The sequence below is a fragment of the Carcharhinus amblyrhynchos genome, chromosome 16 (assembly GCF_965287045.1).
Source record: "Carcharhinus amblyrhynchos chromosome 16, sCarAmb.v2.hapA, whole genome shotgun sequence".
Taxonomy (NCBI): Eukaryota; Metazoa; Chordata; class Chondrichthyes; order Carcharhiniformes; family Carcharhinidae; genus Carcharhinus; species Carcharhinus amblyrhynchos.
This window is the reverse complement of record NC_137339.1, coordinates 53409635-53481723: the sequence shown is the minus strand read 5'-3', so window position 1 is coordinate 53481723 and position 72089 is coordinate 53409635.

Genomic DNA, 72089 nt, shown 5'->3' with positions numbered 1-72089 from the left:
GATATTCTGCCAAAGTGTGTATCTCAATGAAATGAGACAGTGGTAAAGTGCTTATCTCGATGAGTTCAGAAAGTTGGAAGAAATCCACAATAGTTTCCAAAGTCACTCTGAATACCATCGAGCAGTGAATGCCATTTGGCTGTTATTCTGCCAATGTGTGTATCTCAGTGAATTGTGAAAGTGGTAAAGTGCTTATCTCGATGAGTTCAGCATGTTGGCAGAATTCCACAATAGGTTCCAAAGTTTCTCTGAAAACCTTCGAGCAGTGAATGGCATTTGGCTGATATTCTGCCAATGTGTGTATCTCAATGAAATGAGAAAGTGGTCAAGTCCTTATCTCGAAGAGTTCAGCAAGTTTGAAGAAATCCACAATAGGTTCCAAAGTTTCTCTGGATACTTTCGAGTAGTAAATGCCATTTGGCTGATATTCCGCCAATGTGTGTATCTCAATGAAATGAGAAAGTGGTAAAGTCCTTATCTCGATGAGTTCAGCAAGTTGGTGAAACCCTCAATAAGTTCCAAAGTTTCTCTGAATACCTTCGAGAAGTGAATACCATTTGGCTGATATTCTGCCAATGTGTGTATCTCAGTGAATTGAGAATGTGGTAAAGTGCTTATCTCGATCAATTCAGCATGTTGGAAGATTTCCACAATAGGTTCCCAAGTTTCTCTGAAAACCTTCGAGCAGTAAATTCTATTTGGCTGATACTCTGCCAATGTGTGTATCTCAATGAAATGAGAAAATGGTAAAGTCCTTATCTCGATGATTTCAGCAAGTTTGAAGAAATCCACAATCTGTTCCAATGTTTCTCTGAATACCTTCGAGTAGTAAATGCTATTTGGCTGATGTTCTGCCAATGTGTGTTTCTCAGTGAATTGAGAAAGTAGTAAAGTGCTTATCTCGATGAGATCATCAAGTAAGAAGAAATCCACAATAAGTTCCAAATTTTCTCTGAATACCTTCGAGCACTGAATACGATTTGGTTGATATTCTGCCAAAGTGCGCATCTGAATGAAATGAGAAAGTGGTAAAGTGCTTATCTCGATGAGTTCAGAAAGTTGGAAAAAATCCACAATAGTTTCCAAAGTCTCTCTGAATACCATCGAGCAGTAAATGCCATTTGGCTGATATTCTGCTAATGTGTGTATCTCAACGAAATGAGAAGGTGGTAAAGTGCTTATCTCGATCAGTTCAGCAAGCTGGAAGAAATCCACAATAGTTTCCAAAGTCTCTCTGAATAGCTTCGAGGAGTGAATGCCACTTGGCTGATATTCTGCCAATGTGTGTATCTCAGAGAATTGAGATAGTGGTAACGTGCTTATCTCGATGAGTTCAGCAAGTTGGTGAAATCTACACTAAGTTCCAAAGTTTCTCTGAATACCTTCGAGCAGTAAATTCTATTTGGCTGATACTCTGCCAATGTGTGTATCTCAATGACATGAGAAAATGGTAAAGTCCTTATCTCGATGAGTTCAGCAAGTTTGAAGAAATCCACAATAGGTTCCAAAGTTTCTCTGGATACTTTCGAATACTAAATGCCGTTTGGCTGATATTCCGCCAATGTGTGTATCTCAATGAAATGAGAAAGTGGTAAAGTCCTTATCTCGATGAGTTCAGCAACTTTGAAGAAATCCACAATAAGTTCCAAAGTTTCTCTGGATACTTTCGAGTAGTAAATGCCATTTGGCTGATATTCCGCCAATGTGTGTATCTCAATGAAATGAGAAAGTGGTAAAGTCCTTATCTCGATGAGTTCAGCAAGTTGGTGAAATCCACAATAAGTTCCAAAGTTTCTCTGAATACCTTCGAGTAGTGAATACCATTTGGCTGATATTCTGCCAATGTGTGTATCTCAGTGAATTGAGAATGTGGTAAAGTGCTTATCTCGATCAGTTCAGCATGTTGGAAGAATTCCACAATTGGTTCCAAAGTTTCTCTGAAAACCTTCGAGCAGTGAATGGCATTTGGCTGATATTCTGCCAATGTGTGTATCTCAATAAAATGAGAAAGTGGTAAAGTCCTTATCTCGAAGAGTTCAGCAAGGTTGAAGAAATCCACATTAGGTTCCAAAGTTTCTCTGGATACTTTCGAGTAGTAAATGCCATTTGGCTGATATTCCGCCAATGTGTGTATCTCAATGAAATGAGAAAGTGGTAAAGTCCTTATCTCGATGAGTTCAGCAAGTTGGTGAAATCCACAATAAGTTCCAAAGTTTCTCTGAATACCTTCTAGTAGTGAATACCATTTGGCTGATATTCTGCCAATGTGTGTATCTCAGTGAATTGAGAATGTGGTAAAGTGCTTATCTCGATCAGTTCAGCATGTCGGAAGAATTCCACAATAGGTTCCCAAGCTTCTCTGAAAACCTTCGAGCAGTAAATTCTATTTGGCTGATATTCTGCCAATGTGTGTATCTCAATGAAATGAGAAAATGGTAAAGTCCTTATCTCGATGATTTCAGCCAGTTTGAAGAAATCCACAATCTGTTCCAATGTTTCTCTGAACACCTTCGAGTAGTAAATGCTATTTGGCTGATGTTCTGCCAATGTGTGTTTCTCAGTGAATTGAGAAAGTAGTAAAGTGCTTATCTCGTTGAGATCATCAAGTTGGAAGAATTCCACAATTGGTTCCAAAGTTTCTCTGAATCGCGTCGAGCAGTGAATACGATTTGGCTGATATTCTGCCAAAGTGTGTATCTCAATGAAATGAGAAAGTGGTAAAGTGCTTATCTCCATGGGTTCAGAAAGTTGGAAGAAATCCACAATAGTTTCCAAAGTCTCTCTGAATACCATCGAGCAGTGAATGGCATTTGGCTGATATTCCGCCAATGTGTGTATCTCAGAGAATTGAGATAGTGGTAAAGTGCTTATCACGATGAGTTCAGCAAGTTGGTGAAATCCACAATAAGTTCCAAATTTTCTCTGAATACCTTCGAGTAGTGAATACCATTTGGCTGATATTCAGCCAATGTGTGTATCTCAGTGAATTGAGAATGTGGTAAAGTGCTTATCTCGATCACTTCACCAAGTTGGAAGAATTCCACAATAGGTTCCAAAGTGTCTCTGAAAACCTTCGAGCAGTAAATTCTATTTGGCTGATACTCTGCCAAAGTGTGTATCTCAATGAAATGAGAAAATGGTAAAGTCCTTATCTCGATGATTTCAGCAAGTTCGAAGAAATCCACAATCTGTTCCAATGTTTCTCTGAATACCTTCGAGTAGTAAATGCTATTTGGCTGATGTTCTGCCAATGTGTGTTTCTCAGTGAATTGAGAAAGTAGTAAAGTGCTTATCTCGATGAGATCATCAAGTTAGAAGAAATCCACAATAACTTCCAAATTTTCTCTGAATGCCTTCGAGCAGTGAATACGATTTGGCTGATATTCTGCCAAAGTGTGTATCTCAATGAAATGAGACAGTGGTAAAGTGCTTATCTCGATGAGTTCAGAAAGTTGGAAGAAATCCACAATAGTTTCCAAAGTCACTCTGAATACCATCGAGCAGTGAATGCCATTTGGCTGTTATTCTGCCAATGTGTGTATCTCAGTGAATTGTGAAAGTGGTAAAGTGCTTATCTCGATGAGTTCAGCATGTTGGCAGAATTCCACAATAGGTTCCAAAGTTTCTCTGAAAACCTTCGAGCAGTGAATGGCATTTGGCTGATATTCTGCCAATGTGTGTATCTCAATGAAATGAGAAAGTGGTCAAGTCCTTATCTCGAAGAGTTCAGCAAGTTTGAAGAAATCCACAATAGGTTCCAAAGTTTCTCTGGATACTTTCGAGTAGTAAATGCCATTTGGCTGATATTCCGCCAATGTGTGTATCTCAATGAAATGAGAAAGTGGTAAAGTCCTTATCTCGATGAGTTCAGCAAGTTGGTGAAACCCTCAATAAGTTCCAAAGTTTCTCTGAATACCTTCGAGAAGTGAATACCATTTGGCTGATATTCTGCCAATGTGTGTATCTCAGTGAATTGAGAATGTGGTAAAGTGCTTATCTCGATGATTTCAGCAAGTTCGAAGAAATCCACAATCTGTTCCAATGTTTCTCTGAATACCTTCGAGTAGTAAATGCTATTTGGCTGATGTTCTGCCAATGTGTGTTTCTCAGTGAATTGAGAAAGTAGTAAAGTGCTTATCTCGATGAGATCATCAAGTAAGAAGAAATCCACAATAAGTTCCAAATTTTCTCTGAATACCTTCGAGCAGTAAATACGATTTGGTTGATATTCTGCCAAAGTGTGCATCTGAATGAAATGAGAAAGTGGTAAAGTGCTTATCTCGATGAGTTCAGAAAGTTGGAAGAAATCCACAATAGTTTCCAAAGTCTCTCTGAATACCATCGAGCAGTAAATGCCGTTTGGCTGATATTCTGCTAATGTGTGTATCTCAATGAAATGAGAAGGTGGTAAAGTGCTTATCTCGATCAGTTCAGCAAGCTGGAAGAAATCCACAATAGTTTCCAAAGTCTCTCTGAATAGCTTCGAGGAGTGAATGCCACTTGGCTGATATTCTGCCAATGTGTGTATCTCAGAGAATTGAGATAGTGGTAACGTGCTTATCTCGATGAGTTCAGCAAGTTGGTGAAATCCACAATAAGTTCCAAAGTTTCTCTGAATACCTTCGAGCAGTAAATTCTATTTGGCTGATACTCTGCCAATGTATGTATCTCAATGACATGAGAAAATGGTAAAGTCCTTATCTCGATGAGTTCAGCAAGTTTGAAGAAATCCACAATAGGTTCCAAAGTTTCTCTGGATACTTTCGAATAGTAAATGCAGTTTGGCTGATATTCCGCCAATGTGTGTATCTCAATGAAATGAGAAAGTGGTAAAGTCCTTATCTCGATGAGTTCAGCAAGTTGGTGAAATCCACAATAAGTTCCAAAGTTTCTCTGAATACCTTCGAGTAGTGAATACCATTTGGCTGATATTCTGCCAATGTGTGTATCTCAGTGAATTGAGAATGTGGTAAAGTGCTTATATCGATCAGTTCAGCATGTTGGAAGAATTCCACAATAGGTTCCAAAGTTTCTCTGAAAACCTTCGAGCAGTGAATGGCATTTGGCTGATATTCTGCCAAAGTGTGTATCTCAATGAAATGAGAAAGTGGTAAAGTCCTTATCTCGAAGAGTTCAGCAAGTTTGAAGAAATCCACAATAGGTTCCAAAGTTTCTCTGGATACTTTCGAGTAGTAAATGCCATTTGGCTGATATTCCGCCAATGTGTGTATCTCAATGAAATGAGAAAGTGGTAAAGTCCTTATCTCGATGAGTTCAGCAAGTTGGTGAAATCCACAATAAGTTCCAAAGTTTCTCTGAATACCTTCGAGTAGTGAATACCATTTGGCTGATATTCTGCCAATGTGTGTATCTCAGTGAATTGAGAATGTGGTAAAGTGCTTATCTCGATCAGTTCAGCATGTTGGTAGAATTCCACAATAGGTTCCAAAGTTTCTCTGAAAACCTTCGAGCAGTGAATGGCATTTGGCTGATATTCTGCCAATGTGTGTATCTCAATAAAATGAGAAAGTGGTAAAGTCCTTATCTCGAAGAGTTCAGCAAGGTTGAAGAATTCCACAATAGGTTCCAAAGTTTCTCTGGATACTTTCGAGTAGTAAATGCCATTTGGCTGATATTCCGCCAATGTGTGTATCTCAATGAAATGAGAAAGTGGTAAAGTCCTTATCTCGATGAGTTCAGCAAGTTGGTGAAATCCACAATAAGTTCCAAAGTTTCTCTGAATACCTTCTAGTAGTGAATACCATTTGGCTGATATTCTGCCAATGTGTGTATCTCAGTGAATTGAGAATGTGGTAAAGTGCTTATCTCGATCAGTTCAGCATGTTGGAAGAATTCCACAATAGGTTCCCAAGCTTCTCTGAAAACCTTCGAGCAGTAAATTCTATTTGGCTGATATTCTGCCAATGTGTGTATCTCAATGAAATGAGAAAATGGTAAAGTCCTTATCTCGATGATTTCAGCCAGTTTGAAGAAATCCACAATCTGTTCCAATGTTTCTCTGAATACCTTCGAGTAGTAAATGCTATTTGGCTGATGTTCTGCCAATGTGTGTTTCTCAGTGAATTGAGAAAGTAGTAAAGTGCTTATCTCGTTGAGATCATCAAGTTGGAAGAATTCCACAATTGGTTCCAAAGTTTCTCTGAATCGCGTCGAGCAGTGAATACGATTTGGCTGATATTCTGCCAAAGTGTGTATCTCAATGAAATGAGAAAGTGGTAAAGTGCTTATCTCGATGAGTTCAGAAAGTTGGAAGAAATCCACAATAGTTTCCAAAGTCTCTCTGAATACCATCGAGCAGTGAATGGCATTTGGCTGATATTCCGCCAATGTGTGTATCTCAGAGAATTGAGATAGTGGTAAAGTGCTTATCACGATGAGTTCAGCAAGTTGGTGAAATCCACAATAAGTTCCAAATTTTCTCTGAATACCTTCGAGTAGTGAATACCATTTGGCTGATATTCAGCCAATGTGTGTATCTCAGTGAATTGAGAATGTGGTAAAGTGCTTATCTGGATCACTTCACCATGTTGGAAGAATTCCACAATAGGTTCCAAAGTTTCTCTGAAAACCTTCGAGCAGTAAATTCTATTTGGCTGATACTCTGCCAAAGTGTGTATCTCAATGAAATGAGAAAATGGTAAAGTCCTTATCTCGATGATTTCAGCAAGTTCGAAGAAATCCACAATCTGTTCCAATGTTTCTCTGAATACCTTCGAGTAGTAAATGCTATTTGGCTGATGTTCTGCCAATGTGTGTTTCTCAGTGAATTGAGAAAGTAGTAAAGTGCTTATCTCGATGAGATCATCAAGTTAGAAGAAATCCACAATAAGTTCCAAATTTTCTCTGAATACCTTCGAGCAGTGAATACGATTTGGCTGATATTCTGCCAAAGTGTGTATCTCAATGAAATGAGACAGTGGTAAAGTGCTTATCTCGATGAGTTCAGAAAGTTGGAAGAAATCCACAATAGTTTCCAAAGTCACTCTGAATACCATCGAGCAGTGAATGCCATTTGGCTGTTATTCTGCCAATGTGTGTATCTCAGTGAATTGTGAAAGTGGTAAAGTGCTTATCTCGATGAGTTCAGCATGTTGGCAGAATTCCACGATAGGTTCCAAAGTTTCTCTGAAAACCTTCGAGCAGTGAATGGCATTTGGCTGATATTCTGCCAATGTGTGTATCTCAAAGAAATGAGAAAGTGGTCAAGTCCTTATCTCGAAGAGTTCAGCAAGTTTGAAGAAATCCACAATAGGTTCCAAAGTTTCTCTGGATACTTTCGAGTAGTAAATGCCATTTGGCTGATATTCCGCCAATGTGTGTATCTCAATGAAATGAGAAAGTGGTAAAGTCCTTATCTCGATCAGTTCAGCATGTTGGAAGAATTCCACAATAGGTTCCAAAGTATCTCTGAAAACCTTCGAGCAGTAAATTCTATTTGGCTGATATTCTGCCAATGTGTGTATCTCAATGAAATGTGAAAATGGTAAAGTCCTTATCTCGATGATTTCAGCCAGTTTGAAGAAATCCACAATCTGTTCCAATGTTTCTCTGAATACCTTCGAGTAGTAAATGCTATTTGGCTGATGTTCTGCCAATGTGTGTTTCTCAGTGAATTGAGAAAGTAGTAAAGTGCTTATCTCGTTGAGATCATCAAGTTGGAAGAATTCCACAATTGGTTCCAAAGTTTCTCTGAATCGCGTCGAGCAGTGAATACGATTTGGCTGATATTCTGCCAAAGTGTGTATCTCAATGAAATGAGAAAGTGGTAAAGTGCTTATCTCGATGAGTTCAGAAAGTTGGAAGAAATCCACAATAGTTTCCAAAGTCTCTCTGAATACCATCGAGCAGTGAATGGCATTTGGCTGATATTCCGCCAATGTGTGTATCTCAGAGAATTGAGATAGTGGTAAAGTGCTTATCACGATGAGTTCAGCAAGTTGGTGAAATCCACAATAAGTTCCAAATTTTCTCTGAATACCTTCGAGTAGTGAATACCATTTGGCTGATATTCAGCCAATGTGTGTATCTCAGTGAATTGAGAATGTGGTAAAGTGCTTATCTGGATCACTTCACCATGTTGGAAGAATTCCACAATAGGTTCCAAAGTTTCTCTGAAAACCTTCGAGCAGTAAATTCTATTTGGCTGATACTCTGCCAAAGTGTGTATCTCAATGAAATGAGAAAATGGTAAAGTCCTTATCTCGATGATTTCAGCAAGTTCGAAGAAATCCACAATCTGTTCCAATGTTTCTCTGAATACCTTCGAGTAGTAAATGCTATTTGGCTGATGTTCTGCCAATGTGTGTTTCTCAGTGAATTGAGAAAGTAGTAAAGTGCTTATCTCGATGAGATCATCAAGTTAGAAGAAATCCACAATAAGTTCCAAATTTTCTCTGAATACCTTCGAGCAGTGAATACGATTTGGCTGATATTCTGCCAAAGTGTGTATCTCAATGAAATGAGACAGTGGTAAAGTGCTTATCTCGATGAGTTCAGAAAGTTGGAAGAAATCCACAATAGTTTCCAAAGTCACTCTGAATACCATCGAGCAGTGAATGCCATTTGGCTGTTATTCTGCCAATGTGTGTATCTCAGTGAATTGTGAAAGTGGTAAAGTGCTTATCTCGATGAGTTCAGCATGTTGGCAGAATTCCACAATAGGTTCCAAAGTTTCTCTGAAAACCTTCGAGCAGTGAATGGCATTTGGCTGATATTCTGCCAATGTGTGTATCTCAAAGAAATGAGAAAGTGGTCAAGTCCTTATCTCGAAGAGTTCAGCAAGTTTGAAGAAATCCACAATAGGTTCCAAAGTTTCTCTGGATACTTTCGAGTAGTAAATGCCATTTGGCTGATATTCCGCCAATGTGTGTATCTCAATGAAATGAGAAAGTGGTAAAGTCCTTATCTCGATGAGTTCAGCAAGTTGGTGAAACCCTCAATAAGTTCCAAAGTTTCTCTGAATACCTTCGAGAAGTGAATACCATTTGGCTGATATTCTGCCAATGTGTGTATCTCAGTGAATTGAGAATGTGGTAAAGTGCTTATCTCGATCAATTCAGCATGTTGGAAGATTTCCACCTGCGCAAGGATATTTTGGCCTTGGAGGGAGTGCAGAGGAGGTTTACTAGGCTGATACCGGAGTTGAGGGGGTTGAGCTATGAGGAGAGGCTGAATAAACTAGGCTTGTACTCGTTAGAGTTTAGAAGAATGAGGGGAGATCTCATTGAGACGTATAAGATGATGAATGGGATGGATAGGATAGAGGTGGAAAGACTCTTCCCGCTCAAAAAAGACAGTAGGACTAGGGGGCACAGCCTCAAGATAAAGGGGAGGCGGTTTAGAACGGAGTTGAGGAGGAACTTCTTCACTCAAAGGGTGGTGAATCTCTGGAATTCTCTGCCCGTTGAAGTGGTGGAGGCTGCCTCGCTAAATATTTTTAAGAAGCGGGTTGATGGGTTTTTGATAAGAGAGGGGATTAAGGGTTATGGGGAGAGGGCGGGAAAGTGGAACTGAGCCACGACAGATCAGCCATGATCTTATTGAATGGCGGGGCAGGCTCGAAGGGCCAGATGGCCTACTCCTGCTCCTATTTCTTATGTTCTTATGTTCTTAAGTTTCTCTGAAAACCTTCGAGCAGTAAATTCTATTTGGCTGATACTCTGCCAATGTGTGTATCTCAATGAAATGAGAAAATGGTAAAGTCCTTATCTCGATGATTTCAGCAAGTTTGAAGAAATCCACAATCTGTTCCAATGTTTCTCTGAATACCTTCGAGTAGTAAATGCTATTTGGCTGATGTTCTGCCAATGTGTGTTTCTCAGTGAATTGAGAAAGTAGTAAAGTGCTTATCTCGATGAGATCATCAAGTAAGAAGAAATCCACAATAAGTTCCAAATTTTCTCTGAATACCTTCGAGCACTGAATACGATTTGGTTGATATTCTGCCAAAGTGTGCATCTGAATGAAATGAGAAAGTGGTAAAGTGCTTATCTCGATGAGTTCAGAAAGTTGGAAGAAATCCACAATAGTTTCCAAAGTCTCTCTGAATACCATCGAGCAGTAAATGCCATTTGGCTGATATTCTGCTAATGTGTGTATCTCAATGAAATGAGAAGGTGGTAAAGTGCTTATCTCGATCAGTTCAGCAAGCTGGAAGAAATCCACAATAGTTTCCAAAGTCTCTCTGAATAGCTTCGAGGAGTGAATGCCACTTGGCTGATATTCTGCCAATGTGTGTATCTCAGTGAATTGAGATAGTGGTAACGTGCTTATCTCGATGAGTTCAGCAAGTTGGTGAAATCCACAATAAGTTCCAAAGTTTCTCTGAATACCTTCGAGCAGTAAATTCTATTTGGCTGATACTCTGCCAATGTGTGTATCTCAATGACATGAGAAAATGGTAAAGTCCTTATCTCGATGAGTTCAGCAAGTTTGAAGAAATCCACAATAGGTTCCAAAGTTTCTCTGGATACTTTCGAATAGTAAATGCCGTTTGGCTGATATTCCGCCAATGTGTGTATCTCAATGAAATGAGAAAGTGGTAAAGTCCTTATCTCGATGAGTTCAGCAAGTTGGTGAAATCCACAATAAGTTCCAAAGTTTCTCTGAATACCTTCGAGTAGTGAATACCATTTGGCTGCTATTCTGCCAATGTGTGCATCTCAGTGAATTGAGAATGTGGTAAAGTGCTTATCTCGATCAGTTCAGCAGGTTGGAAGAATCCCACAATAGGTTCCAAAGTTTCTCTGAAAACCTTCGAACACTAAATTCTATTTGACTGATATTCTGCCAAAGTGTGTATCTCAATGAAATGAGAAAATGGTAAAGTCCTTATCTCGATGATTTCAGCAAGTTCGAAGAAATCCGCAATCTGTTCCAATGTTTCTCTGAATACCTTCGAGTACTAAATGCTATTTGGCTGATGTTCTGCCAATGTGTGTTTCTCAGTGAATTGAGAAAGTAGTAAAGTGCTTATCTCGATGAGATCATCAAGCTAGAAGAAATCCACAATAGTTTCCAAAGTCACTCTGAATACCATCGAGCAGTGAATGCCATTTGGCTGTTATTCTGCCAATGTGTGTATCTCAGTGAATTGTGAAAGTGGTAAAGTGCTTATCTCGATGAGTTCAGCATGTTGGCAGAATTCCACAATAGGTTCCAAAGTTTCTCTGGATACTTTCGAGTAGTAAATGCCATTTGGCTGATATTCCGCCAATGTGTGTATCTCAATGAAATGAGAAAGTGGTAAAGTCCTTATCTCGATGAGTTCAGCAAGTTGGTGAAATCCACAATAAGTTCCAAAGTTTCTCTGAATACCTTCTAGTAGTGAATACCATTTGGCTGATATTCTGCCAATGTGTGTATCTCAGTGAATTGAGAATGTGGTAAAGTGCTTATCTCGATCAGTTCAGCATGTTGGAAGAATTCCACAATAGGTTCCCAAGCTTCTCTGAAAACCTTCGAGCAGTAAATTCTATTTGGCTGATATTCTGCCAATGTGTGTATCTCAATGAAATGAGAAAATGGTAAAGTCCTTATCTCGATGATTTCAGCCAGTTTGAAGAAATCCACAATCTGTTCCAATGTTTCTCTGAACACCTTCGAGTAGTAAATGCTATTTGGCTGATGTTCTGCCAATGTGTGTTTCTCAGTGAATTGAGAAAGTAGTAAAGTGCTTATCTCGTTGAGATCATCAAGTTGGAAGAATTCCACAATTGGTTCCAAAGTTTCTCTGAATCGCGTCGAGCAGTGAATACGATTTGGCTGATATTCTGCCAAAGTGTGTATCTCAATGAAATGAGAAAGTGGTAAAGTGCTTATCTCCATGGGTTCAGAAAGTTGGAAGAAATCCACAATAGTTTCCAAAGTCTCTCTGAATACCATCGAGCAGTGAATGGCATTTGGCTGATATTCCGCCAATGTGTGTATCTCAGAGAATTGAGATAGTGGTAAAGTGCTTATCACGATGAGTTCAGCAAGTTGGTGAAATCCACAATAAGTTCCAAATTTTCTCTGAATACCTTCGAGTAGTGAATACCATTTGGCTGATATTCAGCCAATGTGTGTATCTCAGTGAATTGAGAATGTGGTAAAGTGCTTATCTCGATCACTTCACCATGTTGGAAGAATTCCACAATAGGTTCCAAAGTGTCTCTGAAAACCTTCGAGCAGTAAATTCTATTTGGCTGATACTCTGCCAAAGTGTGTATCTCAATGAAATGAGAAAATGGTAAAGTCCTTATCTCGATGATTTCAGCAAGTTCGAAGAAATCCACAATCTGTTCCAATGTTTCTCTGAATACCTTCGAGTAGTAAATGCTATTTGGCTGATGTTCTGCCAATGTGTGTTTCTCAGTGAATTGAGAAAGTAGTAAAGTGCTTATCTCGATGAGATCATCAAGTTAGAAGAAATCCACAATAACTTCCAAATTTTCTCTGAATACCTTCGAGCAGTGAATACGATTTGGCTGATATTCTGCCAAAGTGTGTATCTCAATGAAATGAGACAGTGGTAAAGTGCTTATCTCGATGAGTTCAGAAAGTTGGAAGAAATCCACAATAGTTTCCAAAGTCACTCTGAATACCATCGAGCAGTGAATGCCATTTGGCTGTTATTCTGCCAATGTGTGTATCTCAGTGAATTGTGAAAGTGGTAAAGTGCTTATCTCGATGAGTTCAGCATGTTGGCAGAATTCCACAATAGGTTCCAAAGTTTCTCTGAAAACCTTCGAGCAGTGAATGGCATTTGGCTGATATTCTGCCAATGTGTGTATCTCAATGAAATGAGAAAGTGGTCAAGTCCTTATCTCGAAGAGTTCAGCAAGTTTGAAGAAATCCACAATAGGTTCCAAAGTTTCTCTGGATACTTTCGAGTAGTAAATGCCATTTGGCTGATATTCCGCCAATGTGTGTATCTCAATGAAATGAGAAAGTGGTAAAGTCCTTATCTCGATGAGTTCAGCAAGTTGGTGAAACCCTCAATAAGTTCCAAAGTTTCTCTGAATACCTTCGAGAAGTGAATACCATTTGGCTGATATTCTGCCAATGTGTGTATCTCAGTGAATTGAGAATGTGGTAAAGTGCTTATCTCGATCAATTCAGCATGTTGGAAGATTTCCACAATAGGTTCCCAAGTTTCTCTGAAAACCTTCGAGCAGTAAATTCTATTTGGCTGATACTCTGCCAATGTGTGTATCTCAATGAAATGAGAAAATGGTAAAGTCCTTATCTCGATGATTTCAGCAAGTTTGAAGAAATCCACAATCTGTTCCAATGTTTCTCTGAATACCTTCGAGTAGTAAATGCTATTTGGCTGATGTTCTGCCAATGTGTGTTTCTCAGTGAATTGAGAAAGTAGTAAAGTGCTTATCTCGATGAGATCATCAAGTAAGAAGAAATCCACAATAAGTTCCAAATTTTCTCTGAATACCTTCGAGCAGTAAATACGATTTGGTTGATATTCTGCCAAAGTGTGCTTCTGAATGAAATGAGAAAGTGGTAAAGTGCTTATCTCGATGAGTTCAGAAAGTTGGAAGAAATCCACAATAGTTTCCAAAGTCTCTCTGAATACCATCGAGCAGTAAATGCCGTTTGGCTGATATTCTGCTAATGTGTGTATCTCAATGAAATGAGAAGGTGGTAAAGTGCTTATCTCGATCAGTTCAGCAAGCTGGAAGAAATCCACAATAGTTTCCAAAGTCTCTCTGAATAGCTTCGAGGAGTGAATGCCACTTGGCTGATATTCTGCCAATGTGTGTATCTAAGAGAATTGAGATAGTGGTAACGTGCTTATCTCGATGAGTTCAGCAAGTTGGTGAAATCCACAATAAGTTCCAAAGTTTCTCTGAATACCTTCGAGCAGTAAATTCTATTTGGCTGATACTCTGCCAATGTATGTATCTCAATGACATGAGAAAATGGTAAAGTCCTTATCTCGATGAGTTCAGCAAGTTTGAAGAAATCCACAATAGGTTCCAAAGTTTCTCTGGATACTTTCGAATAGTAAATGCCGTTTGGCTGATATTCCGCCAATGTGTGTATCTCAATGAAATGAGAAAGTGGTAAAGTCCTTATCTCGATGAGTTCAGCAAGTTGGTGAAATCCACAATAAGTTCCAAAGTTTCTCTGAATACCTTCGAGTAGTGAATACCATTTGGCTGATATTCTGCCAATGTGTGTATCTCAGTGAATTGAGAATGTGGTAAAGTGCTTATATCGATCAGTTCAGCATGTTGGAAGAATTCCACAATAGGTTCCAAAGTTTCTCTGAAAACCTTCGAGCAGTGAATGGCATTTGGCTGATATTCTGCCAAAGTGTGTATCTCAATGAAATGAGAAAGTGGTAAAGTCCTTATCTCGAAGAGTTCAGCAAGTTTGAAGAAATCCACAATAGGTTCCAAAGTTTCTCTGGATACTTTCGAGTAGTAAATGCCATTTGGCTGATATTCCGCCAATGTGTGTATCTCAATGAAATGAGAAAGTGGTAAAGTCCTTATCTCGATGAGTTCAGCAAGTTGGTGAAATCCACAATAAGTTCCAAAGTTTCTCTGAATACCTTCGAGTAGTGAATACCATTTGGCTGATATTCTGCCAATGTGTGTATCTCAGTGAATTGAGAATGTGGTAAAGTGCTTATCTCGATCAGTTCAGCATGTTGGTAGAATTCCACAATAGGTTCCAAAGTTTCTCTGAAAACCTTCGAGCAGTGAATGGCATTTGGCTGATATTCTGCCAATGTGTGTATCTCAATAAAATGAGAAAGTGGTAAAGTCCTTATCTCGAAGAGTTCAGCAAGGTTGAAGAATTCCACAATAGGTTCCAAAGTTTCTCTGGATACTTTCGAGTAGTAAATGCCATTTGGCTGATATTCCGCCAATGTGTGTATCTCAATGAAATGAGAAAGTGGTAAAGTCCTTATCTCGATGAGTTCAGCAAGTTGGTGAAATCCACAATAAGTTCCAAAGTTTCTCTGAATACCTTCTAGTAGTGAATACCATTTGGCTGATATTCTGCCAATGTGTGTATCTCAGTGAATTGAGAATGTGGTAAAGTGCTTATCTCGATCAGTTCAGCATGTTGGAAGAATTCCACAATAGGTTCCCAAGCTTCTCTGAAAACCTTCGAGCAGTAAATTCTATTTGGCTGATATTCTGCCAATGTGTGTATCTCAATGAAATGAGAAAATGGTAAAGTCCTTATCTCGATGATTTCAGCCAGTTTGAAGAAATCCACAATCTGTTCCAATGTTTCTCTGAATACCTTCGAGTAGTAAATGCTATTTGGCTGATGTTCTGCCAATGTGTGTTTCTCAGTGAATTGAGAAAGTAGTAAAGTGCTTATCTCGTTGAGATCATCAAGTTGGAAGAATTCCACAATTGGTTCCAAAGTTTCTCTGAATCGCGTCGAGCAGTGAATACGATTTGGCTGATATTCTGCCAAAGTGTGTATCTCAATGAAATGAGAAAGTGGTAAAGTGCTTATCTCGATGAGTTCAGAAAGTTGGAAGAAATCCACAATAGTTTCCAAAGTCTCTCTGAATACCATCGAGCAGTGAATGGCATTTGGCTGATATTCCGCCAATGTGTGTATCTCAGAGAATTGAGATAGTGGTAAAGTGCTTATCACGATGAGTTCAGCAAGTTGGTGAAATCCACAATAAGTTCCAAATTTTCTCTGAATACCTTCGAGTAGTGAATACCATTTGGCTGATATTCAGCCAATGTGTGTATCTCAGTGAATTGAGAATGTGGTAAAGTGCTTATCTGGATCACTTCACCATGTTGGAAGAATTCCACAATAGGTTCCAAAGTTTCTCTGAAAACCTTCGAGCAGTAAATTCTATTTGGCTGATACTCTGCCAAAGTGTGTATCTCAATGAAATGAGAAAATGGTAAAGTCCTTATCTCGATGATTTCAGCAAGTTCGAAGAAATCCACAATCTGTTCCAATGTTTCTCTGAATACCTTCGAGTAGTAAATGCTATTTGGCTGATGTTCTGCCAATGTGTGTTTCTCAGTGAATTGAGAAAGTAGTAAAGTGCTTATCTCGATGAGATCATCAAGTTAGAAGAAATCCACAATAAGTTCCAAATTTTCTCTGAATACCTTCGAGCAGTGAATACGATTTGGCTGATATTCTGCCAAAGTGTGTATCTCAATGAAATGAGACAGTGGTAAAGTGCTTATCTCGATGAGTTCAGAAAGTTGGAAGAAATCCACAATAGTTTCCAAAGTCACTCTGAATACCATCGAGCAGTGAATGCCATTTGGCTGTTATTCTGCCAATGTGTGTATCTCAGTGAATTGTGAAAGTGGTAAAGTGCTTATCTCGATGAGTTCAGCATGTTGGCAGAATTCCACGATAGGTTCCAAAGTTTCTCTGAAAACCTTCGAGCAGTGAATGGCATTTGGCTGATATTCTGCCAATGTGTGTATCTCAAAGAAATGAGAAAGTGGTCAAGTCCTTATCTCGAAGAGTTCAGCAAGTTTGAAGAAATCCACAATAGGTTCCAAAGTTTCTCTGGATACTTTCGAGTAGTAAATGCCATTTGGCTGATATTCCGCCAATGTGTGTATCTCAATGAAATGAGAAAGTGGTAAAGTCCTTATCTCGATCAGTTCAGCATGTTGGAAGAATTCCACAATAGGTTCCAAAGTATCTCTGAAAACCTTCGAGCAGTAAATTCTATTTGGCTGATATTCTGCCAATGTGTGTATCTCAATGAAATGAGAAAATGGTAAAGTCCTTATCTCGATGATTTCAGCCAGTTTGAAGAAATCCACAATCTGTTCCAATGTTTCTCTGAATACCTTCGAGTAGTAAATGCTATTTGGCTGATGTTCTGCCAATGCGTGTTTCTCAGTGAATTGAGAAAGTAGTAAAGTGCTTATCTCGTTGAGATCATCAAGTTGGAAGAATTCCACAATTGGTTCCAAAGTTTCTCTGAATCGCGTCGAGCAGTGAATACGATTTGGCTGATATTCTGCCAAAGTGTGTATCTCAATGAAATGAGAAAGTGGTAAAGTGCTTATCTCGATGAGTTCAGAAAGTTGGAAGAAATCCACAATAGTTTCCAAAGTCTCTCTGAATACCATCGAGCAGTGAATGGCATTTGGCTGATATTCCGCCAATGTGTGTATCTCAGAGAATTGAGATAGTGGTAAAGTGCTTATCACGATGAGTTCAGCAAGTTGGTGAAATCCACAATAAGTTCCAAATTTTCTCTGAATACCTTCGAGTAGTGAATACCATTTGGCTGATATTCAGCCAATGTGTGTATCTCAGTGAATTGAGAATGTGGTAAAGTGCTTATCTCGATCACTTCACCAAGTTGGAAGAATTCCACAATAGGTTCCAAAGTTTCTCTGAAAACCTTCGAGCAGTAAATTCTATTTGGCTGATACTCTGCCAAAGTGTGTATCTCAATGAAATGAGAAAATGGTAAAGTCCTTATCTCGATGATTTCAGCAAGTTCGAAGAAATCCACAATCTGTTCCAATGTTTCTCTGAATACCTTCGAGTAGTAAATGCTATTTGGCTGATGTTCTGCCAATGTGTGTTTCTCAGTGAATTGAGAAAGTAGTAAAGTGCTTATCTCGATGAGATCATCAAGTTAGAAGAAATCCACCATAACTTCCAAATTTTCTCTGAATACCTTCGAGCAGTGAATACGATTTGGCTGATATTCTGCCAAAGTGTGTATCTCAATGAAATGAGACAGTGGTAAAGTGCTTATCTCGATGAGTTCAGAAAGTTGGAAGAAATCCACAATAGTTTCCAAAGTCACTCTGAATACCATCGAGCAGTGAATGCCATTTGGCTGTTATTCTGCCAATGTGTGTATCTCAGTGAATTGTGAAAGTGGTAAAGTGCTTATCTCGATGAGTTCAGCATGTTGGCAGAATTCCACAATAGGTTCCAAAGTTTCTCTGAAAACCTTCGAGCAGTGAATGGCATTTGGCTGATATTCTGCCAATGTGTGTATCTCAAAGAAATGAGAAAGTGGTCAAGTCCTTATCTCGAAGAGTTCAGCAAGTTTGAAGAAATCCACAATAGGTTCCAAAGTTTCTCTGGATACTTTCGAGTAGTAAATGCCATTTGGCTGATATTCCGCCAATGTGTGTATCTCAATGAAATGAGAAAGTGGTAAAGTCCTTATCTCGATGAGTTCAGCAAGTTGGTGAAACCCTCAATAAGTTCCAAAGTTTCTCTGAATACCTTCGAGAAGTGAATACCATTTGGCTGATATTCTGCCAATGTGTGTATCTCAGTGAATTGAGAATGTGGTAAAGTGCTTATCTCGATCAATTCAGCATGTTGGAAGATTTCCACAATAGGTTCCCAAGTTTCTCTGAAAACCTTCGAGCAGTAAATTCTATTTGGCTGATACTCTGCCAATGTGTGTATCTCAATGAAATGAGAAAATGGTAAAGTCCTTATCTCGATGATTTCAGCAAGTTTGAAGAATTCAACAATCTGTTCCAATGTTTCTCTGAATACCTTCGAGTAGTAAATGCTATTTGGCTGATGTTCTGCCAATGTGTGTTTCTCAGTGAATTGAGAAAGTAGTAAAGTGCTTATCTCGATGAGATCATCAAGTAAGAAGAAATCCACAATAAGTTCCAAATTTTCTCTGAATACCTTCGAGCACTGAATACGATTTGGTTGATATTCTGCCAAAGTGTGCATCTGAATGAAATGAGAAAGTGGTAAAGTGCTTATCTCGATGAGTTCAGAAAGTTGGAAGAAATCCACAATAGTTTCCAAAGTCTCTCTGAATACCATCGAGCAGTAAATGCCATTTGGCTGATATTCTGCTAATGTGTGTATCTCAATGAAATGAGAAGGTGGTAAAGTGCTTATCTCGATCAGTTCAGCAAGCTGGAAGAAATCCACAATAGTTTCCAAAGTCTCTCTGAATAGCTTCGAGGAGTGAATGCCACTTGGCTGATATTCTGCCAATGTGTGTATCTCAGTGAATTGAGATAGTGGTAACGTGCTTATCTCGATGAGTTCAGCAAGTTGGTGAAATCCACAATAAGTTCCAAAGTTTCTCTGAATACCTTCGAGCAGTAAATTCTATTTGGCTGATACTCTGCCAATGTGTGTATCTCAATGACATGAGAAAATGGTAAAGTCCTTATCTCGATGAGTTCAGCAAGTTTGAAGAAATCCACAATAGGTTCCAAAGTTTCTCTGGATACTTTCGAATAGTAAATGCCGTTTGGCTGATATTCCGCCAATGTGTGTATCTCAATGAAATGAGAAAGTGGTAAAGTCCTTATCTCGATGAGTTCAGCAAGTTGGTGAAATCCACAATAAGTTCCAAAGTTTCTCTGAATACCTTCTAGTAGTGAATACCATTTGGCTGATATTCTGCCAATGTGTGTATCTCAGTGAATTGAGAATGTGGTAAAGTGCTTATCTCGATCAGTTCAGCATGTTGGAAGAATTCCACAATAGGTTCCCAAGCTTCTCTGAAAACCTTCGAGCAGTAAATTCTATTTGGCTGATATTCTGCCAATGTGTGTATCTCAATGAAATGAGAAAATGGTAAAGTCCTTATCTCGATGATTTCAGCCAGTTTGAAGAAATCCACAATCTGCTCCAATGTTTCTCTGAATACCTTCGAGTAGTAAATGCTATTTGGCTGATGTTCTGCCAATGTGTGTTTCTCAGTGAATTGAGAAAGTAGTAAAGTGCTTATCTCGTTGAGATCATCAAGTTGGAAGAATTCCACAATTGGTTCCAAAGTTTCTCTGAATCGCGTCGAGCAGTGAATACAATTTGGCTGATATTCTGCCAAAGTGTGTATCTCAATGAAATGAGAAAGTGGTAAAGTGCTTATCTCGATGAGTTCAGAAAGTTGGAAGAAATCCACAATAGTTTCCAAAGTCTCTCTGAATACCATCGAGCAGTGAATGGCATTTGGCTGATATTCCGCCAATGTGTGTATCTCAGAGAATTGAGATAGTGGTAAAGTGCTTATCACGATGAGTTCAGCAAGTTGGTGAAATCCACAATAAGTTCCAAATTTTCTCTGAATACCTTCGAGTAGTGAATACCATTTGGCTGATATTCAGCCAATGTGTGTATCTCAGTGAATTGAGAATGTGGTAAAGTGCTTATCTGGATCACTTCACCATGTTGGAAGAATTCCACAATAGGTTCCAAAGTTTCTCTGAAAACCTTCGAGCAGTAAATTCTATTTGGCTGATACTCTGCCAAAGTGTGTATCTCAATGAAATGAGAAAATGGTAAAGTCCTTATCTCGATGATTTCAGCAAGTTCGAAGAAATCCACAATCTGTTCCAATGTTTCTCTGAATACCTTCGAGTAGTAAATGCTATTTGGCTGATGTTCTGCCAATGTGTGTTTCTCAGTGAATTGAGAAAGTAGTAAAGTGCTTATCTCGATGAGATCATCAAGTTAGAAGAAATCCACAATAAGTTCCAAATTTTCTCTGAATACCTTCGAGCAGTGAATACGATTTGGCTGATATTCTGCCAAAGTGTGTATCTCAATGAAATGAGACAGTGGTAAAGTGCTTATCTCGATGAGTTCAGAAAGTTGGAAGAAATCCACAATAGTTTCCAAAGTCACTCTGAATACCATCGAGCAGTGAATGCCATTTGGCTGTTATTCTGCCAATGTGTGTATCTCAGTGAATTGTGAAAGTGGTAAAGTGCTTATCTCGATGAGTTCAGCATGTTGGCAGAATTCCACGATAGGTTCCAAAGTTTCTCTGAAAACCTTCGAGCAGTGAATGGCATTTGGCTGATATTCTGCCAATGTGTGTATCTCAAAGAAATGAGAAAGTGGTCAAGTCCTTATCTCGAAGAGTTCAGCAAGTTTGAAGAAATCCACAATAGGTTCCAAAGTTTCTCTGGATACTTTCGAGTAGTAAATGCCATTTGGCTGATATTCCGCCAATGTGTGTATCTCAATGAAATGAGAAAGTGGTAAAGTCCTTATCTCGATCAGTTCAGCATGTTGGAAGAATTCCACAATAGGTTCCAAAGTATCTCTGAAAACCTTCGAGCAGTAAATTCTATTTGGCTGATATTCTGCCAATGTGTGTATCTCAATGAAATGTGAAAATGGTAAAGTCCTTATCTCGATGATTTCAGCCAGTTTGAAGAAATCCACAATCTGTTCCAATGTTTCTCTGAATACCTTCGAGTAGTAAATGCTATTTGGCTGATGTTCTGCCAATGTGTGTTTCTCAGTGAATTGAGAAAGTAGTAAAGTGCTTATCTCGTTGAGATCATCAAGTTGGAAGAATTCCACAATTGGTTCCAAAGTTTCTCTGAATCGCGTCGAGCAGTGAGTACGATTTGGCTGATATTCTGCCAAAGTGTGTATCTCAATGAAATGAGAAAGTGGTAAAGTGCTTATCTCGATGAGTTCAGAAAGTTGGAAGAAATCCACAATAGTTTCCAAAGTCTCTCTGAATACCATCGAGCAGTGAATGGCATTTGGCTGATATTCCGCCAATGTGTGTATCTCAGAGAATTGAGATAGTGGTAAAGTGCTTATCACGATGAGTTCAGCAAGTTGGTGAAATCCACAATAAGTTCCAAATTTTCTCTGAATACCTTCGAGTAGTGAATACCATTTGGCTGATATTCAGCCAATGTGTGTATCTCAGTGAATTGAGAATGTGGTAAAGTGCTTATCTCGATCACTTCACCAAGTTGGAAGAATTCCACAATAGGTTCCAAAGTTTCTCTGAAAACCTTCGAGCAGTAAATTCTATTTGGCTGATACTCTGCCAAAGTGTGTATCTCAATGAAATGAGAAAATGGTAAAGTCCTTATCTCGATGATTTCAGCAAGTTCGAAGAAATCCACAATCTGTTCCAATGTTTCTCTGAATACCTTCGAGTAGTAAATGCTATTTGGCTGATGTTCTGCCAATGTGTGTTTCTCAGTGAATTGAGAAAGTAGTAAAGTGCTTATCTCGATGAGATCATCAAGTTAGAAGAAATCCACCATAACTTCCAAATTTTCTCTGAATACCTTCGAGCAGTGAATACGATTTGGCTGATATTCTGCCAAAGTGTGTATCTCAATGAAATGAGACAGTGGTAAAGTGCTTATCTCGATGAGTTCAGAAAGTTGGAAGAAATCCACAATAGTTTCCAAAGTCACTCTGAATACCATCGAGCAGTGAATGCCATTTGGCTGTTATTCTGCCAATGTGTGTATCTCAGTGAATTGTGAAAGTGGTAAAGTGCTTATCTCGATGAGTTCAGCATGTTGGCAGAATTCCACAATAGGTTCCAAAGTTTCTCTGAAAACCTTCGAGCAGTGAATGGCATTTGGCTGATATTCTGCCAATGTGTGTATCTCAAAGAAATGAGAAAGTGGTCAAGTCCTTATCTCGAAGAGTTCAGCAAGTTTGAAGAAATCCACAATAGGTTCCAAAGTTTCTCTGGATACTTTCGAGTAGTAAATGCCATTTGGCTGATATTCCGCCAATGTGTGTATCTCAATGAAATGAGAAAGTGGTAAAGTCCTTATCTCGATGAGTTCAGCAAGTTGGTGAAACCCTCAATAAGTTCCAAAGTTTCTCTGAATACCTTCGAGAAGTGAATACCATTTGGCTGATATTCTGCCAATGTGTGTATCTCAGTGAATTGAGAATGTGGTAAAGTGCTTATCTCGATCAATTCAGCATGTTGGAAGATTTCCACAATAGGTTCCCAAGTTTCTCTGAAAACCTTCGAGCAGTAAATTCTATTTGGCTGATACTCTGCCAATGTGTGTATCTCAATGAAATGAGAAAATGGTAAAGTCCTTATCTCGATGATTTCAGCAAGTTTGAAGAATTCAACAATCTGTTCCAATGTTTCTCTGAATACCTTCGAGTAGTAAATGCTATTTGGCTGATGTTCTGCCAATGTGTGTTTCTCAGTGAATTGAGAAAGTAGTAAAGTGCTTATCTCGATGAGATCATCAAGTAAGAAGAAATCCACAATAAGTTCCAAATTTTCTCTGAATACCTTCGAGCACTGAATACGATTTGGTTGATATTCTGCCAAAGTGTGCATCTGAATGAAATGAGAAAGTGGTAAAGTGCTTATCTCGATGAGTTCAGAAAGTTGGAAGAAATCCACAATAGTTTCCAAAGTCTCTCTGAATACCATCGAGCAGTAAATGCCATTTGGCTGATATTCTGCTAATGTGTGTATCTCAATGAAATGAGAAGGTGGTAAAGTGCTTATCTCGATCAGTTCAGCAAGCTGGAAGAAATCCACAATAGTTTCCAAAGTCTCTCTGAATAGCTTCGAGGAGTGAATGCCACTTGGCTGATATTCTGCCAATGTGTGTATCTCAGAGAATTGAGATAGTGGTAACGTGCTTATCTCGATGAGTTCAGCAAGTTGGTGAAATCCACAATAAGTTCCAAAGTTTCTCTGAATACCTTCGAGCAGTAAATTCTATTTGGCTGATACTCTGCCAATGTGTGTATCTCAATGACATGAGAAAATGGTAAAGTCCTTATCTCGATGAGTTCAGCAAGTTTGAAGAAATCCACAATAGGTTCCAAAGTTTCTCTGGATACTTTCGAATAGTAAATGCCGTTTGGCTGATATTCCGCCAATGTGTGTATCTCAATGAAATGAGAAAGTGGTAAAGTCCTTATCTCGATGAGTTCAGCAAGTTGGTGAAATCCACAATAAGTTCCAAAGTTTCTCTGAATACCTTCGAGTAGTGAATACCATTTGGCTGCTATTCTGCCAATGTGTGCATCTCAGTGAATTGAGAATGTGGTAAAGTGCTTATCTCGATCAGTTCAGCAGGTTGGAAGAATCCCACAATAGGTTCCAAAGTTTCTCTGAAAACCTTCGAACACTAAATTCTATTTGACTGATATTCTGCCAAAGTGTGTATCTCAATGAAATGAGAAAATGGTAAAGTCCTTATCTCGATGATTTCAGCAAGTTCGAAGAAATCCGCAATCTGTTCCAATGTTTCTCTGAATACCTTCGAGTACTAAATGCTATTTGGCTGATGTTCTGCCAATGTGTGTTTCTCAGTGAATTGAGAAAGTAGTAAAGTGCTTATCTCGATGAGATCATCAAGCTAGAAGAAATCCACAATAGTTTCCAAAGTCACTCTGAATACCATCGAGCAGTGAATGCCATTTGGCTGTTATTCTGCCAATGTGTGTATCTCAGTGAATTGTGAAAGTGGTAAAGTGCTTATCTCGATGAGTTCAGCATGTTGGCAGAATTCCACAATAGGTTCCAAAGTTTCTCTGGATACTTTCGAGTAGTAAATGCCATTTGGCTGATATTCCGCCAATGTGTGTATCTCAATGAAATGAGAAAGTGGTAAAGTCCTTATCTCGATGAGTTCAGCAAGTTGGTGAAATCCACAATAAGTTCCAAAGTTTCTCTGAATACCTTCTAGTAGTGAATACCATTTGGCTGATATTCTGCCAATGTGTGTATCTCAGTGAATTGAGAATGTGGTAAAGTGCTTATCTCGATCAGTTCAGCATGTTGGAAGAATTCCACAATAGGTTCCCAAGCTTCTCTGAAAACCTTCGAGCAGTAAATTCTATTTGGCTGATATTCTGCCAATGTGTGTATCTCAATGAAATGAGAAAATGGTAAAGTCCTTATCTCGATGATTTCAGCCAGTTTGAAGAAATCCACAATCTGTTCCAATGTTTCTCTGAACACCTTCGAGTAGTAAATGCTATTTGGCTGATGTTCTGCCAATGTGTGTTTCTCAGTGAATTGAGAAAGTAGTAAAGTGCTTATCTCGTTGAGATCATCAAGTTGGAAGAATTCCACAATTGGTTCCAAAGTTTCTCTGAATCGCGTCGAGCAGTGAATACGATTTGGCTGATATTCTGCCAAAGTGTGTATCTCAATGAAATGAGAAAGTGGTAAAGTGCTTATCTCGATGAGTTCAGAAAGTTGGAAGAAATCCACAATAGTTTCCAAAGTCTCTCTGAATACCATCGAGCAGTGAATGGCATTTGGCTGATATTCCGCCAATGTGTGTATCTCAGAGAATTGAGATAGTGGTAAAGTGCTTATCACGATGAGTTCAGCAAGTTGGTGAAATCCACAATAAGTTCCAAATTTTCTCTGAATACCTTCGAGTAGTGAATACCATTTGGCTGATATTCAGCCAATGTGTGTATCTCAGTGAATTGAGAATGTGGTAAAGTGCTTATCTCGATCACTTCACCAAGTTGGAAGAATTCCACAATAGGTTCCAAAGTTTCTCTGAAAACCTTCGAGCAGTAAATTCTATTTGGCTGATACTCTGCCAAAGTGTGTATCTCAATGAAATGAGAAAATGGTAAAGTCCTTATCTCGATGATTTCAGCAAGTTCGAAGAAATCCACAATCTGTTCCAATGTTTCTCTGAATACCTTCGAGTAGTAAATGCTATTTGGCTGATGTTCTGCCAATGTGTGTTTCTCAGTGAATTGAGAAAGTAGTAAAGTGCTTATCTCGATGAGATCATCAAGTTAGAAGAAATCCACAATAACTTCCAAATTTTCTCTGAATACCTTCGAGCAGTGAATACGATTTGGCTGATATTCTGCCAAAGTGTGTATCTCAATGAAATGAGACAGTGGTAAAGTGCTTATCTCGATGAGTTCAGAAAGTTGGAAGAAATCCACAATAGTTTCCAAAGTCACTCTGAATAACATCGAGCAGTGAATGCCATTTGGCTGTTATTCTGCCAATGTGTGTATCTCAGTGAATTGTGAAAGTGGTAAAGTGCTTATCTCGATGAGTTCAGCATGTTGGCAGAATTCCGCAATAGGTTCCAAAGTTTCTCTGAAAACCTTCGAGCAGTGAATGGCATTTGGCTGATATTCTGCCAATGTGTGTATCTCAATGAAATGAGAAAGTGGTCAAGTCCTTATCTCGAAGAGTTCAGCAAGTTTGAAGAAATCCACAATAGGTTCCAAAGTTTCTCTGGATACTTTCGAGTAGTAAATGCCATTTGGCTGATATTCCGCCAATGTGTGTATCTCAATGAAATGAGAAAGTGGTAAAGTCCTTATCTCGATGAGTTCAGCAAGTTGGTGAAACCCTCAATAAGTTCCAAAGTTTCTCTGAATACCTTCGAGAAGTGAATACCATTTGGCTGATATTCTGCCAATGTGTGTATCTCAGTGAATTGAGAATGTGGTAAAGTGCTTATCTCGATCAATTCAGCATGTTGGAAGATTTCCACAATAGGTTCCCAAGTTTCTCTGAAAACCTTCGAGCAGTAAATTCTATTTGGCTGATACTCTGCCAATGTGTGTATCTCAATGAAATGAGAAAATGGTAAAGTCCTTATCTCGATGATTTCAGCAAGTTTGAAGAATTCAACAATCTGTTCCAATGTTTCTCTGAATACCTTCGAGTAGTAAATGCTATTTGGCTGATGTTCTGCCAATGTGTGTTTCTCAGTGAATTGAGAAAGTAGTAAAGTGCTTATCTCGATGAGATCATCAAGTAAGAAGAAATCCACAATAAGTTCCAAATTTTCTCTGAATACCTTCGAGCACTGAATACGATTTGGTTGATATTCTGCCAAAGTGTGCATCTGAATGAAATGAGAAAGTGGTAAAGTGCTTATCTCGATGAGTTCAGAAAGTTGGAAGAAATCCACAATAGTTTCCAAAGTCTCTCTGAATACCATCGAGCAGTAAATGCCATTTGGCTGATATTCTGCTAATGTGTGTATCTCAATGAAATGAGAAGGTGGTAAAGTGCTTATCTCGATCAGTTCAGCAAGCTGGAAGAAATCCACAATAGTTTCCAAAGTCTCTCTGAATAGCTTCGAGGAGTGAATGCCACTTGGCTGATATTCTGCCAATGTGTGTATCTCAGAGAATTGAGATAGTGGTAACGTGCTTATCTCGATGAGTTCAGCAAGTTGGTGAAATCCACAATAAGTTCCAAAGTTTCTCTGAATACCTTCGAGCAGTAAATTCTATTTGGCTGATACTCTGCCAATGTGTGTATCTCAATGACATGAGAAAATGGTAAAGTCCTTATCTCGATGAGTTCAGCAAGCTGGAAGAAATCCACAATAGTATCCAAAGTCTCTCTGAATAGCTTCGAGGAGTGAATGCCACTTGGCTGATATTCTGCCAATGTGTGTATCTCAATGAAATGAGAAAGTGGTAAAGTCCTTATCTCGATGAGTTCAGCAACTTTGAAGAAATCCACAATAAGTTCCAAAGTTTCTCTGGATACTTTCGAGTAGTAAATGCCATTTGGCTGATATTCCGCCAATGTGTGTATCTCAATGAAATGAGAAAGTGGTAAAGTCCTTATCTCGATGAGTTCAGCAAGTTGGTGAAATCCACAATAAGTTCCAAAGTTTCTCTGAATACCTTCGAGTAGTGAATACCATTTGGCTGATATTCTGCCAATGTGTGTATCTCAGTGAATTGAGAATGTGGTAAAGTGCTTATCTCGATCAGTTCAGCATGTTGGAAGAATTCCACAATTGGTTCCAAAGTTTCTCTGAAAACCTTCGAGCAGTGAATGGCATTTGGCTGATATTCTGCCAATGTGTGTATCTCAATAAAATGAGAAAGTGGTAAAGTCCTTATCTCGAAGAGTTCAGCAAGGTTGAAGAAATCCACATTAGGTTCCAAAGTTTCTCTGGATACTTTCGAGTAGTAAATGCCATTTGGCTGATATTCCGCCAATGTGTGTATCTCAATGAAATGAGAAAGTGGTAAAGTCCTTATCTCGATGAGTTCAGCAAGTTGGTGAAATCCACAATAAGTTCCAAAGTTTCTCTGAATACCTTCGAGTAGTGAATACCATTTGGCTGATATTCTGCCAATGTGTGTATCTCAGTGAATTGAGAATGTGGTAAAGTGCTTATCTCGATCAGTTCAGCATGTTGGAAGAATTCCACAATAGGTTCCAAAGTTTCTCTGAAAACCTTCGAGCAGTGAATGGCATTTGGCTGATATTCTGCCAATGTGTGTATCTCAATAAAATGAGAAAGTGGTAAAGTCCTTATCTCGAAGAGTTCAGCAAGGTTGAAGAATTCCACAATAGGTTCCAAAGTTTCTCTGGATACTTTCGAGTAGTAAATGCCATTTGGCTGATATTCCGCCAATGTGTGTATCTCAATGAAATGAGAAAGTGTTAAAGTCCTTATCTCGATGAGTTCAGCAAGTTGGTGAAATCCACAATAAGTTCCAAAGTTTCTCTGAATACCTTCTAGTAGTGAATACCATTTGGCTGATATTCTGCCAATGTGTGTATCTCAGTGAATTGAGAATGTGGTAAAGTGCTTATCTCGATCAGTTCAGCATGTTGGAAGAATTCCACAATAGGTTCCCAAGCTTCTCTGAAAACCTTCGAGCAGTAAATTCTATTTGGCTGATATTCTGCCAATGTGTGTATCTCAATGAAATGAGAAAATGGTAAAGTCCTTATCTCGATGATTTCAGCCAGTTTGAAGAAATCCACAATCTGTTCCAATGTTTCTCTGAACACCTTCGAGTAGTAAATGCTATTTGGCTGATGTTCTGCCAATGTGTGTTTCTCAGTGAATTGAGAAAGTAGTAAAGTGCTTATCTCGTTGAGATCATCAAGTTGGAAGAATTCCACAATTGGTTCCAAAGTTTCTCTGAATCGCGTCGAGCAGTGAATACGATTTGGCTGATATTCTGCCAAAGTGTGTATCTCAATGAAATGAGAAAGTGGTAAAGTGCTTATCTCCATGGGTTCAGAAAGTTGGAAGAAATCCACAATAGTTTCCAAAGTCTCTCTGAATACCATCGAGCAGTGAATGGCATTGGGCTGATATTCCGCCAATGTGTGTATCTCAGAGAATTGAGATAGTGGTAAAGTGCTTATCACGATGAGTTCAGCAAGTTGGTGAAATCCACAATAAGTTCCAAATTTTCTCTGAATACCTTCGAGTAGTGAATACCATTTGGCTGATATTCAGCCAATGTGTGTATCTCAGTGAATTGAGAATGTGGTAAAGTGCTTATCTCGATCACTTCACCAAGTTGGAAGAATTCCACAATAGGTTCCAAAGTGTCTCTGAAAACCTTCGAGCAGTAAATTCTATTTGGCTGATACTCTGCCAAAGTGTGTATCTCAATCACATGAGAAAATGGTAAAGTCCTTATCTCGATGATTTCAGCAAGTTCGAAGAAATCCACAATCTGTTCCAATGTTTCTCTGAATACCTTCGAGTAGTAAATGCTATTTGGCTGATGTTCTGCCAATGTGTGTTTCTCAGTGAATTGAGAAAGTAGTAAAGTGCTTATCTCGATGAGATCATCAAGTTAGAAGAAATCCACAATAACTTCCAAATTTTCTCTGAATACCTTCGAGCAGTGAATACGATTTGGCTGATATTCTGCCAAAGTGTGTATCTCAATGAAATGAGACAGTGGTAAAGTGCTTATCTCGATGAGTTCAGAAAGTTGGAAGAAATCCACAATAGTTTCCAAAGTCACTCTGAATACCATCGAGCAGTGAATGCCATTTGGCTGTTATTCTGCCAATGTGTGTATCTCAGTGAATTGTGAAAGTGGTAAAGTGCTTATCTCGATGAGTTCAGCATGTTGGCAGAATTCCACAATAGGTTCCAAAGTTTCTCTGAAAACCTTCGAGCAGTGAATGGCATTTGGCTGATATTCTGCCAATGTGTGTATCTCAATGAAATGAGAAAGTGGTCAAGTCCTTATCTCGAAGAGTTCAGCAAGTTTGAAGAAATCCACAATCGGTTCCAAAGTTTCTCTGGATACTTTCGAGTAGTAAATGCCATTTGGCTGATATTCCGCCAATGTGTGTATCTCAATGAAATGAGAAAGTGGTAAAGTCCTTATCTCGATGAGTTCAGCAAGTTGGTGAAACCCTCAATAAGTTCCAAAGTTTCTCTGAATACCTTCGAGAAGTGAATACCATTTGGCTGATATTCTGCCAATGTGTGTATCTCAGTGAATTGAGAATGTGGTAAAGTGCTTATCTCGATCAATTCAGCATGTTGGAAGATTTCCACAATAGGTTCCCAAGTTTCTCTGAAAACCTTCGAGCAGTAAATTCTATTTGGCTGATACTCTGCCAATGTGTGTATCTCAATGAAATGAGAAAATGGTAAAGTCCTTATCTCGATGATTTCAGCAAGTTTGAAGAATTCAACAATCTGTTCCAATGTTTCTCTGAATACCTTCGAGTAGTAAATGCTATTTGGCTGATGTTCTGCCAATGTGTGTTTCTCAGTGAATTGAGAAAGTAGTAAAGTGCTTATCTCGATGAGATCATCAAGTAAGAAGAAATCCACAATAAGTTCCAAATTTTCTCTGAATACCTTCGAGCACTGAATACGATTTGGTTGATATTCTGCCAAAGTGTGCATCTGAATGAAATGAGAAAGTGGTAAAGTGCTTATCTCGATGAGTTCAGAAAGTTGGAAGAAATCCACAATAGTTTCCAAAGTCTCTCTGAATACCATCGAGCAGTAAATGCCATTTGGCTGATATTCTGCTAATGTGTGTATCTCAATGAAATGAGAAGGTGGTAAAGTGCTTATCTCGATCAGTTCAGCAAGCTGGAAGAAATCCACAATAGTTTCCAAAGTCTCTCTGAATAGCTTCGAGGAGTGAATGCCACTTGGCTGATATTCTGCCAATGTGTGTATCTCAGAGAATTGAGATAGTGGTAACGTGCTTATCTCGATGAGTTCAGCAAGTTGGTGAAATCCACAATAAGTTCCAAAGTTTCTCTGAATACCTTCGAGCAGTAAATTCTATTTGGCTGATACTCTGCCAATGTGTGTATCTCAATGACATGAGAAAATGGTAAAGTCCTTATCTCGATGAGTTCAGCAAGTTTGAAGAAATCCACAATAGGTTCCAAAGTTTCTCTGGATACTTTCGAATAGTAAATGCCGTTTGGCTGATATTCCGCCAATGTGTGTATCTCAATGAAATGAGAAAGTGGTAAAGTCCTTATCTCGATGAGTTCAGCAAGTTGGTGAAATCCACAATAAGTTCCAAAGTTTCTCTGAATACCTTCGAGTAGTGAATACCATTTGGCTGATATTCTGCCAATGTGTGTATCTCAGTGAATTGAGAATGTGGTAAAGGGCTTATATCGATCAGTTCAGCATGTTGGAAGAATTCCACAATAGGTTCCAAAGTTTCTCTGAAAACCTTCGAGCAGTGAATGGCATTTGGCTGATATTCTGCCAATGTGTGTATCTCAATGAAATGAGAAAGTGGTCAAGTCCTTATCTCGAAGAGTTCAGCTAGTTTGAAGAAATCCACAATAGGTTCCAAAGTTTCTCTGGATACTTTCGAGTAGTAAATGCCATTTGGCTGATATTCTGCCAATGTGTGTATCACAGAGAATTGAGATAGTGGTAACGTGCTTATCTCGATGAGTTCAGCAAGTTGGTGAAATCCACAATAAGTTCCAAAGTTTCTCTGAATACCTTCGAGCAGTAAATTCTATTTGGCTGATACTCTGCCAATGTGTGTATCTCAATCACATGAGAAAATGGTAAAGTCCTTATCTCGATGAGTTCAGCAAGTTTGAAGAAATCCACAATAGGTTCCAAAGTTTCTCTGGATACTTTCGAGTAGTAAATGCCATTTGGCTGATATTCCGCCAATGTGTGTATCTCAATGAAATGAGAAAGTGGTAAAGTCCTTATCTCGATGAGTTCAGAAAGTTGGAAGAAATGCACAATAGTTTCCAATGTTTCTCTGGATACCTTCGAAAAGTAAATGCTATTTGTCTGATGTTCTGCCAATGTGTGTTTCTCAGTGAATTGAGAAAGTAGTAAAGTGCTTATCTCGTTGAGATGATCAAGTTGGAAGAATTCCACAATTGGTTCCAAAGTTTCTCTGAATCGCGTCGAGCAGTGAAAACGATTTGGCTGATATTCTGCCAGTGTGTGTATCTCAATGAAATTAGAAGGTGGTAAAGTGCTTATCTCGATGAGTTCAGCAAGTTGGAAGAAATCCAAAATAGTTTCCAAAGTCTCTCTGAATAGCTTCGAGGAGTGAATGCCACTTGGCTGATATTCTGCCAAAGTGTGTATCTCAATGAAATGAGAAAGTGGTTACGTGCTTATCTCGATGAGTTCAGAAAGTTGGAAGAAATCCACAATAGTTTCCAAAGTCTCTCTGAATACCATCGAGCAGTAAATGCCATTTGGCTGATATTCTGCTAATGTGTGTATCTCAATGAAATGAGAAGGTGGTAAAGTGCTTATCTCGATCAGTTCAGCAAGCTGGAAGAAATCCACAATAGTTTCCAAAGTCTCTCTGAATAGCTTCGAGGAGTGAATGCCACTTGGCTGATATTCTGCCAATGTGTGTATCTCAATGAAATGAGAAAGTGGTCAAGTCCTTATGTCGAAGAGTTCAGCAAGTTTGAAGAAATCCACAATAGGTTCCAAAGTTTCTCTGGATACTTTCGAGTAGTAAATGCCATTTGGCTGATATTCCGCCAATGTGTGTATCTCAATGAAATGAGAAAGTGGTAAAGTCCTTATTTCGATGAGTTCAGCAAGTTGGTGAAATCCACAATAAGTTCCAAAGTTTCTCTGAATACCTTCAAGTAGTGAATACCATTTGGCTGATATTCTGCCAATGTGTGTATCTCAGTGAATTGAGAATGTGGTAAAGTGCTTATCTCGATCAGTTCAGCATGTTGGAAGAATTCCACAATAGGTTCCAAAGTTTCTCTGAAAACCTTCGAGCAGTGAATGGCATTTGGCTGATATTCTGCCAATGTGTGTATGTCAATGAAATGAGAAAGTGGTAAAGTCCTTATCTCGAAGAGTTCAGCAAGGTTGAAGAATTCCACAATAGGTTCCAAAGTTTCTCTGGATACTTTCGAGTAGTAAATGCCATTTGGCTGATATTCCGCCAATGTGTGTATCTCAATGAAATGAGAAAGTGGTAAAGTCCTTATCTCGATGAGTTCAGCAAGTTGGTGAAATCCACAATAAGTTCCAAAGTTTCTCTGAATACCTTCTAGTAGTGAATACCATTTGGCTGATATTCTGCCAATGTGTGTATCTCAGTGAATTGAGAATGTGGTAAAGTGCTTATCTCGATCAGTTCAGCATGTTGGAAGAATTCCACAATAGGTTCCCAAGCTTCTCTGAAAACCTTCGAGCAGTAAATTCTATTTGGCTGATATTCTGCCAATGTGTGTATCTCAATGAAATGAGAAAATGGTAAAGTCCTTATCTCGATGATTTCAGCCAGTTTGAAGAAATCCACAATCTGTTCCAATGTTTCTCTGAACACCTTCGAGTAGTAAATGCTATTTGGCTGATGTTCTGCCAATGTGTGTTTCTCAGTGAATTGAGAAAGTAGTAAAGTGCTTATCTCGTTGAGATCATCAAGTTGGAAGAATTCCACAATTGGTTCCAAAGTTTCTCTGAATCGCGTCGAGCAGTGAATACGATTTGGCTGATATTCTGCCAAAGTGTGTATCTCAATGAAATGAGAAAGTGGTAAAGTGCTTATCTCCATGGGTTCAGAAAGTTGGAAGAAATCCACAATAGTTTCCAAAGTCTCTCTGAATACCATCGAGCAGTGAATGGCATTGGGCTGATATTCCGCCAATGTGTGTATCTCAGAGAATTGAGATAGTGGTAAAGTGCTTATCACGATGAGTTCAGCAAGTTGGTGAAATCCACAATAAGTTCCAAATTTTCTCTGAATACCTTCGAGTAGTGAATACCATTTGGCTGATATTCAGCCAATGTGTGTATCTCAGTGAATTGAGAATGTGGTAAAGTGCTTATCTCGATCACTTCACCAAGTTGGAAGAATTCCACAATAGGTTCCAAAGTGTCTCTGAAAACCTTCGAGCAGTAAATTCTATTTGGCTGATACTCTGCCAAAGTGTGTATCTCAATCACATGAGAAAATGGTAAAGTCCTTATCTCGATGATTTCAGCAAGTTCGAAGAAATCCACAATCTGTTCCAATGTTTCTCTGAATACCTTCGAGTAGTAAATGCTATTTGGCTGATGTTCTGCCAATGTGTGTTTCTCAGTGAATTGAGAAAGTAGTAAAGTGCTTATCTCGATGAGATCATCAAGTTAGAAGAAATCCACAATAAGTTCCAAATTTTCTCTGAATACCTTCGAGCAGTGAATACGATTTGGCTGATATTCTGCCAAAGTGTGTATCTCAATGAAATGAGACAGTGGTAAAGTGCTTATCTCGATGAGTTCAGAAAGTTGGAAGAAATCCACAATAGTTTCCAAAGTCACTCTGAATACCATCGAGCAGTGAATGCCATTTGGCTGTTATTCTGCCAATGTGTGTATCTCAGTGAATTGTGAAAGTGGTAAAGTGCTTATCTCGATGAGTTCAGCATGTTGGCAGAATTCCACAATAGGTTCCAAAGTTTCTCTGAAAACCTTCGAGCAGTGAATGGCATTTGGCTGATATTCTGCCAATGTGTGTATCTCAATGAAATGAGAAAGTGGTCAAGTCCTTATCTCGAAGAGTTCAGCAAGTTTGAAGAAATCCACAATAGGTTCCAAAGTTTCTCTGGATACTTTCGAGTAGTAAATGCCATTTGGCTGATATTCCGCCAATGTGTGTATCTCAATGAAATGAGAAAGTGGTAAAGTCCTTATCTCGATGAGTTCAGCAAGTTGGTGAAACCCTCAATAAGTTCCAAAGTTTCTCTGAATACCTTCGAGAAGTGAATACCATTTGGCTGATATTCTGCCAATGTGTGTATCTCAGTGAATTGAGAATGTGGTAAAGTGCTTATCTCGATCAATTCAGCATGTTGGAAGATTTCCACAATAGGTTCCCAAGTTTCTCTGAAAACCTTCGAGCAGTAAATTCTATTTGGCTGATACTCTGCCAATGTGTGTATCTCAATGAAATGAGAAAATGGTAAAGTCCTTATCTCGATGATTTCAGCAAGTTTGAAGAATTCAACAATCTGTTCCAATGTTTCTCTGAATACCTTCGAGTAGCAAATGCTATTTGGCTGATGTTCTGCCAATGTGTGTTTCTCAGTGAATTGAGAAAGTAGTAAAGTGCTTATCTCGATGAGATCATCAAGTAAGAAGAAATCCACAATAAGTTCCAAATTTTCTCTGAATACCTTCGAGCACTGAATACGATTTGGTTGATATTCTGCCAAAGTGTGCATCTGAATGAAATGAGAAAGTGGTAAAGTGCTTATCTCGATGAGTTCAGAAAGTTGGAAGAAATCCACAATAGTTTCCAAAGTCTCTCTGAATACCATCGAGCAGTAAATGCCATTTGGCTGATATTCTGCTAATGTGTGTATCTCAATGAAATGAGAAGGTGGTAAAGTGCTTATCTCGATCAGTTCAGCAAGCTGGAAGAAATCCACAATAGTTTCCAAAGTCTCTCTGAATAGCTTCGAGGAGTGAATGCCACTTGGCTGATATTCTGCCAATGTGTGTATCTCAGAGAATTGAGATAGTGGTAACGTGCTTATCTCGATGAGTTCAGCAAGTTGGTGAAATCCACAATAAGTTCCAAAGTTTCTCTGAATACCTTCGAGCAGTAAATTCTATTTGGCTGATACTCTGCCAATGTGTGTATCTCAATGACATGAGAAAATGGTAAAGTCCTTATCTCGATGAGTTCAGCAAGCTTGAAGAAATCCACAATAGGTTCCAAAGTTTCTCTGGATACTTTCGAATAGTAAATGCCGTTTGGCTGATATTCCGCCAATGTGTGTATCTCAATGAAATGAGAAAGTGGTAAAGTCCTTATCTCGATGAGTTCAGCAAGTTGGTGAAATCCACAATAAGTTCCAAAGTTTCTCTGAATACCTTCGAGTAGTGAATACCATTTGGCTGATATTCTGCCAATGTGTGTATCTCAGTGAATTGAGAATGTGGTAAAGGGCTTATATCGATCAGTTCAGCATGTTGGAAGAATTCCACAATAGGTTCCAAAGTTTCTCTGAAAACCTTCGAGCAGTGAATGGCATTTGGCTGATATTCTGCCAATGTGTGTATCTCAATGAAATGAGAAAGTGGTCAAGTCCTTATCTCGAAGAGTTCAGCTAGTTTGAAGAAATCCACAATAGGTTCCAAAGTTTCTCTGGATACTTTCGAGTAGTAAATGCCATTTGGCTGATATTCTGCCAATGTGTGTATCACAGAGGATTGAGATAGTGGTAACGTGCTTATCTCGATGAGTTCAGCAAGTTGGTGAAATCCACAATAAGTTCCAAAGTTTCTCTGAATACCTTCGAGCAGTAAATTCTATTTGGCTGATACTCTGCCAATGTGTGTATCTCAATCACATGAGAAAATGGTAAAGTCCTTATCTCGATGAGTTCAGCAAGTTTGAAGAAATCCACAATAGGTTCCAAAGTTTCTCTGGATACTTTCGAGTAGTAAATGCCATTTGGCTGATATTCCGCCAATGTGTGTATCTCAATGAAATGAGAAAGTGGTAAAGTCCTTATCTCGATGAGTTCAGAAAGTTGGAAGAAATGCACAATAGTTTCCAATGTTTCTCTGGATACCTTCGAAAAGTAAATGCTATTTGTCTGATGTTCTGCCAATGTGTGTTTCTCAGTGAATTGAGAAAGTAGTAAAGTGCTTATCTCGTTGAGATGATCAAGTTGGAAGAATTCCACAATTGGTTCCAAAGTTTCTCTGAATCGCGTCGAGCAGTGAAAACGATTTGGCTGATATTCTGCCAGTGTGTGTATCTCAATGAAATTAGAAGGTGGTAAAGTGCTTATCTCGATGAGTTCAGCAAGTTGGAAGAAATCCAAAATAGTTTCCAAAGTCTCTCTGAATAGCTTCGAGGAGTGAATGCCACTTGGCTGATATTCTGCCAAAGTGTGTATCTCAATGAAATGAGAAAGTGGTTACGTGCTTATCTCGATGAGTTCAGAAAGTTGGAAGAAATCCACAATAGTTTCCAAAGTCTCTCTGAATACCATCGAGCAGTAAATGCCATTTGGCTGATATTCTGCTAATGTGTGTATCTCAATGAAATGAGAAGGTGGTAAAGTGCTTATCTCGATCAGTTCAGCAAGCTGGAAGAAATCCACAATAGTTTCCAAAGTCTCTCTGAATAGCTTCGAGGAGTGAATGCCACTTGGCTGATATTCTGCCAATGTGTGTATCTCAATGAAATGAGAAAGTGGTCAAGTCCTTATGTCGAAGAGTTCAGCAAGTTTGAAGAAATCCACAATAGGTTCCAAAGTTTCTCTGGATACTTTCGAGTAGTAAATGCCATTTGGCTGATATTCCGCCAATGTGTGTATCTCAATGAAATGAGAAAGTGGTAAAGTCCTTATTTCGATGAGTTCAGCAAGTTGGTGAAATCCACAATAAGTTCCAAAGTTTCTCTGAATACCTTCAAGTAGTGAATACCATTTGGCTGATATTCTGCCAATGTGTGTATCTCAGTGAATTGAGAATGTGGTAAAGTGCTTATCTCGATCAGTTCAGCATGTTGGAAGAATTCCACAATAGGTTCCAAAGTTTCTCTGAAAACCTTCGAGCAGTGAATGGCATTTGGCTGATATTCTGCCAATGTGTGTATGTCAATGAAATGAGAAAGTGGTAAAGTCCTTATCTCGAAGAGTTCAGCAAGGTTGAAGAATTCCACAATAGGTTCCAAAGTTTCTCTGGATACTTTCGAGTAGTAAATGCCATTTGGCTGATATTCCGCCAATGTGTGTATCTCAATGAAATGAGAAAGTGGTAAAGTCCTTATCTCGATGAGTTCAGCAAGTTGGTGAAATCCACAATAAGTTCCAAAGTTTCTCTGAATACCTTCTAGTAGTGAATACCATTTGGCTGATATTCTGCCAATGTGTGTATCTCAGTGAATTGAGAATGTGGTAAAGTGCTTATCTCGATCAGTTCAGCATGTTGGAAGAATTCCACAATAGGTTCCCAAGCTTCTCTGAAAACCTTCGAGCAGTAAATTCTATTTGGCTGATATTCTGCCAATGTGTGTATCTCAATGAAATGAGAAAATGGTAAAGTCCTTATCTCGATGATTTCAGCGTTTGAAGAAATCCACAATCTGTTCCAATGTTTCTCTGAATACCTTCGAGTAGTAAATGCTATTTGGCTGATGTTCTGCCAATGTGTGTTTCTCAGTGAATTGAGAAAGTAGTAAAGTGCTTATCTCGTTGAGATCATCAAGTTGGAAGAATTCCACAATTGGTTCCAAAGTTTCTCTGAATCGCGTCGAGCAGTGAATACGATTTGGCTGATATTCTGCCAAAGTGTGTATCTCAATGAAATGAGAAAGTGGTAAAGTGCTTATCTCGATGAGTTCAGAAAGTTGGAAGAAATCCACAATAGTTTCCAAAGTCTCTCTGAATACCATCGAGCAGTGAATGGCATTTGGCTGATATTCCGCCAATGTGTGTATCTCAGAGAATTGAGATAGTGGTAAAGTGCTTATCACGATGAGTTCAGCAAGTTGGTGAAATCCACAATAAGTTCCAAATTTTCTCTGAATACCTTCGAGTAGTGAATACCATTTGGCTGATATTCAGCCAATGTGTGTATCTCAGTGAATTGAGAATGTGGTAAAGTGCTTATCTGGATCACTTCACCATGTTGGAAGAATTCCACAATAGGTTCCAAAGTTTCTCTGAAAACCTTCGAGCAGTAAATTCTATTTGGCTGATACTCTGCCAAAGTGTGTATCTCAATGAAATGAGAAAATGGTAAAGTCCTTATCTCGATGATTTCAGCAAGTTCGAAGAAATCCACAATCTGTTCCAATGTTTCTCTGAATACCTTCGAGTAGTAAATGCTATTTGGCTGATGTTCTGCCAATGTGTGTTTCTCAGTGAATTGAGAAAGTAGTAAAGTGCTTATCTCGATGAGATCATCAAGCTAGAAGAAATCCACTATAGTTTCCAAAGTCACTCTGAATACCATCGAGCAGTGAATGCCATTTGGCTGTTATTCTGCCAATGTGTGTATCTCAGTGAATTGTGAAAGTGGTAAAGTGCTTATCTCGATGAGTTCAGCATGTTGGCAGAATTCCACAATAGGTTCCAAAGTTTCTCTGGATACTTTCGAGTAGTAAATGCCATTTGGCTGATATTCCGCCAATGTGTGTATCTCAATGAAATGAGAAAGTGGTAAAGTCCTTATCTCGATGAGTTCAGCAAGTTGGTGAAATCCACAATAAGTTCCAAAGTTTCTCTGAATACCTTCTAGTAGTGAATACCATTTGGCTGATATTCTGCCAATGTGTGTATCTCAGTGAATTGAGAATGTGGTAAAGTGCTTATCTCGATCAGTTCAGCATGTTGGAAGAATTCCACAATAGGTTCCCAAGCTTCTCTGAAAACCTTCGAGCAGTAAATTCTATTTGGCTGATATTCTGCCAATGTGTGTATCTCAATGAAATGAGAAAATGGTAAAGTCCTTATCTCGATGATTTCACCCAGTTTGAAGAAATCCACAATCTGTTCCAATGTTTCTCTGAACACCTTCGAGTAGTAAATGCTATTTGGCTGATGTTCTGCCAATGTGTATTTCTCAGTGAATTGAGAAAGTAGTAAAGTGCTTATCTCGTTGAGATCATCAAGTTGGAAGAATTCCACAATTGGTTCCAAAGTTTCTCTGAATCGCGTCGAGCAGTGAATACGATTTGGCTGATATTCTGCCAAAGTGTGTATCTCAATGAAATGAGAAAGTGGTAAAGTGCTTATCTCGATGAGTTCAGAAAGTTGGAAGAAATCCACAATAGTTTCCAAAGTCTCTCTGAATACCATCGAGCAGTGAATGGCATTTGGCTGATATTCCGCCAATGTGTGTATCTCAGAGAATTGAGATAGTGGTAAAGTGCTTATCACGATGAGTTCAGCAAGTTGGTGAAATCCACAATAAGTTCCAAATTTTCTCTGAATACCTTCGAGTAGTGAATACCATTTGGCTGATATTCAGCCAATGTGTGTATCTCAGTGAATTGAGAATGTGGTAAAGTGCTTATCTCGATCACTTCACCAAGTTGGAAGAATTCCACAATAGGTTCCAAAGTTTCTCTGAAAACCTTTGAGCAGTAAATTCTATTTGGCTGATACTCTGCCAAAGTGTGTATCTCAATGAAATGAGAAAATGGTAAAGTCCTTATCTCGATGATTTCAGCAAGTTCGAAGAAATCCACAATCTGTTCCAATGTTTCTCTGAATACCTTCGAGTAGTTAATGCTATTTGGCTGATGTTCTGCCAATGTGTGTTTCTCAGTGAATTGAGAAAGTAGTAAAGTGCTTATCTCGATGAGATCATCAAGTTAGAAGAATTTCACAATTGGTTCCAAAGTTTCTCTGAATCGCGTCGAGCAGTGAATACGATTTGGCTGATATTCTGCCAAAGTGTGTATCTCAATGAAATGAGAAAGTGGTAAAGTGCTTATCTCGATGAGTTCAGAAAGTTGGAAGAAATCCACAATAGTTTCCAAAGTTCTCTGAATACCATCGAGCAGTGAATGGCATTTGGCTGATATTCCGCCAATGTGTGTATCTCAGAGAATTGAGATAGTGGTAAAGTGCATATCACGATGAGTTCAGCAAGTTGGGGAAATCCACAATGAGTTCCAAATTTTCTCTGAATACCTTCGAGTATTGAATACCATTTGGCTGATATTCTGCCAATGTGTGTATCTGAATGAAATGAGAAAGTGGTAAAGTCCTTATCTCGATGAGTTCAGGAAGTTGGTGAAACCCTCAATAAGTTCCAAAGTTTCTCTGAACACCTTCGAGAAGTGAATACCATTTGGCTGATATTCTGCCAATGTGTGTATCTCAGTGAATTGAGAATGTTGTAAAGTGCTTATCTCGATCAGTTCTGCATGTTGGAAGATTTCCACAATAGGTTCCCAAGTTTCTCTGAAAACCTTCGAGCAGTAAATTCTATTTGGCTGATACTCTGCCAATGTGTGTATCTCAGTGAAATGAGAAAATGGTAAAGTCCTTATCTCGATGATTTCAGCACAGTTTGAAGAAATCCACAATCTGTTCCAATGTTTCTCTGGATACCTTCGAGTAGTAAATGCTATTTGGCTGATGTTCTGCCAATGTGTGTTTCTCAGTGAATTGAGAAAGTAGTAAAGTGCTTATCTCGATGAGATCATCAAGAAAGAAGAAATCCACAATAAGTTCCAAATTTTCTCTGAATAGCTTCGAGCAGTGAATACGATTTGACTGATATTCTGCCAAAGTATGTATCTCAATGAAATGAGAAAGTGGTAAAGTGCTTATCTCGATGAGTTCAGAAAGTTGGAAGAAATCCACAATAGTTTCCAAAGCCTCTCTGAATACCATCGAGCGGTAAATGCCATTTGGCTGATATTCTGCTAATGTGTGTATCTCAGTGAATTGAGAATGTGGTAAAGTGCTTATCTCGATCAGTTCAGCAAGTTTGAAGAAATCCACAATAGGTTCCAAAGTTTCTCTGAATACTTTCGAGCAGTGAATTCTAATTGGCTGATATTCTGCCAATGTGTGTATCTCAATGAAATGAGAAAGTGGTAAAGTCCTTATCTCGAAGAGTTCAGCAAGTTTGAAGAAATCCACAATAGGTTCCAAAGTTTCTCTGGATACTTTCGAGTAGTAAATGCCATTTGGCTGATATTCTGCCAATGTGTGTATCTCAATGAAATGAGAAAGTGGTAAAGTCCTTATCTCGAAGAGTTCAGCAAGTTTCGAAGAAATCCACAATAGGTTCCAAAGTTTCTCTGGATACTTTCGAGTAGTAAATGCCATTTGGCTGACATTCTGCCAATGTGTGTATCTCAGAGAATTGAGATAATGGCAACGTGCTTATCTCGATGAGTTCAGCAAGTTGGTGAAATCCGCAATAAGTTCCAAAGTTTCTCTGAATGCCTTCGAGCAGTAAATTCTATTTGGCTGATACTCTGCCAAGGTGTGTATCTCAATGAAATGAGATAATGGTAAAGTCCTTATCTCGATGATTTCAGCAAGTTTGAAGAAATCCACAATAAGTTCCAAAGTTTCTCTGGATACTTTCGAGTAGTAAATGGCATTTGGCTGATATTCCGCCAATGTGTGTATCTCAATGAAATGAGAAAGTGGTCAAGTCCTTATCTCGATGAGTTCAGCAATTCGGTGAAATCCACAATAAGTTCCAAAGTTTCTCTGAATACCTTCGAGTAGTGAATACCATTTGGCTGATATTCTGCCAATGTGTGTATCTCAGTGAATTGAGAATGTGGTAAAGTGCTTATCTCGATCAGTTCAGCATGTTGGAAGAATTCCACAATAGGTTCCAAAGTCTCTCTGAAAACCTTCGAGCAGTGAATGGCATTTGGCTGATATTCTGCCAATGTGTGTATCTCAATGAATTGAGAAAGTGGTAAAGTCCTTATCTCGAAGAGTTCAGCAAGTTTGAAGAAATCTACAATAGGTTCCAAAGTTTCTCTGGATACTTTCGAGTAGTAAATGCCATTTGGCTGATATTCCGCCAATGTGTGTATCTCAATGAAATGAGAAAGTGGTAAAGTCCTTATCTCGATGAGTTCAGAAAGTTGGAAGAAATGCACAATAGTTTCCAATGTTTCTCTGGATACCTTCGAAAAGTAAATGCTATTTGTCTGATGTTCTGCCAATGTGTGTTTCTCAGTGAATTGAGAAAGTAGTAAAGTGCTTATCTCGATGAGATCATCAAGTTGGAAGAATTCCACAATTTGTTCCAAAGTTTCTCTGAATCGCGTCGAGCAGTGAATACGATTTGGCTGAAATTCTGCCAATGTGTGTATCTCAATGAAATGAGAAAGTGGTAAAGTGCGTATCTCGATGAGTTCAGAAATTTGGAAGAAATCCACAATAGTTTCAAAAGTCTCTCTGAATACCATCGAGCAGTAAATGCCATTTGGCTGATATTCGGCTAATGTGTGTATCTCAATGAAATGAGAAGGTGGTAAAGTGCGTATCTCGATCAGTTCAGCAAGCTGGAAGAAATCCACAATAGTTTCCAAAGTCTCTCTGAATAGCTTCGAGGAGTGAATGCCACTTGGCTGATATTCTGCCAATGTGTGTATCTCAATGAAATGAGAAAGTGGTCAAGTCCTTATCTCGAAGAGTTCAGCAAGTTTGAAGAAATCCACAATAGGTTCCAAAGTTTCTCTGGATACTTTCGAGTAGTAAATGCCATTTGGCTGATATTCCGCCAATGTGTGTATCTCAATGAAATGAGAAAGTGGTAAAGTCCTTATCTCGATGAGTTCAGCAAGTTGGTGAAATCCACAATAAGTTCCAAAGTTTCTCTGAATACCTTCGAGTAGTGAATACCATTTGGCTGATATTCTGCCAATGTGTGTATCTCAGTGAATTGAGAATGTGGTAAAGTGCTTATCTCGATCATTTCAGCATGTTGGAAGAATTCCACAATAGGTTCCCAAGCTTCTCTGAAAACCTTCGAGCAGTGAATTCTATTTGGCTGATATTCTGCCAATGTGTGTATCTCAATGAAATGAGAAAATGGTAAAGTCCTTATCTCGATGATTTCAGCAAGTTTGAAGAAATCCACAATCTGTTCCAATGTTTCTGTGAATACCTTCGAGTAGTAAATGCTATTTGGCTGATGTTCTGCCAATGTGTGTTTCTCAGTGAATTGAGAAAGTAGTAAAGTGCTTATCTCGTTGAGATCATCAAGTTGGAAGAATTCCACAATTGGTTCCAAAGTTTCTCTGAATCGCGTCGAGCAGTGAATACGATTTGGCTGATATTCTGCCAAAGTGTGTATCTCAATGAAATGAGAAAGTGGTAAAGTCCTTATCTCGATGAGTTCAGCAAGCTGGAAGAAATCCACAATAGTTTCCAAAGTCTCTCTGAATAGCTTCGAGGAGTGAATGCCACTTGGCTGATATTCTGCCAATGTGTGTATCTCAATGAAATGAGAAAGTGGTAAAGTCCTTATCTCGAAGAGTTCAGCAAGTTTGAAGAAATCCACAATAGGTTCCAAAGTTTCTCAGGATACTTTCGAGTAGGTAATGCCATTTGGCTGATATTCCGCCAATGTGTGTATCTCAATGAAATGAGAAAGTGGTAAAGTCATTATCTCGATGAGTTCAGCAAGTTGGTGAAATCCGCAATAAGTTCCAAAGTTTCTCTGAAAACCTTCGAGCAGCGAATACAATTTGGCTGATGTTCTGCCAATGTGTGTATCTCAATAAAATGAGAAAGTGGTAAAGTCCTTATCTCGAAGAGTTCAGCATTTTGAAGAAATCCACAATAGGTTCCAAAGTTTCTCTGGATACCTTCGAGTAGTGAATACCATTTGGCTGATATTCTGCCAATGTGTGTATCTCAGTGAATTGAGAATTTGGTAAAGTGCTTATCTCGATCAGTTCAGCATGTTGGAAGAATTCCACAATAGGTTCCCAAGCTTCTCTGAAAACCTTCGAGCAGTAAATTCTATTTGGCTGATATTCTGCCAATGTGTGTATCTCAATGAAATGAGAAAATGGTAAAGTCCTTATCTCGATGATTTCAGCCAGTTTGAAGAAATCCACAATCTGTTCCAATGTTTCTCTGACTACCTTCGAGTAGTAAATGCTATTTGGCTGTTGTTCTGCCAATGTGTGTTTCTCAGTGAATTGAGAAAGTAGTAAAGTGCTTATCCCGTTGAGATCATCAAGTTGGAAGAATTCCACAATTGGTTCCAAAGTTTCTCTGAATCGCGTCGAGCAGTGAATACGATTTGGCTGATATTCTGCCAAAGTGTGTATCTCAATGAAATGAGAAAGTGGTAAAGTGCTTATCTCGATGAGTTCAGAAAGTTGGATGAAATCCACAATAGTTTCCAAAGTTCTCTGAATACCATCGAGCAGTGAATGGCATTTGGCTGATATTCCGCCAATGTGTGTATCTCAGAGAATTGAGATAGTGGTAAAGTGCTTATCACGATGAGTTCAGCAAGTTGGTGAAATCCACAATAAGTTCCAAATTTTCTCTGAATACCTTCGAGTAGTGAATACCATTTGGCTGATATTCAGCCAATGTGTGTATCTCAGTGAATTGAGAATGTGGTAAAGTGCTTATCTGGATCACTTCACCATGTTGGAAGAATTCCACAATAGGTTCCCAAGTTTCTCTGAAAACCTTCGAGCAGTAAATTCTATTTGGCTGATACTCTGCCAAAGTGTGTATCTCAATGAAATGAGAAAATGGTAAAATCCTTATCTCGATGATTTCAGCAAGTTTGAAGAAATCCACAATCTGTTCCAATGTTTCTCTGACTACCTTCGAGTAGTAAATGCTATTTGGCTGATGTTCTGCCAATGTGTGTTTCTCAGTGAATTGAGAAAGTAGTAAAGTGCTTATCCCGTTGAGATCGTCAAGTTGGAAGAATTCCACAATTGGTTCCAAAGTTTCTCTGAATCGCGTCGAGCAGTGAATACGATTTGGCTGATATTCTGCCAAAGTGTGTATCTCAATGAAATGAGAAAGTGGTAAAGTGCTTATCTCGATGAGTTCAGAAAGTTGGAAGAAATCCACAATAAGTTCCAAAGTTTCTCTGAATACCTTCGAGTAGTGAATACCATTTGGCTGATATTCTGCCAATGTGTGTATCTCAGTGAATTGAGAATGTGGTAAAGTGCTTATCTCGATCAGTTCAGCATGTTGGAAGAAATCCACAATAGGTTCCAAAGTTTCTCTGAAAACCTTCGAGCAGTGAATGGCATTTGGCTGATATTCTGCCAAAGTGTGTATCTCAATGAAATGAGAAAGTGGTCAAGTCCTTATCTCGAAGAGTTCAGCAAGTTTGAAGAAATCCACAATAGGTTCCAAAGTTTCTCTGGATACTTTCGAGTAGTAAATGCCATTTGGCTGATATTCCGCCAATGTGTGTATCTCAATGAAACGAGAAATTGGTAAAGTCCTTATCCCGATGAGTTCAGCAAGTTGGTGAAATCCACAATAAGTTCCAAAGTTTCTCTGAATACCTTCGAGTAGTGAATACCATTTGGCTGATATTCTGCCAATGTGTGTATCTCAGTGAATTGAGAATGTGGTAAAGTGCTTATCTCGATCAGTTCAGCATGTTGGAAGAATTCCACAATAGGTTCCCAAGTTTTTCTGAAAACCTTCGAGCAGTGAATTCTAATTGGCTGATATTCTGCCAATGTGTGTATCTCAATGAAATGAGAAAGTGGTAAAGTCCTTATCTCGAAGAGTTCAGCTAGTTTGAAGAAATCCACAATAGGTTCCAAAGTTTCTCTGGATACTTTCGAGTAGTAAATGCCATTTGGCTGATATTCTGCCAATGTGTGTATCTCAGGGAATTGAGATAGTGGTAACGTGCTTATCTCGATGAGTTCAGCAAGTTGGTGAAATCCGCAATAAGTTCCAAACTTTCTCTGAATTCCTTCGAGTAGTGAATACCATTTGGCTGATATTCTGCCAATGTGTGTATCTCAGTGAATTGAGAATGTGGTAAAGTGCTTATCGCGATCAGTTCAGCATGTTGGAAGAATTCCACAATAGGTTCCAAAGTTTCTCTGAAAACCTTCGAGCAGTGAATGGCATTTGGCTGATATTCTGCCAATGTGTGTATCTCAATGAAATGAGAAAGTGGTCAAGTCCTTATCTCGAAGAGTTCAGCAAGTTTGAAGAAATCCACAATAGGTTCCAAAGTTTCTCTGCATACTTTCGAGTAGTAAATGCCATTTGGCTGATATTCCGCCAATGTGTGTATCTCAATGAAATGAGAAAGTGGTAAAGTCCTTATCTCGATGATTTCAGCCAGTTTGAAGAAATCCACAATCTGTTCCAATGTTTCTCTGAATACCTTCGAGTAGTAAATGCCATTTGGCTGATATTCTGCCAATGTGTGTATCTCAGAGAATTGAGATAGTGGTAACGTGCTTATCTCGAAGAGTTCAGCAAGTTGGTGAAATCCGCAATAAGTTCCAAAGTTTCTCTGAATACCTTCGAGTAGTGAATACCATTTGGCTGATATTCTGCCAATGTTTGCATCTCAGTGAATTGAGAATGTGGTAAAGTGCTTATCTCGATCAGTTCAGCATGTTGGAAGAATCCCACAATAGGTTCCAAAGTTTCTCTGAAAACCTTCGAACACTAAATTCTATTTGACTGATATTCTGCCAATGTGTGTATCTCAATGAAATGAGAAAATGGTAAAGTCCTTATCTCGATGAGTTCAGAAAGTTGGAAGAAATGCACAATAGTTTCCAATGTATCTCTGGATACCTTCGAAAAGTAAATGCTATTTGGCTGATGTTCTGCCAATGTGTGTTTCTCAGTGAATTAAGAAAGTAGTAAAGTGCTTATCTCGATGAGATCATCAAGTAGGACGAATTCCACAATTGGTTCCAAAGTTTCACTGGATACTTTCGAGTAGTAAATGCCATTTGGCTGATATTCCGCCAATGTGTGTATCTCAATGAAATGAGAAAGTGGTAAAGTCCTTATCTCGATGAGTTCAGCAAGTTGGTGAAATCCACAATAAGTTCCAAAATTTCTCTGAATACCTTCGAGTTGTGAATACGATTTGGCTGATATTCTGCCAATGTGTGTATCTCAATGAAATGAGAAAATGGTAAAGTCCTTATCTCGATGATTTCAGCAAGTTTGAAGAAATCCACAATCTGTTCCAATGTTTCTGTGAATACCTTCGAGTAGTAAATGCTATTTGGCTGATGTTCTGCCAATGTGTGTTTCTCAGTGAATTGAGAAAGTAGTAAAGTGCTTATCTCGTTGAGATCATCAAGTTGGAAGAATTCCACAATTGGTTCCAAAGTTTCTCTGAATCGCGTCGAGCAGTGAATACGATTTGGCTGATATTCTGCCAAAGTGTGTATCTCAATGAAATGAGAAAGTGGTAAAGTCCTTATCTCGATGAGTTCAGCAAGCTGGAAGAAATCCACAATAGTTTCCAAAGTCTCTCTGAATAGCTTCGAGGAGTGAATGCCACTTGGCTGATATTCTGCCAATGTGTGTATCTCAATGAAATGAGAAAGTGGTAAAGTCCTTATCTCGAAGAGTTCAGCAAGTTTGAAGAAATCCACAATAGGTTCCAAAGTTTCTCAGGATACTTTCGAGTAGGTAATGCCATTTGGCTGATATTCCGCCAATGTGTGTATCTCAATGAAATGAGAAAGTGGTAAAGTCATTATCTCGATGAGTTCAGCAAGTTGGTGAAATCCGCAATAAGTTCCAAAGTTTCTCTGAAAACCTTCGAGCAGCGAATACAATTTGGCTGATGTTCTGCCAATGTGTGTATCTCAATAAAATGAGAAAGTGGTAAAGTCCTTATCTCGAAGAGTTCAGCATTTTGAAGAAATCCACAATAGGTTCCAAAGTTTCTCTGGATACCTTCGAGTAGTGAATACCATTTGGCTGATATTCTGCCAATGTGTGTATCTCAGTGAATTGAGAATTTGGTAAAGTGCTTATCTCGATCAGTTCAGCATGTTGGAAGAATTCCACAATAGGTTCCCAAGCTTCTCTGAAAACCTTCGAGCAGTAAATTCTATTTGGCTGATATTCTGCCAATGTGTGTATCTCAATGAAATGAGAAAATGGTAAAGTCCTTATCTCGATGATTTCAGCCAGTTTGAAGAAATCCACAATCTGTTCCAATGTTTCTCTGACTACCTTCGAGTAGTAAATGCTATTTGGCTGTTGTTCTGCCAATGTGTGTTTCTTAGTGAATTGAGAAAGTAGTAAAGTGCTTATCCCGTTGAGATCATCAAGTTGGAAGAATTCCACAATAAGTTCCAAAGTTTCTCTGAATCGCGTCGAGCAGTGAATACGATTTGGCTGATATTCTGCCAAAGTGTGTATCTCAATGAAATGAGAAAGTGGTAAAGTGCTTATCTCGATGAGTTCAGAAAGTTGGATGAAATCCACAATAGTTTCCAAAGTTCTCTGAATACCATCGAGCAGTGAATGGCATTTGGCTGATATTCCGCCAATGTGTGTATCTCAGAGAATTGAGATAGTGGTAAAGTGCTTATCACGATGAGTTCAGCAAGTTGGTGAAATCCACAATAAGTTCCAAATTTTCTCTGAATACCTTCGAGTAGTGAATACCATTTGGCTGATATTCAGCCAATGTGTGTATCTCAGTGAATTGAGAATGTGGTAAAGTGCTTATCTCGATCACTTCTGCATGTTGGAAGAATTCCACAATAGGTTCCCAAGTTTCTCTGAAAACCTTCGAGCAGTAAATTCTATTTGGCTGATACTCTGCCAAAGTGTGTATCTCAATGAAATGAGAAAATGGTAAAATCCTTATCTCGATGATTTCAGCAAGTTTGAAGAAATCCACAATCTGTTCCAATGTTTCTCTGACTACCTTCGAGTAGTAAATGCTATTTGGCTGATGTTCTGCCAATGTGTGTTTCTCAGTGAATTGAGAAAGTAGTAAAGTGCTTATCCCGTTGAGATCGTCAAGTTGGAAGAATTCCACAATTGGTTCCAAAGTTTCTCTGAATCGCGTCGAGCAGTGAATACGATTTGGCTGATATTCTGCCAAAGTGTGTATCTCAATGAAATGAGAAAGTGGTAAAGTGCTTATCTCGATGAGTTCAGAAAGTTGGAAGAAATCCACAATAAGTTCCAAAGTTTCTCTGAATACCTTCGAGTAGTGAATACCATTTGGCTGATATTCTGCCAATGTGTGTATCTCAGTGAATTGAGAATGTGGTAAAGTGCTTATCTCGATCAGTTCAGCATGTTGGAAGAAATCCACAATAGGTTCCAAAGTTTCTCTGAAAACCTTCGAGCAGTGAATGGCATTTGGCTGATATTCTGCCAAAGTGTGTATCTCAATGAAATGAGAAAGTGGTCAAGTCCTTATCTCGAAGAGTTCAGCAAGTTTGAAGAAATCCACAATAGGTTCCAAAGTTTCTCTGGATACTTTCGAGTAGTAAATGCCATTTGGCTGATATTCCGCCAATGTGTGTATCTCAATGAAACGCGAAATTGGTAAAGTCCTTATCTCGATGAGTTCAGCAAGTTGGTGAAATCCACAATAAGTTCCAAAGTTTCTCTGAATACCTTCGAGTAGTGAATACCATTTGGCTGATATTCTGCCAATGTGTGTATCTCAGTGAATTGAGAATGTGGTAAAGTGCTTATCTCGATCAGTTCAGCATGTTGGAAGAATTCCACAATAGGTTCCCAAGTTTTTCTGAAAACCTTCGAGCAGTGAATTCTAATTGGCTGATATTCTGCCAATGTGTGTATCTCAATGAAATGAGAAAGTGGTAAAGTCCTTATCTCGAAGAGTTCAGCTAGTTTGAAGAAATCCACAATAGGTTCCAAAGTTTCTCTGGATACTTTCGAGTAGTAAATGCCATTTGGCTGATATTCTGCCAATGTGTGTATCTCAGGGAATTGAGATAGTGGTAACGTGCTTATCTCGATGAGTTCAGCAAGTTGGTGAAATCCGCAATAAGTTCCAAACTTTCTCTGAATTCCTTCGAGTAGTGAATACCATTTGGCTGATATTCTGCCAATGTGTGTATCTCAGTGAATTGAGAATGTGGTAAAGTGCTTATCGCGATCAGTTCAGCATGTTGGAAGAATTCCACAATAGGTTCCAAAGTTTCTCTGAAAACCTTCGAGCAGTGAATGGCATTTGGCTGATATTCTGCCAATGTGTGTATCTCAATGAAATGAGAAAGTGGTCAAGTCCTTATCTCGAAGAGTTCAGCAAGTTTGAAGAAATCCACAATAGGTTCCAAAGTTTCTCTGGATACTTTCGAGTAGTAAATGCCATTTGGCTGATATTCCGCCAATGTGTGTATCTCAATGAAATGAGAAAGTGGTAAAGTCCTTATCTCGATGATTTCAGCCAGTTTGAAGAAATCCACAATCTGTTCCAATGTTTCTCTGAATACCTTCGAGTAGTAAATGCCATTTGGCTGATATTCTGCCAATGTGTGTATCTCAGAGAATTGAGATAGTGGTAACGTGCTTATCTCGAAGAGTTCAGCAAGTTGGTGAAATCCGCAATAAGTTCCAAAGTTTCTCTGAATACCTTCGAGTAGTGAATACCATTTGGCTGATATTCTGCCAATGTTTGCATCTCAGTGAATTGAGAATGTGGTAAAGTGCTTATCTCGATCAGTTCAGCATGTTGGAAGAATCCCACAATAGGTTCCAAAGTTTCTCTGAAAACCTTCGAACACTAAATTCTATTTGACTGATATTCTGCCAATGTGTGTATCTCAATGAAATGAGAAAATGGTAAAGTCCTTATCTCGATGAGTTCAGAAAGTTGGAAGAAATGCACAATAGTTTCCAATGTATCTCTGGATACCTTCGAAAAGTAAATGCTATTTGGCTGATGTTCTGCCAATGTGTGTTTCTCAGTGAATTAAGAAAGTAGTAAAGTGCTTATCTCGATGAGATCATCAAGTAGGAAGAATTCCACAATTGGTTCCAAAGTTTCACTGGATACTTTCGAGTAGTAAATGCCATTTGGCTGATATTCCGCCAATGTGTGTATCTCAATGAAATGAGAAAGTGGTAAAGTCCTTATCTCGATGAGTTCAGCAAGTTGGTGAAATCCACAATAAGTTCCAAAATTTCTCTGAATACCTTCGAGTTGTGAATACGAATTGGCTGATATTCTGCCAAAGTGTGTATCTGAATGAAATGAGAAAGTGGTAAAGAGCTTATCTCGATGAGTTCAGAAAGTTGGAAGAAATCCACAATAGTTTCCAAAGTCTCTCTGAATACCATCGAGCAGTAAATGCCATTTGGCTGATATTCTGCCAATGTGTGTATCTCAATGAAATGAGTAGGTGGCTAAGTGCTTATCTCGATGAGTTCAGCAAGCTGGAAGAAATGCACAATAGTTTCCAAAGTCTCTCTGAATAGCTTCGAGGAGTGAATGCCACTTGGCTGATATTCTGCCAATGTGTGTATCTCAATGAAATGAGAAAGTGGTAAAGTCCTTAACTCGAAGAGTTCAGCAAGTTTGAAGAAATCCACAATAGGTTCCACAGTTTCTCTGGATACTTTCGAGTAGTAAATGCCATTTGGCTGATATTCCGCCAATGTGTGTATCTCAATGAAATGAGAAAGTGGTAAAGTCCTTATCTCGATGAGTTCAGCAAGTTGGTGAAATCCACAATAAGTTCCAAAGTTTCTCTGAATACCTTCGAGTAGTGAATACCATTTGGCTGATATTCTGCCAATGTGTGTATCTCAGTGAATTGAGAATGTGGTAAAGTGCTTATCTCGATCAGTTCAGCATGTTGGAAGAATTCCACAATAGGTTCCAAAATTTCTCTGAAAACCTTCGAGCAGTTAATGACATTTGCCTGATATTCTGCCAATGTGTGTATCTCAATGAAATGAGAAAGTGGTAAAGTCCATATCTCGAAGAGTTCAGCAAGTATGAAGAAATCCACAATAGGTTCCAAAGTTTCTCTGGATACTTTCGAGTAGTAAATGCCATTTGGCTGATATTCCGCCAATGTGTGTATCTCAGTGAAATGAGAAAGTGGTAAAGTCCTTATCTCGATGATTTCAGCCAGTTTGAAGAAATCCACAATCTGTTCCAATGTTTCTCTGAATACCGTCGAGTAGTAAATGCCATTTGGCTGATATTCTGCCAATGTGTGTATCTCAGAGAATTGAGATAGTGGTAACGTGCTTATCTCGATGAGTTCAGCAAGTTGGTGAAATCCGCAATAAGTTCCAAAGTTTCTCTGAATACCTTCGTGTAGTGAATACCATTTGGCCCATATTCTGCCAATGTGTGCATCTCAGTGAATTGAGAGTGTGGTAAAGTGCTTATCTCGATCAGTTCAGCATGTTGGAAGAATTCCACAATTGGTTCCAAAGTTTCTCTGAACACCTTCGAACAGTAAATTCTATTTGGCTGATATTCTGCCAATGTGTGTATCTCAATGAAATGAGAAAATGATAAAGTCCTTATCTCGATGAGTTCAGAAAGTTGGAAGAAATGCACAATAGTTTCCAATGTTTCTCTGGATACCTTCGAAAAGTAAATGCTATTTGGCTGATGTTCTGCCAATGTGTGTTTCTCAGTAAATTAAGAAAGTAGTAAAGTGCTTATCTCGATGAGATCATCAAGTTGGAAGAATTCCACAATTGGTTCCAAAGTTTCTCTGAATCGCGTCGAGCAGCGAGAACGATTTGGCTGATATTCTGCCAAAGTGTGTATCTCAATGAAATGAGAAAGTGGTAAAGTGCTTATCTCGATGAGTTCAGAAAGTTGGAAGAAATCCACAATAGTTTCCAAAGTCTCTCTGAATACCATCGAGCATTAAATGCCATTTGGCTGATATTCTGCCAATGTGTGCATCTCAATGAAATGAGAAAATGGTAAAGTCCTTATTTCAATGAGTTCAGAAAAGTTGGAAGAAATGCACAATAGTTTCCAATGTTTCTCTGGATACCTTCGAAACGTAAATGCTATTTGGCTGATGTTCTGCCAATGTGTGTTTCTCACTGAATTCAGAATGTAGTAAAGTGCTTATCTCGATGAGATCATCAAGTAGGAAGAATTCCACAATTGGTTCCAAAGTTTCTCTGGATACTTTCGAGTAGTAAATGCCATTTGGCTGATATTCCGCCAATGTGTGTATCTCAATGAAATGAGAAAGTGGTCAAGTCCTTATCTCGATGAGTTCAGCAAGTTGGTGAAATCCACAATACGTTCCATGGTTTCTCTGAATACCTTCGAGTTGTGAATACGATTTGGCTGATATTCTGCCAAAGTGTGTATCTCAATGAAATGAGAAAGTGGTAAAGAGATTATCGCGATGAGTTCAGAAAGTTGGAAGAAATCCACAATAGTTTCCAAAGTCTCTCTGAATACCATCGAGCATTAAATGCCATTTGGCTGATATTCTGCCAATGTGTGCATCTCAATGAAATGAGAAGGTGGTAAAGTGCTTATCTCGAAGAGTTCAGCAAGCTGGAAGAAATCCACAATAGTTTCCAAAATCTCTCTGAATAGCTTCGAGGAGTGAATGCCACTTGGTTGATATTCTGCCAATGTGTGTATCTCAATGAAATGAGAAAGTTGTCAAGTCCTTATCTCGAAGAGTTCAGCAAGTTTGAAGAAATCCACAATAGGATCCAAAGTTTCTCTGGATACTTTCGAGTAGTAAATGCCATTTGGCTGATATTCCGCCAATGTGTGTATCTCAATGAAATGAGAAAGTGGTAAAGTCCTTATCTCGATGAGTTCAGCAAGTTGGTGAAATCCACAATCTGTTCCAAAGTTTCTCTGAATACCTTCGAGTAGTGAAAACCATTTGGCTGATATTCTGCCAATGTGTGTATCTCAGTGAATTGAGAATGTGGTAAAGTGCTTATCTCGATCACTTCAGCATGTTGGAAGAATTCCACAATAGGTTCCCAAGCTTCTCTGAAAACCTTCGAGCAGTAAATTCTATTTGGCTGATATTCTGCCAATGTGTGTATCTCAATGAAATGAGAAAATGATAAAGTCCTTATCTCGATGATTTCAGCCAGTTTGAAGAAATCCACAATCTGTTCCAATGTTTCTCTGAATACCTTCGAGTAGTAAATGCTATTTGGCTGATGTTCTGCCAATGTGTGTTTCTCAGTGAATTGAGAAAGTAGTAAAGTGCTTATCTCGTTGAGATCATCAAGTTGGAAAAATTCCACAATTGGATCCAAAGTTTCTCTGAATCGCGTCGAGCAGTGAATACGATTTGGCTGATATTCTGCCAAAGTGTGTATCTCAATGAAATGAGAAAGTGGTAAAGTGCTTATCTCGATGAGTTCAGAAAGTTGGAAGAAATCCACAATAGTTTCCAAAGTCTCTCTGAATACCATCGAGCAGTGAATGGCATTTGGCTGATATTCCGCCAATGTGTGTATCTCAGAGAATTGAGATAGTGGTAAAGTGCTTATCACGATGAGTTCAGCAAGTTGGTGAAATCCACAATAAGTTCCAAATTTTCTCTGAATACCTTCGAGTAGTGAATACCATTTGGCTGATATTCAGCCAATGTGTGTATCTCAGTGAATTGAGAATGTGGTAAAGTGCTTATCTCGATCACTTCAGCATGTTGGAAGAATTCCACAATAGGTTCCAAAGTTTCTCTGAAAACCTTCGAGCAGTAAATTCTATTTGGCTGATACTCTGCCAAAGTGTGTATCTCAATGAAATGAGAAAATGGTAAAGTCCTTATCTCGATGATTTCAGCAAGTTTGAAGAAATCCACAATCTGTTCCAATGTTTCTCTGAATACCTTGTGTTTCTCAGTGAATTGAGAAAGTAGTAAAGCGCTTATCTCGATGATATCATCAAGTTAGAAGAAATCCACAATACGTTCCAAATTTTCTCTGGATACCTTCGAGCAGTGAATACGATTTGGCTGATATTCTGCCAAAGTGTGTATCTCAATGAAACGAGACAGTGGTAAAGTGCTTATCTCGATGAGTTCAGAAAGTTGGAAGAAATCCACAATAGGTTCCAAAGTCACTCTGAATACCATCGAGCAGTGAATGCCATTTGGCTGATATTCTGCCAATGTGTGTATCTCAGTGAATTGTGAAAGTGGTAAAGTGCTTATCTCGATGAGTTCAGCATGTTGGCAGAATTCCACAATAGGTTCCAAAGTTTCTCTGAAAACCTTTGAGCAGTGAATGGCATTTGGCTGATATTCAGCCAATGTGTGTATCTCAATGAAATGAGAAAGTGGTAAAGTGCTTATCTCGATGAGTTCAGAAAGTTGGAAGAAATCCACAATAGTTTCCAAAGTCTCTCTGAATACCATCGAGCAGTAAATGCCATTTGGCTGATATTCTGCCAATGTGTGTATCTCAATGAAATGAGAAGGTGGTAAAGTGCTTATCTCGATCAGTTCAGCAAGCTGGAAGAAATCCACAATAGTTTCCAAAGTCTCTCTGAATAGCTTCGAGGAGTGAATGCCACTTGGCTGATATTCTGCCAATGTGTGTATCTCAATGAAATGAGAAAGTGGTCAAGTCCTTATCTCGAAGAGTTCAGCAAGTTTGAAGAAATCCACAATAGGTTCCAAAGTTTCTCTGGATACTTTCGAGTAGTAAATGCCATTTGGCTGATATTCCGCCAATGTGTGTATCTCAATGAAATGAGAAAGTGGTAAAGTCCTTATCTCGATGATTTCAGCCAGTTTGAAGAAATCCACAATCTGTTCCAATGTTTCTCTGACTACCTTCGAGTAGTAAATGCTATTTGGCTGATGTTCTGCCAATGTGTGTTTCTCAGTGAATTGAGAAAGTAGTAAAGTGCTTATCTCGATGAGATCATCAAGTAGGAAGAATTCCACAATTGGTTCCAAAGTTTCTCTGGATACTTTCGAGTTGTAAATGCCATTTGGCTGATATTCCGCCAATGTGTGTGTCTCAATGAAATGAGAAAGTGGTAAAGTCCTTATCTCGATGAGTTCAGCAAGTTGGTGAAATCCACAATAAGTTCCAAAGTTTCTCTGAATACCTTCGAGTTGTGAATACGATTTGGCTGATATTCTGCCAAAGTGTGTATCTCAATGAAATGAGAAAGTGGTAAAGTGCCTATCTCGATGAGTTCAGAAAGTTGGAAGAAATCCACAATAGTTTCCAAAGTCTCTCTGAATACCATCGAGCATTAAATGCCATTTGGCTGATATTCTGCCAATGTGTGTATCTCAATGAAATGAGAAGGTGGTTAAGTGCTTATCTCGATGAGTTCAGCAAGCTGGAAGAAATCCACAATAGTTTCCAAAGTCTCTCTGAATAGCTTCGAGGAGTGAATGCCACTTGGCTGATATTCTGCCAATGTGTGTATCTCAATGAAATGAGAAAGTGGTAAAGTCCTTAACTCGAAGAGTTCAGCAAGTTTGAAGAAATCCACAATAGGTTCCAAAGTTTCTCTGGATACTTTCGAGTAGTAAATGCCATTTGGCTGATATTGCGCCAATGTGTGTATCTCAATGAAATGAGAAAGTGGTAAAGTCCTTATCTCGATGAGTTCAGCAAGTTGGTGAAATCCGCAATAAGTTCCAAAGTTTCTCTGAATGCCTTCGAGTAGTGTATACCATTTGGCTGATATTCTGCCAATGTGTGTATCTCAGTGAATTGAGAATGTGGTAAAGTGCTTATCTCGATCAGTTCAGCATGTTGGAAGAATTCCACACTAGGTTCCAAAGTTTCTCTGAAAACCTTCGAGCAGTGAATGGCATTTGGCTGATATTCTGCCAATGTGTGTATCTCAATGAAATGAGAAAGTGGTCAAGTCCTTATCTCGATGAGTTCAGAAAGTTGGAAGAAATGCACAATAGTTTCCAATGTTTCTCTGGATACCTTCGAAAAGTAAATGCTATTTGTCTGATGTTCTGCCAATGTGTGTTTCTCAGTGAATTGAGAAAGTAGTAAAGTGCTTATCTCGATGAGATCATCAAGTTGGAAGAATTCCACAATTTGTTCCAAAGTTTCTCTGAATCGCGTCGAGCAGTGAATACGATTTGGCTGATATTCTGCCAATGTGTGTATCTCAATGAAATGAGAAAGTGGTGAAGTGCTTATCTCGATGAGTTCAGAAAGTTGGAAGAAATCCACAATAGTTTCAAAAGTCTCTCTGAATACCATCGAGCAGTGAATGCCATTTGGCTGATATTCTGCCAATGTGTGTATCTCAATGAAATTAGAAGGTGGTACAGTGCTTATCTCGATGAGTTCAGCAAGTTGGAAGAAATCCACAATAGTTTCCAAAGTCTCTCTGAATAGCTCCGAGGAGTGAATGCCACTTGGCTGATATTCTGCCAATGTGTGTATCTCAATGAAATGAGAAAGTGGTAAAGTGCTTAACTCGAAGAGTTCAGCAAGTTTGAAGAAATCCACAATAGGTTCCAAAGTTTCTCTGGATACTTTCGAGTAGTAAATGCCATTTGGCTGATATTCCGCCAATGTGTGTATCTCAATGAAATGAGAAAGTGGTAAAGTCCTTATCTCGATGAGTTCAGCAAGTTGGTGAAATCCACAATCTGTTCCAAAGTTTCTCTGAATACCTTCGAGTAGTGAAAACCATTTGGCTGATATTCTGCCAATGTGTGTATCTCAGTGAATTGAGAATGTGGTAAAGTGCTTATCTCGATCAGTTCAGCATGTTGGAAGAATTCCACAATAGGTTCCCAAGCTTCTCTGAAAACCTTCGAGCAGTAAATTCTATTTGGCTGATATTCTGCCAATGTGTGTATCTCAATGAAATGAGAAAATGGTAAAGTCCTTATCTCGATGATTTCAGCCAGTTTGAAGAAATCCACAATCTGTTCCAATGTTTCTCTGAATACCTTCGAGTAGTAAATGCTATTTGGCTGATGTTCTGCCAATGTGTGTTTCTCAGTGAATTGAGAAAGTAGTAAAGTGCTTATCTCGTTGAGATCATCAAGTTGGAAAATTTCCACAATTGGATCCAAAGTTTCTCTGAATCGCGTCGAGCAGTGAATACGATTTGGCTGATATTCTGCCAAAGTGTGTATCTCAATGAAATGAGAAAGTGGTAAAGTGCTTATCTCGATGAGTTCAGAAAGTTGGAAGAAATCCACAATAGTTTCCAAAGTCTCTCTGAATACCATCGAGCAGTGAATGGCATTTGGCTGATATTCCGCCAATGTGTGTATCTCAGAGAATTGAGATAGTGGTAAAGTGCTTATCACGATGACTTCAGCAAGTTGGTGAAATCCACAATAAGTTCCAAATTTTCTCTGAATACCTTCGAGTAGTGAATACCATTTGGCTGATATTCAGCCAATGTGTGTATCTCAGTGAATTGAGAATGTGGTAAAGTGCTTATTTCGATGAGTTCAGAAAGTTGGAAGAAATGCACAATAGTTTCCAATGTTTCCCTGGATACCTCCGAAAAGTAAATGCTATTTGGCTGATGTTCTGCCAATATGTGTTTCTCAGTGAATTAAGATAGTAGTAAAGTGCTTATCTCGATGAGATCATCAAGTAGGAAGAATTCCACAATTGGTTCCAAAGTTTCTCTGGATATTTTCGAGTAGTAAATGCCATTTGGCTGATATTCCGCCAATGTGTGTATCTCAATGAAATGAGAAAGTGGTAAAGTCCTTATCTCGATGAGTTCAGCAAGTTGGTGAAATCCACAATAAGTTCCAAAGTTTCTCTGAATACCTTCGAGTTGTGAATACGATTTGGCTGATATTCTGCCAAAGTGTGTATCTCAATGAAATGAGAAAGTGGTAAAGAGCTTATCTCGATGAGTTCAGAAAGGTGGAAGAAATCCACAATAGTTTCCAAAGTCTCTCTGAATACCATCGAGCAGTAAATGCCATTTGGCTGATATTCTGCCAATGTGTGTATCTCAATGAAATGAGAAGGTGGTAAAGTGCTTATCTCGATCAGTTCAGCAAGCTGGAAGAAATCCACAATAGTTTCCAAAGTCTCTCTGAATAGCTTCGAGGAGTGAATGCCACTTGGCTGATATTCTGCCAATGTGTGTATCTCAATGAAATGAGAAAGTGGTCAAGTCCTTATCTCGAAGAGTTCAGCAAGTTTGAAGAAATCCACAATAGGTTCCAAAGTTTCTCTGGATACTTTCGAGTAGTAAATGCCATTTGGCTGATATTCCGCCAATGTGTGTATCTCAATGAAATGAGAAAGTGGAAAAGTCCTTATCTCGATGAGTTCAGCAAGTTGGTGAAATCCACAATAAGTTCCAAAGTTTCTCTGAATACCTTCGAGTAGTGTATACCATTTGGCTGATATTCTGCCAATGTGTGTATCTCAGTGAATTGAGAATGTGGTAAAGTGCTTATCTCGATCAGTTCAGCATGTTGGAAGAATTCCACAATAGGTTCCAAAGTTTCTCTGAAAACCTTCGAGCAGTGAGTGGCATTTGGCTGATATTCTGCCAATGTGTGTATCTCAATGAAATGAGAAAGTGGTCAAGTCCTTATCTCGAAGAGTTCAGCAAGTTTGAAGAAATCCACAATAGGTTCCAAAGTTTCTCTGGATACTTTCGAGTAGTAAATGCCATTTGGCTGATATTCCGCCAATGTGTGTATCTCAATGAAATGAGAAAGTGGTAAAGTCCTTATCTCGATGAGTTCAGCAAGTTGGTGAAATCCGCAATAAGTTCCAAAGTTTCTCTGAATACCTTCGAGTTGTGAATACCATTTGGCCGATATTCAGCCAATGTGTGTATCTCAGTGAATTGAGAATGTGGTAAAGTGCTTATCTCGATCACTTCAGCATGTTGGAAGAATTCCACAATAGGTTCCAAAGTTTCTCTGAAAACCTTCGAGCAGTAAATTCTATTTGGCTGATACTCTGCCAAAGTGTGTATCTCAATGAAATGAGAAAATGGTAAAGTCCTTATCTCGATGATTTCAGCAAGTTTGAAGAAATCCACAATCTGTTCCAATGTTTCTCTGAATACCTTCAAGGAGTAAATGCTATTTGGCTGATGTTCTGCCAATGTGTGTTTCTCAGTGAATTGAGAAAGAAGTAAAGTGCTTATCTCGATGAGATCGTCAAGTTAGAAGAAATCCACAATAAGTTCCAAATTTTCTCTGAATACCTTCGAGCAGTGAATACGATTTGGCTGATATTCTGCCAAAGTGTGTATCTCAATGAAATGAGACAGTGGTAAAGTCCTTATCTCGATGAGTTCAGAAAGTTGGAAGAAATCCACAATAGTTTCCAAAGTCACTCTGAATACCATCGAGCAGTGAATGCCATTTGGCTGTTATTCTGCCAATGTGTGTATCTCAGTGAATTGTGAAAGTGGTAAAGTGCTTATCTCGATGAGTTCAGCATATTGGCAGAATTCCACAATAGGTTCCAAAGTTTCTCTGAAAACCTTCGAGCAGTGAATGGCTTTTGGCTGATATTCTGCCAATGTGTGTATCTCAATGAAATGAGAAAGTGGTCAAGTCCTTATCTCGAAGAGTTCAGCAAGTTTGAAGAAATCCACAATAGGATCCAAAGTTTCTCTGGATACTTTCGAGTAGTAAATGCCATTTGGCTGATATTCCGCCAATGTGTGTATCTCAATGAAATGAGAAAGTGGTAAAGTCCTTATCTCGATGAGTTCAGCAAGTTGGTGAAATCCACAATAAGTTCCAAAGTTTCTCTGAATACCTTCGAGTAGTGAATACCATTTGGCTGATATTCTGCCAATGTGTGTATCTCAGTGAATTGAGAATGTGGTAAAGTGCTTATCTCGATCAGTCCAGCATGTTGGAAGAATTCCACAATAGGTTCCCAAGTTTCTCTGAAAACCTTCGAGCAGTGAATTCTAATTGGCTGATATTCTGTCAAAGTGTTTATCTCAATGAAATGAGAAAGTGGTAAAGTCCTTATCTCGAAGAGTTCAGCTAGTTTGGAGAAATCCACAATAGGTTCCAAAGTTTCTCTGGATACTTTCGAGTAGTAAATGCCGTTTGGCTGATATTCTGCCAATGTGTGTATCTCAATGAAATGAGAATGTGGTAAAGTCCTTATTTCGATGAGTTCAGCAAGTTGGTGAAATCCTCAATAAGTTCCAAAGTTTCTCTGAATACCTTCGAGTAGTGAATACCGTTTGGCTGATATTCCGCCAATCTCGATGAGTTCAGAAAGTTGGAAGAAATGCACAATAGTTTCCAATATTTCTCTGGATACCTTCGAAAAGTAAATGCAATTTGGCTGATGTTCTGCCAATGTGTGTTTCTCAGTAAATTAAGAAAGTAGTAAAGTGCTTTTCTCGATGAGATCATCAAGTTGGAAAAATTCCACAATTGGTTCCAAAGTTTCTCTGAATCGCGTCGAGCAGCGAGAACGATTTGGCTGATATTCTGCCAAAGTGTGTATCTCAATGAAATGAGAAAGTGGTAAAGTGCTTATCTCGATGAGTTCAGAAAGTTGGAAGAAATCCACAATCGTTTCCAAAGTCTCTCTGAATACCATCGAGCATTAAATGCCATTTGGCTGATATTCTGCCAATGTGTGCATCTCAATGAAATGAGAAAATGGTAAAGTCCTTATTTCGATGAGTTCAGAAAGTTGGAAGAAATGCACAATAGTTTCCAATGTTTCCCTGGATACCTCCGAAAAGTAAATGCTATTTGGCTGATGTTCTGCCAATGTGTGTTTCTCAGTGAATTAAGAAAGTAGTAAAGTGCTTATCTCGATGAGATCATCAAGTAGGAAGAATTCCACAATTGGTTCCAAAGTTTCTCTGGATATTTTCGAGTAGTAAATGCCATTTGGCTGATATTCCGCCAATGTGTGTATCTCAATGAAATGAGAAAGTGGTAAAGTCCTTATCTCGATGAGTTCAGCAAGTTGGTGAAATCCACAATAAGTTCCAAAGTTTCTCTGAATACCTTCGAGTTGTGAATACGATTTGGCTGATATTCTGCCAAAGTGTGTATCTCAATGAAATGAGAAAGTGGTAAAGAGCTTATCTCGATGAGTTCAGAAAGGTGGAAGCAATCCACAATAGTTTCCAAAGTCTCTCTGAATACCATCGAGCAGTAAATGCCATTTGGCTGATATTCTGCCAATGTGTGTATCTCAATGAAATGAGAAGGTGGTAAAGTGCTTATCTCGATCAGTTCAGCAAGCTGGAAGAAATCCACAATAGTTTCCAAAGTCTCTCTGAATAGCTTCGAGGAGTGAATGCCACTTGGCTGATATTCTGCCAATGTGTGTATCTCAATGAAATGAGAAAGTGGTCAAGTCCTTATCTCGAAGAGTTCAGCAAGTTTGAAGAAATCCACAATAGGTTCCAAAGTTTCTCTGGATACTTTCGAGTAGTAAATGCCATTTGGCTGATATTCCGCCAATGTGTGTATCTCAATGAAATGAGAAAGTGGTAAAGTCCTTATCTCGATGAGTTCAGCAAGTTGGTGAAATCCGCAATAAGTTCCAAAGTTTCTCTGAATACCATCGAGTTGTGAATACCATTTGGCCGATATTCAGCCAATGCGTGTATTTCAGTGAATTGAGAATGTGGTAAAGTGCTTATCTCGATCACTTCAGCATGTTGGAAGAATTCCACAATAGGTTCCAAAGTTTCTCTGAAAACCTTCGAGCAGTAAATTCTATTTGGCTGATACTCTGCCAAAGTGTGTATCTCAATGAAATGAGAAAATGGTAAAGTCCTTATCTCGATGATTTCAGAAAGTTTGAAGAAATCCACAATCTGTTCCAATGTTTCTCTGAATACCTTCAAGGAGTAAATGCTATTTGGCTGATGTTCTGCCAATGTGTGTTTCTCAGTGAATTGAGAAAGAAGTAAAGTGCTTATCTCGATGAGATCGTCAAGTTAGAAGAAATCCACAATAAGTTCCAAATTTTCTCTGAATACCTTCGAGCAGTGAATACGATTTGGCTGATATTCTGCCAAAGTGTTTATCTCAATGCAATGAGAAAGTGGTAAAGTCCTTATCTCGATGAGTTCAGAAAGTTGGAAGAAATCCACAATAGTTTCCAAAGTCACTCTGAATACCATCGAGCAGTGAATGCCATTTGGCTGTTATTCTGCCAATGTGTGTATCTCAGTGAATTGTGAAAGTGGTAAAGTGCTTATCTCGATGAGTTCAGCATATTGGCAGAATTCCACAATAGGTTCCAAAGTTTCTCTGAAAACCTTCGAGCAGTGAATGGCTTTTGGCTGATATTCTGCCAATGTGTGTATCTCAATGAAATGAGAAAGTGGTCAAGTCCTTATCTCGAAGAGTTCAGCAAGTTTGAAGAAATCCACAATAGGATCCAAAGTTTCTCTGGATACTTTCGAGTAGTAAATGCCATTTGGCTGATATTCCGCCAATGTGTGTATCTCAATGAAATGAGAAAGTGGTAAAGTCCTTATCTCGATGAGTTCAGCAAGTTGGTGAAATCCACAATAAGTTCCAAAGTTTCTCTGAATACCTTCGAGTAGTGAATACCATTTGGCTGATATTCTGCCAATGTGTGTATCTCAGTGAATTGAGAATGTGGTAAAGTGCTTATCTCGATCAGTTCAGCATGTTGGAAGAATTCCACAATAGGTTCCCAAGTTTCTCTGAAAACCTTCGAGCAGTGAATTGTAATTGGCTGATATTCTGTCAAAGTGTTTATCTCAATGAAATGAGAAAGTGGTAAAGTCCTTATCTCGAAGAGTTCAGCTGGTTTGAAGAAATCCACAATAGGTTCCAAAGTTTCTCTGGATACTTTCGAGTAGTAAATGCCATTTGGCTGATATTCTGCCAATGTGTGTATCTCAGAGAATTGAGATAGTTGTAACGTGCTTATCTCGATGAGTTCAGCAAGTTGGTGAATTCCGCAATAAGTTCCAAAGTTTCTCTCAATACCTTCGAGCAGTAAATTCTATTTGGCTGATGCTCTGCCAATGTGTGTATCTCAATGAAATGAGAAAATGGTAAAGTCCTTATCTCGATGATTTCAGCAAGTTTGAAGAAATCCACAATAGGTTCCAAAGTTTCTCTGGATACTTTCGAGTAGTAAATGCCATTTGGCTGATATTCCGCCAATGTGTATATCTCAATGAAATGAGAAAGTGGTAAAGTCCTTATCTCGATGAGTTCAGCAAGTTGGTGAAATCCACAATAAGTTCCAACGTTTCTCTGAATACCTTCGAGTAGTGAATACCATTTGGCTGATATTCTGCCAATGTGTGTATCTCAGTGAATTGAGAATGTGGTAAAGTGCTTATCTCGATCAGTTCAGCATGTTGGAAGAATTCCACAATAGGTTCCAAAGTTTGTCTGAAAACCTTCGAGCAGTTAATGGCATTTGCCTGATATTCTGCCAATGTGTGTATCTCAAAGAAATGAGAAAGTGGTAAAGTCCATATCTCGAAGAGTTCAGCAAGTTTGAAGAAATCCACAATAGGTTCCAAAGTTTCTCTGGATGCTTTCGAGTAGTAAATGCCATTTGGCTGATATTCTGCCAATGTGTGTATCTCAATGAAATGAGAATGTGGTAAAGTCCTTATTTCGATGAGTTCAGCAAGTTGGTGAAATCCTCAATAAGTTCCAAAGTTTCTCTGAATACCTTCGAGTTGTGAATACCATTTGGCCGATATTCAGCCAATGCGTGTATTTCAGTGAATTGAGAATGTGGTAAAGTGCTTATCTCGATCACTTCAGCATGTTGGAAGAATTCCACAATAGGTTCCAAAGTTTCTCTGAAAACCTTCGAGCAGTAAATTCTATTTGGCTGATACTCTGCCAAAGTGTGTATCTCAATGAAATGAGAAAATGGTAAAGTCCTTATCTCGATGATTTCAGCAAGTTTGAAGAAATCCACAATCTGTTCCAATGTTTCTCTGAATACCTTCGAGGAGTAAATGCTATTTGGCTGATGTTCTGCCAATGTGTGTTTCTCAGTGAATTGAGAAAGAAGTAAAGTGCTTATCTCGATGAGATCGTCAAGTTAGAAGAAATCCACAATAAGTTCCAAATTTTCTCTGAATACCTTCGAGCAGTGAATACGATTTGGCTGATATTCTGCCAAAGTGTGTATCTCAATGAAATGAGAAAGTGGTAAAGTCCTTATCTCGATGAGTTCAGAAAGTTGGAAGAAATCCACAATAGTTTCCAAAGTCACTCTGAATACCATCGAGCAGTGAATGCCATTTGGCTGTTATTCTGCCAATGTGTGTATCTCAGTGAATTGTGAAAGTGGTAAAGTGCTTATCTCGATGAGTTCAGCATGTTGGCAGAATTCCACAATAGGTTCCAAAGTTTCTCTGAAAACCTTCGAGCAGTGAATGGCTTTTGGCTGATATTCTGCCAATGTGTGTATCTCAATGAAATGAGAAAGTGGTCAAGTCCTTATCTCGAAGAGTTCAGCAAGTTTGAAGAAATCCACAATAGGTTCCAAAGTTTCTCTGGATACTTTCGAGTAGTAAATGCCATTTGGCTGATATTCCGCCAATGTGTGTATCTCAATGAAATGAGAAAATGGTAAAGTCCTTATCTCGATGAGTTCAGAAAGTTGGAAGAAATGCACAATAGTTTCCAATGTTTCTCTGGATACCTTCGAAAAGTAAATGCTATTTGGCTGATGTTCTGCCAATGTGTGTTTCTCAGTAAATTAAGAAAGTAGTAAAGTGCTTATCTCGATGAGATCATCAAGTTGGAAGAATTCCACAATTGGTTCCAAAGTTGCTCTGAATCGCGTCGAGCAGCGAGAACGATTTGGCTGATATTCTGCCAAAGTGTGTATCTCAATGAAATGAGAAAGTGGTAAAGTGCTTATCTCGATGAGTTCAGAAAGTTGGAAGAAATCCACAATAGTTTCCAAAGTCTCTCTGAATACCATCGAGCATTAAATGCCATTTGGCTGATATTCTGCCAATGTGTGCATCTCAATGAAATGAGAAAATGGTAAAGTCCTTATTTCGATGAGTTCAGAAAGTTGGAAGAAATGCACAATAGATTCCAATGTTTCTCTGGATACCTCCGAAAAGTAAATGCTATTTGGCTGATGTTCTGCCAATGTGTGTTTCTCAGTGAATTAAGAAAGTAGTAAAGTGCTTATCTCGATGAGATCATCAAGTAGGAAGAATTCCACAATAGGTTCCAAAGTTTCTCTGGATACTTTCGAGTAGTAAATGCCATTTGGCTGATATTCCGCCAATGTGTGTATCTCAATGAAATGAGAGAGTGGTAAAGTCCTTATCTCGATGAGTTCAGCAAGTTGGTGAAATCCACAATAAGGTCCAAAGATTCTCTGAATACCTTCGAGTTGTGAATACGATTTGGCTGCTATTCTGCCAAAGTGTGTATCTCAATGAAATGAGAAGGTGGTAAAGAGCTTATCTCGATGAGTTCAGAAAGGTGGAAGAAATCCACAATAGTTTCCAAAGTCTCTCTGAATACCATCGAGCAGTAAATGCCATTTGGCTGATATTCTGCCAATGTGTGTATCTCAATGAAATGAGAAGGTGGTAAAGTGCTTATCTCGATGAGTTCAGCAAGCTGTAAGAAATCCACAATAGTTTCCAAAGTCTCTCTGAATACCTTCGAGGAGTGAATGCCACTTGGCTGATATTCTGCCAATGTGTGTATCTCAATGAAATGAGAAAGTGGTAAAGTCCTTAACTCGATGAGTTCAGCAAGTTTGAAGAAATCCACAATAGGTTCCAAAGTTTCTCTGGATACTTTCGAGTAGTAAATGCCATTTGGCTGATATTCCGCCAATGTGTGTATCTCAATGAAATGAGAAAGTGGTAAAGTCCTTATCTCGATGAGTTCAGCAAGTTGGTGAAATCCACAATAAGTTCCAAAGTTTCTCTGAATACCTTCGAGTAGTGAATACCATTTGGCTGATATTCCGCCAATGTGTGTATCTCAGTGAATTGAGATAGTGGTAAAGTGCTTATCTCGATGAGTTCGGCAAGTTGGAAAAAATCCACATCAGTTCCAAAGTTTCTCTGAATGCCTTCGAGCAGTGAAAGCCATTTGGCTCATATTCTGCCAATGTGTGATTCTCAATGAAATGAGAAAGTGGTAAAGTGCTTATCTTGATGAGTTCAGCATGTTGGCAGAATTCAACAATAGGTTCCAAAGTTTCTCTGAAAACCTTCGAGCAGTGAATGGCATTTGGCTGATATTCTGCCAAAGTGTGTATCTCAATGAAATGAGAAAGTGGTAAAGCCCTTATCTCGAAGAGTTCAGCAAGTTTGAAGAAATCCACAATAGGTTCCACAGTTTCTCTGGATACTTTCGAGTAGTAAATGCGATTTGGCTGATATTCTGCCAATGTGTGTATCTCAATGAAATGAGAAAGTGGTAAAGTCCTTATCTCGATGAGTTCAGCAAGGTGGTGAAATCCACAATGAGTTCCAAAATTTCTCAGAATACCTTCGAGCAGTGAATACCATTTGGCTGATATTCTGCCAATGTGTGTATCTCAGTGAATTGAGAATGTGGTAAAGTGCTTATCTCGATCAGTTCAGCATGTTGGAAGAATTCCACAATAGGTTCCCAATTTTCTCTGAAAACCTTCGAGCAGTAAATGGTATTTGGCTGATATTCTGCCAATGTGTGTATCTCAATGAAATGAGAAAATGGTAAAGTCCATATCTCGATGATTGCAGCAAGTTTGAAGAAATCCACAATCTGTTCCAATGTTTCTCTGAATGCCTTCGAGTAGTAAATGCTATTTGGCTGATGTTCTGCCAATGTGTGTTTCTCAGTGAATTGAGATAGTAGTAAAGTGCTTATCTCGATGACATCATCAAGTTGGAAGAATTCCACAATTTGTTCCAAAGTTTCTCTGAATCGCGTCGAGCAGTGAATACGATTTGGCTGATATTCTGCCAATGTGAGTATCTCAATGAAATGAGAAAGTGGGAAAGTGCTTATCTCGATGAGTTCAGAAAGTTGGAAGAAATCCACAATAGTTTCCAAAGTCTCTCTGAATACCTTCGAGCAGTGAATGCCATTTGGCTGATATTCTGCCAATGTGTGTATCTCAATGAAATGTGAAAGAGGTAACGTGTTTATCTCGATGAGTTCAGCAAGTTGGAAGAAATCCACTATAGGTACCAAAGTTTCTCTGAATACCTTCGAGCAGTGAATGCCATTTGGCTGATATTCTGCCAATGTGTGTATCTCAATGAAATGTGAAAGAGGTAACGTGTTTATCTCGATGAGTTCAGCAAGTTGGTGTAATCCACAATAGGTTCCAAAGTTTCTCTGAAAACCTTCGAGCAGTAAATTCTATTTGGCTGATACTCTGCCAAAGTGTGTATCTCAATGAAATGAGAAAATGGTAAAGTCCTTATCTCGATGATTTCAGCAAGTTTGAAGAAATCCACAATCTGTTCCAATGTTTCTCTGAATACCTTCGAGGAGTAAATGCTATTTGGCTGATGTTCTGCCAATGTGTGTTTCTCAGTGAATTGAGAAAGAAGTAAAGTGCTTATCTCGATGAGATCGTCAAGTTAGAAGAAATCCACAATAAGTTCCAAATTTTCTCTGAATACCTTCGAGCAGTGAATACGATTTGGCTGATATTCTGCCAAAGTGTGTATCTCAATGAAATGAGAAAGTGGTAAAGTCCTTATCTCGATGAGTTCAGAAAGTTGGAAGAAATCCACAATAGTTTCCAAAGTCACTCTGAATACCATCGAGCAGTGAATGCCATTTGGCTGTTATTCTGCCAATGTGTGTATCTCAGTGAATTGTGAAAGTGGTAAAGTGCTTATCTCGATGAGTTCAGCATGTTGGCAGAATTCCACAATAGGTTCCAAAGTTTCTCTGAAAACCTTCGAGCAGTGAATGGCTTTTGGCTGATATTCTGCCAATGTGTGTATCTCAATGAAATGAGAAAGTGGTCAAGTCCTTATCTCGAAGAGTTCAGCAAGTTTGAAGAAATCCACAATAGGATCCAAAGTTTCTCTGGATACTTTCGAGTAGTAAATGCCATTTGGCTGATATTCCGCCAATGTGTGTATCTCAATGAAATGAGAAAGTGGTAAAGTCCTTATCTCGATGAGTTCAGCAAGTTGGTGAAATCCACAATAAGTTCCAAAGTTTCTCTGAATACCTTCGAGTAGTGAATACCATTTGGCTGATATTCTGCCAATGTGTGTATCTCAGTGAATTGAGAATGTGGTAAAGTGCTTATCTCGATCAGTTCAGCATGTTGGAAGAATTCCACAATAGGTTCCCAAGTTTCTCTGAAAACCTTCGAGCAGTGAATTCTAATTGGCTGATATTCTGTCAAAGTGTTTATCTCAATGAAATGAGAAAGTGGTAAAGTCCTTATCTCGAAGAGTTCAGCTAGTTTGAAGAAATCCACAATAGGTTCCAAAGTTTCTCTGGATACTTTCGAGTAGTAAATGCCATTTGGCTGATATTCTGCCAATGTGTGTATCTCAGAGAATTGAGATAGTGGTAACGTGCTTATCTCGATGAGTTCAGCAAGTTGGTGAATTCCGCAATAAGTTCCAAAGTTTCTCTCAATACCTTCGAGCAGTAAATTCTATTTGGCTGATGCTCTGCCAATGTGTGTATCTCAATGAAATGAGAAAATGGTAAAGTCCTTATCTCGATGATTTCAGCAAGTTTGAAGAAATCCACAATAGGTTCCAAAGTTTCTCTGGATACTTTCGAGTAGTAAATGCCATTTGGCTGATATTCCGCCAATGTGTATATCTCAATGAAATGAGAAAGTGGTAAAGTCCTTATCTCGATGAGTTCAGCAAGTTGGTGAAATCCACAATAAGTTCCAACGTTTCTCTGAATACCTTCGAGTAGTGAATACCATTTGGCTGATATTCTGCCAATGTGTGTATCTCAGTGAATTGAGAATGTGGTAAAGTGCTTATCTCGATCAGTTCAGCATGTTGGAAGAATTCCACAATAGGTTCCAAAGTTTGTCTGAAAACCTTCGAGCAGTTAATGGCATTTGCCTGATATTCTGCCAATGTGTGTATCTCAAAGAAATGAGAAAGTGGTAAAGTCCATATCTCGAAGAGTTCAGCAAGTTTGAAGAAATCCACAATAGGTTCCAAAGTTTCTCTGGATGCTTTCGAGTAGTAAATGCCATTTGGCTGATATTCTGCCAATGTGTGTATCTCAATGAAATGAGAATGTGGTAAAGTCCTTATTTCGATGAGTTCAGCAAGTTGGTGAAATCCTCAATAAGTTCCAAAGTTTCTCTGAATACCTTCGAGTTGTGAATACCATTTGGCCGATATTCAGCCAATGCGTGTATTTCAGTGAATTGAGAATGTGGTAAAGTGCTTATCTCGATCACTTCAGCATGTTGGAAGAATTCCACAATAGGTTCCAAAGTTTCTCTGAAAACCTTCGAGCAGTAAATTCTATTTGGCTGATACTCTGCCAAAGTGTGTATCTCAATGAAATGAGAAAATGGTAAAGTCCTTATCTCGATGATTTCAGCAAGTTTGAAGAAATCCACAATCTGTTCCAATGTTTCTCTGAATACCTTCGAGGAGTAAATGCTATTTGGCTGATGTTCTGCCAATGTGTGTTTCTCAGTGAATTGAGAAAGAAGTAAAGTGCTTATCTCGATGAGATCGTCAAGTTAGAAGAAATCCACAATAAGTTCCAAATTTTCTCTGAATACCTTCGAGCAGTGAATACGATTTGGCTGATATTCTGCCAAAGTGTGTATCTCAATGAAATGAGAAAGTGGTAAAGTCCTTATCTCGATGAGTTCAGAAAGTTGGAAGAAATCCACAATAGTTTCCAAAGTCACTCTGAATACCATCGAGCAGTGAATGCCATTTGGCTGTTATTCTGCCAATGTGTGTATCTCAGTGAATTGTGAAAGTGGTAAAGTGCTTATCTCGATGAGTTCAGCATGTTGGCAGAATTCCACAATAGGTTCCAAAGTTTCTCTGAAAACCTTCGAGCAGTGAATGGCTTTTGGCTGATATTCTGCCAATGTGTGTATCTCAATGAAATGAGAAAGTGGTCAAGTCCTTATCTCGAAGAGTTCAGCAAGTTTGAAGAAATCCACAATAGGTTCCAAAGTTTCTCTGGATACTTTCGAGTAGTAAATGCCATTTGGCTGATATTCCGCCAATGTGTGTATCTCAATGAAATGAGAAAATGGTAAAGTCCTTATCTCGATGAGTTCAGAAAGTTGGAAGAAATGCACAATAGTTTCCAATGTTTCTCTGGATACCTTCGAAAAGTAAATGCTATTTGGCTGATGTTCTGCCAATGTGTGTTTCTCAGTAAATTAAGAAAGTAGTAAAGTGCTTATCTCGATGAGATCATCAAGTTGGAAGAATTCCACAATTGGTTCCAAAGTTGCTCTGAATCGCGTCGAGCAGCGAGAACGATTTGGCTGATATTCTGCCAAAGTGTGTATCTCAATGAAATGAGAAAGTGGTAAAGTGCTTATCTCGATGAGTTCAGAAAGTTGGAAGAAATCCACAATAGTTTCCAAAGTCTCTCTGAATACCATCGAGCATTAAATGCCATTTGGCTGATATTCTGCCAATGTGTGCATCTCAATGAAATGAGAAAATGGTAAAGTCCTTATTTCGATGAGTTCAGAAAGTTGGAAGAAATGCACAATAGATTCCAATGTTTCTCTGGATACCTCCGAAAAG